Genomic DNA, 60,948 nt, shown 5'->3' with positions numbered 1-60,948 from the left:
GTGACGCATCCGACTTTGCAATCGGATGTGCGTTGATGCAGCATGATCACGAGGGCCGTGATCGTGTCGTCTACTACCAATCGCGTCAGCTGAAGCCAGCTGAGCGCAACTATCCGGTGCATGACAAGGAATTCCTTGCCATGAAATATGCACTCGCAAAGTTCCGAGTGTACTTGCTTGGGAGTAGACCATTTGTGGTCTACACCGATCATGCTTCACTGCGTACCGCAGTGAAGTCGCCACACATTTCACAAAGAATGGCGAGATGGCTCTCAATCTTTGCGGAGTATAACTTCCGGGTCGAATACAAACCCGGAAGATTGAACGTGGTGGCCGACGCGTTATCACGTCGGCCGGACTATGCAGAAGCTGTTGACGTCAATGCCATTGACGCCATGCGATCGAGCAAAGCCACATCATCGCTGTTGGATGATGTGAAGGCCGCGTACGCGCACGACGCGGACGCGAAGCTCTTGCTGGCCTATGGCACAGCGCCTTCTGACAAGTCCCGTCAGAAGCTGCCCAAGCACCTTCGAGCGCGTGCACACCGCTTTCGTGTGCACGACGGACTACTGCTTTACAATGCAGTCGACGACAACGCGGATCGCGTTGTCGTGCCAAATGACCATGACCTGCGACTCCGGATCATGTACGAGTATCATGATGCCCCGACCGCGGGACATCTCGGACGTGAGAAGACTTACGTCCTTCTCACGCGCGATTTCTACTGGCACCACCAGTATAAGTGGGTGCGCAAGTACATCCGTGCTTGCGAGGTATGCCAACGCGTGAAGCCTGCGCCATTCGCGCAGGATCCACTGCAATCACTACCGACTCCGTCGGAGTGTTGGAAGTCCATGTCTTTGGACTTCATCTTTGGTCTTCCCCCGGATAGCGGAGGAAACACCGGTATTGTGGTCTTTGTAGACCGCTTCAGCAAGATGGTACATCTTGCTGCGGTGCCAGCAGAGGTGACCGCGAAGCAGACGGCCCGTCTGTTCGTCGACATGGTGTTCAAACACCATGGCATGCCGTCCGACATCGTGTCGGACAGAGACCCGCGCTTCACAGCGCACCTGTGGCAAGAAGTGTTTACACTTCTTGGGAGCCAGCTTTCCATGTCGACTGCGGACCATCCGCAGACGGACGGTCAAACCGAGCGCGTGAATCGCGTGCTCGTCGATATGTTGAAGAGCTACGCTCACTCGTTCCAATACTGGAGCGAGTGCTTATCGATGGCAGAGTTTGCCATCAACAACTCAGTGCATGCCTCGACCGGGCATACACCGTTCTACGTGAATGCCATGCGGCATCCACGCCTACCGAGTTTACTCGGAGTGATGGCTCCCACTTTAAGTGGGGGAGGATCTACGACTGCAATACAGCAGCCGCAGAAAACCGCTGACACTTGCACAGTGTCAGCCGCAACAATGGACAAACCACATGAGTCTGCGCAGGGCGCAGACTCCCCCAACAACAAGGCCAACGACCACGGGTCTCCGCAGGGCGCAGACACCGCAAAGAACCACGCAGAGGCCGGGCCTCTAGCGGAGAGCGAGCTGAATGACTTCAGCTCGGATGCAATCAGTTTCATCACCAAAAGACAAGCCGTGATTCGGTTTGTCCAAGACACAATAGCAGCTTCTGGTGATCAACAGAAGCTGAACGCAGACAATGCGGGCAGAGGCAACACAAATGAATTTAAAGTTGGTTCATTAGTTTTGTTAGCTACACAAAACCTGCCTAGACATGCAGTTTCGGATTTCGGAGCAAGTAAGCTTGCTCCGCGCTTCATCGGGCCATTCACTGTGTTGGCACGGCACGGCAACGCTTACACGCTAGACATACCGTCTAGCATGCGCCTCCATCCGACCTTTTACGTCGGACGGCAGAAGCCGTACCTGCAGCACGAGCCATCTAGCTCGGCTGACCCGAAGCCTCGGCAGGAGCCGAGGCAGAAGCGGAGGACTTGGCCTCGGCGACGAGCAACCTCTCCTCCAGCGCGCGGACGCGCTGGAGCAACCCCTTCATCTGGGTCCCCAGCTCGACCTGGATATTCGAGGCGGTCTGCGAGACCGCCGCGACTTGGGCCTTCTGGTTTGCCAGCTCCTGTTTCAGGGCGGCGAACTCAGCGCCCTGCAGACGCTCCACGACGGTCACCCGGTCGTGGAGAGGCGCATACTGATCAGCCCGGGGCTGATCATACCCGGGGCGTGTTCCCACCCCCGCCACCGCCGATCCGTGACGCCCGCGGCTCAACCCGCTGGATTGTTGAGCGGATTATTGACCATAGTATCCCGAAAACGAACCCTCAAGGGGCTCGTTTTCGTATTCGTTGGAGAGGATTTCCTCCCCATCAAGATACATGGGAGCCGCGGAACGTCTTGCTGGAGGACGTTCCGGAAATGGTGAGGGCGTGCGAAGAGCAGTACGCGCTGGCGCAGCGGAAGTAACACGAGCGCTGCGATCATCGCTAGCGCCCGAACCCTCACGTGCTAAGAACTTAGCACGGAGCTCTTTGAGACTCTCGGGCACACGGAACGACGTGTACCCGTTCAGGTCGCGGTCGCTCAAGTGGACCGCGCCTGGGAAGCACTTCGTGCACTGAAAGCCCTCGGGCACAGCGCACGGCACATTTGCCTCCTCAGCAGCAACATGAAGTTGCTCCAGCTTTCCACGCTTCGAGTACGTCTCGAAGCGATCACGCGCTTGCTTAATCCGATCACGGTAAGCACTCGGCCTCTTGTTGAAGTTTTCAACAAAGGCGTTCCAGCTTTGACAAAGTGCCTGCCACTCGGCACTTTGCTGCGAGAAGAGGTCTTCTTGCTTTGAAACCATCGGAACTCATGAAAGAGTCCGATGTAGTAATCGCGCCTTTGATGCGTTTCCGCATCAAAGTGCAGCTCGGCAGCCACAGCGTCATCTTTGATGGCGCTGCATACGTACAGCGGCACCTCATTCGGAGGTACCGAGTTCCCATACCGGTCCGCGATCTCGGACGCGGACGGCATCCATGGATCGCGCGCTGCAGGCGCAGCGCGCGGAGAGCCTTGAGCTTTGACATCACGCTCTGTAGCAGCAGCGCGCGGAGTACTGAGATCCCCAGCGGAAGCGAGTGGGGTATCGCTCTCAGTACGCGAACGCTTCGAACTCGAAGCGTCCGATTCGTCCCCTTCACGCGGGCGAACGTTCTTGGCGTGAGGGTCGAGCGATTCGCTCGACACTGAGTCTTTACGCTTTGAGGGCGAGTCCTCCTCGCCCTCCATGTCTTCATCGTCGTCGTCGAAGTCGACGACGTCGCCGTACTTCGCCTTCTGACGCTCGAAGTAGTCGTCGATGGAGAGATGACTCCCCACCAACTTCGAGGTCTTCTTTTGTGGCGAGCTCATCGTTGAATGAGCGCGGGTTTCTTCTCCAAACGCGGAGAATTGACGAATGGTCAATTCCAAAAGATTGACGTGCGGGGACCCCGCGCGTCTAACCTTAAGGGGGGGATGGTGTAACGGGGTTACACGTACAAGTGGCTGCAAGCCACTTGTGAATTTAACAGATAGGTTATCTGTTAAACGTTTTGGATACTTCCTCACATTGGTGTAAGACACACCGATGGATACATTGAAGTGGACCACCACAGTGAGTGGTCCACACATACCCAAAGATCCTATTGGTAGAAAGCAGCATCTTTCTACCAATCAGATACATGCATATTAGCGGGGCTCTGACAGCCAGCCGCTGCCAACCCTTTCATAGATGATAAACAGTTTTAGCAGATTTTAGAGGAAGATCAATTTACAAACAATACAGTTCTCATTTTACCTTAAACTAGCTACTTGGAGTCTTGTCTAAGTTAACTTATATTTGTGTATTCAAATATAATTAACCTGAGTAATTACTAAGTACTTACGCTTCCTCATACACGTTGCGCAACGTGTAAGCTAAAGTAGTGAGTCAAGTTAGACCCACTACATTCATGGGTCTCCCAGCCACCACCCCGCTATCGACGATTTTTTCGTCGGGATCCGTTTCCGAAATGGATGAAGGAACGCTGCACGTAAAGATTCAGGAACACCTATCGTCAATTGCCAAGGCGCTGGAGGCAATGCACAGAGATGTGGCGGAAATCGGTGACCAGCGCCGGATGCAAGCGCGAGCTCGTCGTGCCGCCCGAGCCAAGCCCCCGAATTTTGTCGTTGGTGATTTTGTGCTCGTTGCGTCGGTTGTAGCGGCCCCGAACAAGCTGTCGATCAAGTGGCAGGGTCCAAAACGCGTCACGAAGGTCGTTAGTGACTGGATCTTTGAAGTCAAAGACTTGGTGGAACCTCATGTGACGTCTACACACCACGTGTCTCGACTGCGCTTCTACGCTGAGTCAGCGCGGGAAGTCACTGAAGACCTACTGCAACACGCTCTGCACGCACAAGGCGGCCACTGTGTCGAAGAATTCCGTGGGATCCGCCTTAACACCACTGCTAATCAGTGGCAGGTGGAGGTGAAATGGCTTGGCCTGGACGAGCTCGAGAATACGTGGGAATCCTATGTATCACTCCAGACGGATGTTCCGATGCTGCTAGCTCGATACTGCGAGGCGCACAAGGAGGAGCCGCAGTTTGCAGAGATGCTACAAGCCGTGTCTCGTCAACCTGGGGCTCGTCTACAGCGGTCTCGTCAATCCGGGTCTCGACACTCCACCGAGCAGTCGGCCCACCCCACCCGCCCGACACGCAGCCGCAGACGCCGCTAACTCTGCGGAGGGGAAGTGTTCTGGTGGCTGCCAGATGATGTCCCCAGATGATGAGCATCAGGGGGCTGGATTCATGTAAACAAGGATGATCCACCCATGTCGATGGAGCTGAGATCTCACCGAGGCCGTAGGATATCACACCTGGGTCATGGAGGCACGTGAGGGCTCTGTGAAAGCGCCTCGAGCCTCGTAGGGAACATTAACAGTCTCGGTTGCATTTTTTCTAAGCAGGCTAATTCATTCACTTTGCAATTTCCTCTTTTGGCCACGAGTCCCTGGTCGCGAACGCCAGGGACACAGAACACTACCGCTCGGTGTATGGCAGCGAGGATATTTGTGTGTGGTGCCTCCACAGCGGTGGAAGTGAGTGAAATGGTGTGCTTTCCGCTGCAGATGCAGAAAATAACTTTTCAGGAGTGGTGCTACTGGTAACTTGAACTCTCACGAGTTTCAAGCGACCAAGTTAGAGTAGGTAGTAGATAGGTCAGATCAGTTGTTGCGGGCAATTCGCGACCCGACAAGCGCTAAAACCGCCACGCCACTGCCAAGGCAGCCTCTGTAAAATAGAGGTGCCGCTGATACGCGTTGGGTTAGCGAGCACTAAGAACCCAACGGCAGACTATTTGAACCACTAAGCAAGCTCCGGACAAGCAACACAAGGAAGGCTCTTGGCTACGACAGAGGTCATGAACAACTCAACTAAGCAGCAGTTTGCTCGTTGATATCTCATGCACTTCTACCATCTGCGTCGTTGTGCCATAATGACAGTGGAATGGCTCTGCTATTGATCAACCCACGGATAGAACGAAGCTGAAGATTTCATTACCGGCGGGTTGGGTCTCGTCAGTAGTTTTCCCACCTTTGTAGCGATAAGCACAGGTGTACTCACAGCGAGTAGCTCTAGCCGACGGCGCCAACCCGTCGGAAAAATGTACTCGCCACCATGCGTCTCCTCGCATTGCACCAAGTGCGCCGCTGCCCAATGTCCATTTCCGAATTCACCGCCTCCAAGACGCACCTCGATACACCGGATCCCAACCCTTCACAATGGCTGGTGTCGCGACAACCGACTCCCCGTCCAACAAGCGTCCGCTGACTATCGAGATCGAGAAGAAGAATGACGCCGCTCGCATCCCCGTAACTGCTTTCGGGTTTCCTGGACAGTGGCAAGACTACCCTACTGCAGCACGTTCTCAAGAACAAGGACTATGCCGATAGAGCTACGGGCACCAAGTGGGATGGATGTCCAGAATAGAGAATGGGTAAACTTCGGTTTTGCAGCATGCTAAGGACTTAATACTTTGTCTGTCTGGTAGTCAATCTATTGCTCAAGCTTACCAGAATACCAGAGCTCAGAAAACATAAACGACATCAATAGTCTGCAGTAACTTCACTCCGCTACTGCTCATAAACATTACCTTCAACTTCAACTGGGTCAGCATGAGAGTCGGTCGAGGACTCTGAAGCTTCCGCCGTGCTCGAATGAGACGCGGTGGAGAGTACTTTGAATACCCTGTAGCCCGTAGCTTCGTCTCTGGCGATGTGCTTGGCGTCACAGATAGACGCTTTACTGATACAAATCGCGCAGAATGCAATTTTACGCTGAACTAGCTTCCCTCCCAAAGCGATCAAGCTGATCCGCCAGTTTATCTTGCACGAGTAACACACCGAACCGTGACATAGGCTGCATGTGCTCTTGCCGAGTCTTCCCATGAACCCGGACGAAGTTGTTTTCTTGCACATCACGCAGGTTTTGTTCTGCTCTCGGTGAAAGCCCACCGACCTTTGCTGCTGAAGAATCCAGGACATTTTCTTCATCTGCGCACAGTATATGAGGTTGGAGGTTGAGAGCAGTGTCTCCGTTGCAGCTCGGACCGATAAAAAGCGTCGAACATTGCCTCCAGGAACCATCGTACTGGTTCCGAACACGTCGATGACGTTGGCGTGAATCTGGCGGTAAAAACTGCAGTACGAAAGCTTGGCGCGGATGAAGTTCGGCTGAGGCTTGGTCTGAGGAAACTCGATCGAGTGCTTCAGGTGGTAGCCGACCCGGTCCCCGTTGGCGAAGTGTAGAATGCCCGTCGCCTCGATATACACGAGGTCGCGGGTCTTAATTAGGTTCGTAGACTCGAACGGGTTGTCGATGGTGAGCCACTTGACGATAAGCGAGCAGAACGGCTCTTCCTTACTGGGCTCGACAATCGGACTCAAGATCGCGGCGGCGTCGATGTCGTGCACGTACGAGGCCCTGACGCGCATGGCATCCAACGTCGGGTTCACCACGCCGAACATGAGGTCGTCCAAGCGGCCGAGAACCGTGCCGACGCGCAGCATCACAGGCATGTCCGACTTCGTCGGTGCTGCGTCACACTGCGTGCTCGCGGGGTTCCACGACTCCGTGTCCTGTTGACTCTCCCGGCGACAGCGGTCTTCGTACACGTGCAGGTCGTCTTTGGACTTGAGGTGTTTCCAGCGCTGTTCGTCCACGCGACGATTGTCGACGGTGACAAACTGCTCGTATTTCTTGAAATACCCCTCCAGGAACCCGTTCACGAGGTCGCCGAGCTGGCGCTTCACCTCCTCCGACAGGCGCAGACCCGGGTAGGGATTCTCCGCGGACCAGTCCTTCGGCATCGTCGGTCTGTTGTGTGTTGTGCGCGTCTTCTCAAGGTAGGAGATTGACAAGTGAGCTCCAGGCCCGTTTGCATTCGGTCGGTGGGTCTCCGAGCCCTGCTCGAAGCGTTTGGATCTGCTGCAAAGTCCCCGCGCCCTGATCAACAGAATGGACGTCCGACCTTCGGCGGTCCGTGCAAGCGACAAAGGCTGGTTGGTGGTTGGGCGGCGAACGCGCAGTAGATCTGTATCTTGTGCAAGTTGCACCTAATTTCTTACCGTGTAGATCTTATTCGGGTGGGACGGACCTCTGGATCGATTCGAAAGGTACCTCTTGCAGCAGCGGGGCTGTGAGTCAGATCGTCTGCGGAGATTTGCGCTTTTCGGTTCTCGTAAATTACGCGAAATTTATACAAATTCGGCTCAGGGAATGAATAATATGGCGGAGACTGAGCACATCATGCACCATGCAGGACACAACTACTGGGGAAATGGTTTGCATGGGCTGCAGTGTTTGTGGACACAGGAGGATGTATAGTTGCTATGGGTGTAATTTATCGGTCGTTGGGTGGGGTGGATTCGGATAAGATTTTCACGACATTGTCGTGATATTGTGCTCGCCGAATTGTGAGACCATGTGAAATTCGGCAACGTTCGGGTGGTACTTGTAATTTCCTGCCTGCCCCATTCTGTAGGGCGAGCGTTCTTGCCGTCGGTGGTAGTTTGGAGAACCAGTGGCAGCTGGCCCTCAGCCTTGAGCGTGTCTTGTGTAGTTTCTTGCAGGGCATACAGGACGTTGTGCGTACTGAAGTTGCTACAGTGGTAACGGCTGCTGGACCCTAAAGGAGAGTCGCGCAGGTGTCGTCAGGATTTACGTGCCGTCTGCGATGCTGTCGAATTCATTCGATCTGAGTTCAATTTTCTGAATTATACTTTTCTTTTTTGAAAGATCAATAAATCTATCCAATATATGTTTCAAAGATAAATTCCAAATATTTTGATCTAATTAGAAACCAATTATAAGTCGTTCTTAATATAGTGCAAGTATTATGCGAAACGGAGTATTTGTGATTTTAGTGTTCTAGGACATATATTTATTCATTTAAATCACAGCTCTACGTTGGATTAGTGCAACCTTTTTATTGATCTGGTAGACCAAAAGCGTCAGGATCAATTGTGTCTTAGTGTTGGTACACTGGTGGAGCAAACTGCTCAATGAAGAGGGATCTGCACAGAAATAGAATGCAATAACCAGGTGGAGTAGGTGTGTCGTCAGTGTGTCTGTTGCTCGTCAGCGCAGGTTCCACCGCTTGAACAGGCAGCAGTCCGCGCCAGAGGTTTGAAAAAGCGTATGGTGACCATAGCTGCTGCCACCGGTGTATTATAATAGATGCGGAAGCGCTTGATACCAGGTGCGCAAGATGTGGTCATACGCGTCTGTTTTGGAAAACCTCACCTTGGCATACGAGGTTTGTATACTCAAGTAAGCCATGCTAATGTTAGGCACGAGCATGAGTCATGCTTGTGCCTAGCGAATGCTACCCAGCACTGCAGGTTCACAACTGCTGACTCAAAGCCGCCTAATGTTGAAAGGATGGAGGCAGCAAGTAGGAGTTTCCAGTAAGCGTCTGAACGGTTCGGAATGGATTGCATCGAGCACTGAACGGTCTGGATCACCTTTCCCCTTCCCAAAATCCCGGTAGATACGCGCTCTGGTAATCGAGTCTGTCGCGATGACGCACGCACCCCGATGGTATAAAAAGAAGCTAAACTAGCATGTGGTCCTTACATAAACATTTATAGTATGCTAGTCGAGGTGCCAACATGCATGTACGATGAAATGTGAAGGAGGAGCCATCTCCAACTGTGTAGCCAGTACGTGAATGACGCTTTCTGGACGGGGAGTGATGGCGTGCCCTCAAGTACCACCATATCGTTGCTGACTTTCACATGTCTTCACAGTTCAGCAAGCGTATTCCGTAAGATTCTTGATCGGAACACGACAATGAGTCAGGCGGATCAGCAAGTATCTGGTAATTTACGTATATTTTAGTTTTTAAACTAAGTAAAATGAAAAAAAAAAACACTAGTAGTGAGCTATGCACGTGGATAAGATGTTAACGCAGAGAACATTAGCATCACACCTCCTCTCGCTACAGGCGTGTACCAATCTTTACCATTAGCTGGAGGGCAGCCCAGTTGTCACTTGTCAATTTCCTACATAGAGAGCAGGACTACCATGCGGAAGGAGTGGATCGGCCAGAATCCCTACCCAGACCTGCGCTTGTCAGCAGAGGTGAAACACCAGCTCAACGACCTCGTAAATGAATTCGTGGAGGGGTATTTTCAACAGTACGAGGACTTCGTCGCCGTCGATAACCGCCACGTCAACAAGCAGCGATGGAAACACCTCAAGTCCAAGGACGACCTCCACGTGTATGAAGACCGCTGTCGTCAGGAGAGTGACCAAGATATGGAGCCCTGGGCCCCAACGAACGCGCATGACGGTAAAGTGCCCACCAAGTCGGACATGCCGGTGCTGTTGCGCGTCGGCACGGTTCTCGGCCGCTTGGATGACCTCATGTTCGGCTGTATAAACCCCACGTTTGACTCCATGCGCATTCGGGCGTCGTATGTACACGACGTTCACACGGCGGCGATTTTGAGTTCGGTCATCGCGCCCAGCAAGGAGGAGCCGTTCCGCTCGCTTATCGTGAAGTGGCTCACCCTTGACAATCCCTTCGAGTCCACGAACCTCATCAAGACCCGCGACTTCGTGTACGTCGAAGCAACTGGCGTTCTTCACTTCGCCACCGGTGAACAGGTCGGCTACCACCTCAAGCACTCGATCGAGTTCCCGGAGACCAAGCCGCGACCGAATGTTATCCGAGCCAAGATGTCGTACTGCGGCTTTTATCGGCAGGTTAACTCCAACGTCATCGACGTGTTCGGGACCAGCACTACGGTCCCTGGCGGCGACATTCGGCGCTTTATTGCAAATCGAGTTGCGACGGATAGTCTGCTGTCAACAAACAATCTCGTCTTTTGCGGCCAGATGAAGAAAATGTCGTGGATGCTGCAGCAGCAACGCTCAGTGGGCCTACAAAGAGAGCGGAGCAAGAACTGTGTCGTGTGCAACAAGAACACTTCGTCGGGGATCAGGGGGAGATTTGGCAAGAGCACCTGCAAGCTGTGCTACGGATCCGTGTGCTTTTCGTGCAAGATTCACTGGCGCATCAGCTTTATCGCCCCCGGGGAAAAGTTGATTCAGCGCAAAATCGCATTTTGTGCAACTTGCATAACCAGAGCTTCTTTTTGCAGCGCGAAGAAGGCTGCTAGAGACCAAGCTACCGGTTTCAGGGCGTACAAGGCCCTCTCTACTGCCTCGCAATCGGACACAGCGGAAATGTCCGGGTTTTCGGCTGATTCTCATGCTGACGTAGCGGATATGTTAGACTGGGAATGCCTATGAGAGGTATCTGCTGTATATGCCGCGTGTCGTTTCTGAGTTTGCAAGCGTTTTTATGAGTAATTTTAAACTAAAGAGCTTTAGAAAAAAAATAATTAAGAAAGCCGACAGAAGCTCGGGAAGTTTTAGAATTTCACGTAGAGTCCTGATCTGTGGTGTGCCAAAGACATTATTTGCTGTCAGTGAATCCCTCGTCTACGAATAGAGACCGCATACTTGCTTTCTACGGTTGTATCTCTTGAGCTGCTACATGCCCACCTACCAATCAACAAAACTGAACACGACGCGTGCCTTCTAGCTAATAGCGACTTCTGCACCAGCACCGCATGTAACTTTGCTTGAAACGCATAGACCATATTAGCAGGTATTGGTGTGTAAGTATGAAAGATTGTGGCTAGTGCTCAAATCACTCGATACCGAATTAAGATTATTGCTGGTCACGCAGCTCCGATAATACCGTTAACCAATATTATATACACAATTAGTCTATTTAATTACAAACATTGAAATTCTAAATAATGTCAACATATTACCAATATATAAAATACATCACGTAACGGAATGCAAATTCATTGAATAGTATGGCTGTGTTTGGTTCCACACAATGTGCGATGAACAATGTAAGCCAAAATTGCTCAAATTGGGTTTTAACCTTCCTTTATTATAAACCGGACGAATAATTATGCTGAAATTTGTAAACGACCAGCAAATCAAACAGCATCGCTGAATTCGCGAGTAAGGAAAATAGAATTTGCGACGAAAAGATGCAAAATATTGCAAATTGCACGCATCCCTAATATGTAATGTTCATAATGGAATTAATATTTTAGTTTCAAAAACATGTTTTTATTATACATAGAGAGCAATTACTTGTACAAGAGGTATTGTTTAAGTATTAGCGGGAGTACAGTGTACTACCGACAGCAACGCGGAATGTGGTTGCATTCGCAGTAAGATATGCATTCTCGAACGTTGCTGGGTTTCGCATGTCTTCACAATTCAGCGAACAATTTCACGACAAACTGTGGATTTCTTATCCGAAGCCACCTTAAAATAAGGTAAATTATCCTGCCGCCGACAGATTACACATATGTTGAGTGGTGTTTAGCATGTGCCCACGCACCCTTTGGAATTCGCGATGGCGTAGATGGCCTTGCACTCCTTCCAATGGTCACCACCGATACTTAGTTATCCGAGCAGGAACCTCACCTTCATCACTTCACGTAATTTACAATAGCGTGCGTGCAAATCGGAAAGGAGCTGCAAAAGGTGTCTCGAATAAGACTGTCTAGTACAAGCTCGATGCAGATCCCTTCGCCATACCGCTATCATCGCAGCGTACATGTACACACGGTGCAAGGACAGACGTCAATGATGGCGACGCGGAGGCCATCAACTAGCCAACTAGCCCAAGGCCCAAACGGCCTGGTGTTCACATTCCAATTTCCTAAGGTGGTAGCGCACGACACAGCATAGCATCTAAACATGCCCAAGGACTGGTTCGCTGCGAATCCCTACCCGGACTTGGGCTTGACTGGGCAGGAAAAGCTTCAGCTCGTCGACCTCGTGGACGACTTCGTGATGGGGTATTTCCAAAAGTACGAGGACTTTGTCGCCGTAGACAACCGCCGGGTGGATGAGCAACGATGGAAGCACTTCAAGTCCAAGGACGACCTCCATGTGTATAAAGACCGTTACCGCCTGGAGAGAGAGCAGGAGCGCGATACAGAATCTTGGGGATCTTCTAATGTTGACGGCGATGATGCAGCACCGACCAGGTCGGACATGCCTGTGGTGCTGCGCGTCGGGACGGTTCTCGGTCGCTTGGACGACCTCATGTTTGGATGCGTGAACCCCACGCTCGACGTCATGCGCATCCGAGCCTCGTACGTTCACGATGTCCACACCGCTGCGATCCTGTGCCCAGTTATCGAGCCCAGCAAGGAGGAGCCGTTCCGTTCGCTCATCGTCAAGTGGCTCACCCTGGACAACCCCTTCGAGTCCACCAACCTCATCAAGACCCGCGACTTCGTCTACATCGAGGCGACCGGCATTCTTCACTTCGCCAACGGCGACCGCGTCGGCTACCACCTCAAGCACTCCATCGAGTTCCCACAGACCAAGCCGCGCCCGAACGTTATCCGTGCCAAGATGTCGTACTGCAGCTTCTTCCGTCAGATCCATACCAACGTCATCGACGTGTTCGGGACCAGCACCATGGTTCCTGGTGGCGACATTCGGCGTTTCATATCGATCCGAGTTGCGACGGACGCGCTGCTGTCCACGGCCAATCTCGTGTTTTGCGGCCAGATGAAGAAGCTGTCGTGGATGTTGCAGCAGCAACGCTCGGTGGGCCTGCAACGAGAGCGGAACAAGAACTGTGTCATGTGCAACAAAAGCACTGCTTCGGGGATCAGGGGAAAGTTCGGCAAGGATACATGCAAGTTGTGCTATGGCTCGGTATGCAGTTCATGTAAAATTTACTGGACCTTGAGCTTTATCACCCTTGGTGGTAAACTGGTTCAGCGTAAAATTGCGTTCTGTATGACATGCATCAGCACTGCGTCTATCTGCGACGCGAAGATGGCTGCGAGGGGCCAAGCTGCGGGTTACAGAGGCTACCGTGCTTTCTCTACCGGGTCCCATTGTGACCCGACAGAATCATCAGACTCTGATTGAATAATTAGACGTTCATAACTATAGTTGTGCTTGACATTGCCTTGCTCTAGGGCGCCGTACCTGGAAAAAATCAATATATGCTTCCTGTTTATGCCGGAAGATACCAGAATCATTTTCCTAAACTATCTCTTTATCAGATGTTCACGGTACGAATGAGGACAGACTCAACAGCGAGCTGTTACTGTAGCCTGATATTGTACCTGCGCTCTTCTACTGTAGCAGCTCCTCGTTCTACACAGCTTTTATATACTAACTGTTAACGCCAGTCGGACAGTTTGCAATTACGCTCGGGCCACTAGCACTGCAAAACGTGGTTGCGTCGCGCAGTAGGGTACCTCTCGAACGTTGCTGAATTTCACATGCCTTCGCAACTCGGTGAACGACTAAAGCCGGGAAAATCTTGTCCGATGCCGAATTCTCGGTGTTGTAACAGCATTCGTACAGCTAACTTGTGTAGCAAACAGAGGACAGCCACTTTAGTGTAGTAAACCCAGTTCCTGAACGATAAATTCGAATGTATAATTTTCCAACGAGCGTTTTGCTCACAGTTAGCGCTGCGACAAGAAATTTCTATACTTATATAAATATGATAACCACGGTAAGGTTACTTCAATTACTTTGGAGCAGAGTGCATTCGTGCAAGACCAAATCCTTAAAATGACAACAGCGTACCTCGATTAAAAACAGTTCGGTCAGGACAGGGCAAGAAGCTTCATCAGTGTAATTGTGTGTGGAAGTGCTTTTTACTTACATGTACTGCCTTGCTCAAATCGTACCAGCTGGAATACATATTTATTTACTGGTAGTGCTCAGCTACATCTTTCACAGCATACCAGGACCTCGGGTTTAGATTGAAATGAAGACCGCCAACAACAGGGTCGCCATTCAATTTTGTCAGCCTCGATACCAGGACTCTGTACCTATTCACACGAATTCAAGCTGATAAAAATTATATCCAGACACGCAGTGTATTCATTGTTCATCGAAAGCATTTATGTACAACACGAATTTTGTACTGGAACGTGCTCTACATAACGCAGCTTGGAGGGTGTTACCCAGGAAACGAAGTACTACTTTATACCGGAAAGCCTATGAGGACGCAAAAGTTCCGCAATAAACTGGGCACGGATACGTCGAATCAGAGGTACCCTATCTCGGGTGGTAGTTGTCCAATTTAAAAGACATGCGTGTTTGTTTGTACAAATGAAGCAATAGCAGCTAATGGCCTAGGCGCATTTACGCGCTAAAGTTGGATTCATATCCTTGTTCCCCTCAATCTACGCAGGATTGTGTTTCAAGGCCAGCAGCATTGTTGAAGGTAACAGATACAGCTGCTCCTAACTGATTTCACCGATTTACAAACCCTTCACAAAATAGAAACTCGGTCACGTTTTAAAATTTGGACCAGAAATGAAAGCCCTACACAAAATACAAACCCGGTGGAACATCGAACGAATGGCAGAGGTGAGAACTTTTTTTTTCAGCCACCAATGCACCAGACCAGTGGCATGCGCGTCGCTGATTGAGGGGCTCAGTACTCAGTTGACGACGTCGAAGTCGTTCACGAGTATGGCGAATATGCATTTCGTTTTCAACGTGAAGTAAAACAGAACAGGGATTGATGTACCCTTTTTCGGATGATCGCAGGAGTGCGATAAACACTGTGTTCGACGAGATAGTATACACTATATTTGGAGTATTGTAGCACAGTCAATATTGCGAAATAGCACTGCCTTTTGTGGGCAAAAATAAATAGTGACCCGGGTACTATTCGGTGAAATCCGTTAGTTACTCGTGCCAATCCTATTTGTGGTTACATTTCAGAAAGTTACCCTGGTTCAGAAAGATGCTCGTCGGGGATGTTCAAAATGTTCGGAACCGTTCGGTATGGTGGTGCTGCAGCATTAGACACTCATGAACGAGTAAATGTTAGTATCATCAGTGGCTTAATGCCTACTATCAGCCTCCGTCTTAGGCATCCCACGAAAGGATACATATTGCATCGCAACAGTACAGAGTGTACAGTGTAAAACTTGATCAGCACACTATGTACAGAAACTCCATTTTGTACCACTAGAAAGTTGCTGGATGCCACCTGCGTTCTTTTGGCGAGTACAATGTTACGACAGGGTCGTCCGCAGGATAAGCGGGTCATTTACTTCTACTTTACTTATTTTGCCGGGGAATTCTGTATACCTCTCTCTCCAAATGCCCCCATCGTTTCGAAACACATTGCTCAGCCCCTTGCTGTACACGTGGAGGTGTACAGTGCATCTTTCTAGTGTTTTTCACCAGCTTGCACAGTGCACGGAACTTTCAGCGTGCATAATATAAGCTCTGATGCCTACATATCGCACTCACCCAGGAGGCACTGTACCTCTCGATAAACGTTTTCACAATGAGGCCTACTCGCCATACCGCCACTGCCACTGCACTTTGCACGCATGCGAACACCGCCATTTCTGCCTGTTGGTGAGTCAGAGTTCAATTCTGCAGTCAACGGTCAATTGCCGATTCCCCAGCGTAGTAGCACACACAGGACACAACAACACGGACGATGGCAAAGGACTGGCTTGCTGCGAATCCCTACCCGGACTTGGGCTTGACTGGGCAGGAAAAGCTTCAGCTCGTCGACCTCGTGGACGACTTCGTGATGGGGTATTTCCAAAAGTACGAGGACTTTGTCGCCGTAGACAACCGCCGGGTGGATGAGCAACGATGGAAGCACTTCAAGTCCAAGGACGACCTCCATGTGTATAAAGACCGTTACCGCCTGGAGAGAGAGCAGGAGCGCGATACAGAATCTTGGGGATCTTCTAATGTTGACGGCGATGATGCAGCACCGACCAGGTCGGACATGCCTGTGGTGCTGCGCGTCGGGACGGTTCTCGGTCGCTTGGACGACCTCATGTTTGGATGCGTGAACCCCACGCTCGACGTCATGCGCATCCGAGCCTCGTACGTTCACGATGTCCACACCGCTGCGATCCTGTGCCCAGTTATCGAGCCCAGCAAGGAGGAGCCGTTCCGTTCGCTCATCGTCAAGTGGCTCACCCTGGACAACCCCTTCGAGTCCACCAACCTCATCAAGACCCGCGACTTCGTCTACATCGAGGCGACCGGCATTCTTCACTTCGCCAACGGCGACCGCGTCGGCTACCACCTCAAGCACTCCATCGAGTTCCCACAGACCAAGCCGCGCCCGAACGTTATCCGTGCCAAGATGTCGTACTGCAGCTTCTTCCGTCAGATCCATACCAACGTCATCGACGTGTTCGGGACCAGCACCATGGTTCCTGGTGGCGACATTCGGCGTTTCATATCGATCCGAGTTGCGACGGACGCGCTGCTGTCCACGGCCAATCTCGTGTTTTGCGGCCAGATGAAGAAGCTGTCGTGGATGTTGCAGCAGCAACGCTCGGTGGGCCTGCAACGAGAGCGGAACAAGAACTGTGTCATGTGCAACAAAAGCACTGCTTCGGGGATCAGGGGAAAGTTCGGCAAGGATACATGCAAGTTGTGTTATGGCTCATTATGCTACTCGTGCAAGATCAACTGGCGCGTGAGCTTTATCGAAGTCGGTGGTGAGCTGGTTCAGCGTAAAATTGCGTTCTGTATGACATGTATAAGCACCGCTTCTATCTGCAGCGCGAAGATGGCAGCGAGGGACCAAGCTACGGGTCACAGACCTTACAAAGTCTTCTCGACCAGCTCCCAATCGGACACGGTCGAAGTTTCCGACCGTAATTGAGATAAATAGTTATGAGGGCATCGCCATTTTGACTCTGTAGTGTAGGTCGGTATGATATGTATGATGCCTTTCATGCAGGCAGACACCAAAACGCCAAGTGACACCGTAGTAATCTGTTTTCGTTAAGAAATGAAGTTATTGTTTCATCTTGATTTTGGCATCTTTGCAGATTGTAGGTTACTACAGAACTACATTTTCAAAATCTCAAGAGTCTGGAGGTATGATTCGGAATTCTTTAGGTTGGACACTTTCATTTGTAAGTCCTTTTATCTAGTGTTTGTGAAGTCGTAGGCAATCGGTTGTGTTTCCTCCATAAGCGTGCCCCAGCCTGACGATACAGATGAGCCAACCGAGGGGTGGCGATTATAGTTGACTGCTTGGTTTCGATTCTCGACGTCGGGCAACTCTGGCGGGGCTATCGTTGTCGCCTCGCTCACGCAGGACGGGCAAAAAGCAACTTTGCGCTGAGTCATCTTGAGATCTAGCGTCACGAAGCTCATTTCCTTTTCCACTTTGCACGAGCTGCAAACATACTTGAAGCAGAGTTTGCAGGTGCTGTGATGTCCCACGAATTTTCCTAGTCTCCCCAATTGTTTTTTGCATCCACAACAGTGGTCGTCGGGGTCCCGCGACTTTCGCGTCTTCAGCTCTGCGTAGCGTTCGCCAAGAGCCTGAGTCATCTTCTTCATTTCACCATAATGTGCATACTTGAGCGGGGAAAGCATTCTCTTCACGAAGCGAGGTACAATTAGACGGCGAACGCCGTCGGTCATTGGATCCATCATCCCCATCATATACACCGACACCGAAGACTCGTTCTCCTGGCGGAAGAAGCAACACACTGACAGCTTGGCGCGGACGCGTCCTTGAAGGACGTGAGCTTGTGGGAAGTCAACGGAATGCATTAGACGGTATCCCAGGCGTGCGCCATTCTGCAACAACCTGATGCCCGTGGCTTCCACGTAAATGTAGTCGCGATTCTTGACGAGACCCACCGATCGGCGGCGAACATCCAACTCCATCCAGTTCACTACGACGGAGTCGAAGGGATTGTCCCTTGTCGGTGCTTTGGCGATAGAAAGCACGGCAGCCTCGCTGCGCTCGTCAATATACGAAGATTTGGCGCGTGTTGACTCCAGCGTCGGACTCACAATGCCCAACATGACATCGTCCAGCGTCCCAGGAGTAGATCCAACGCACAGCATCGACTGCAACTCGGTCCTTGCGTCGTTCTCTGAGCTCGTTTGGAAATGGGATCGTCTCCGTTTCTGCCGACGTTCCGCGTAAACTTTGATCTGGTCCTTGCTCTTGATGTATTTCCAGTCGCTCGAGTTGACCTTGCAGTTCTCGACATCCGTGTAGTGTTGATATCGCTCCAAGTTGGCCTCCAGAATAGCGTTGGCGACGACTTGCAACTCGCTGATGTCTGCGGGGGCAAGTGTAATTCGCCGCAATGGGCTCGCGACGAACTCTCCTTTCGGCATTGTTGAGTGTGGACGGACGAGAAAATGCACAAATGGTCTCCGTCTCGGTAGATTGCCAACAAGGGATAGCCGGAAGTTAACGTGAGCTACACCGCCATGTGGAGCGAAGGAGCGAGCGTTGCTGGGACGCCTGCAACTTCATCGCCAGCTGGTCATAGATTGCCTCCGCTATACACTCATATGCATAAAAAGTGAAGTTGCATCGTGAGGTAAAATGCAAAACGTGGTCATGCAATACACTACGAGCTTTACCACCCCAAGGTACATGCATACGTGTAGTATCTGCGATACCGTATCAATTAGCGTATCATTTCATTTGATAGGTGAGATGCGGTACGCTTGTCGCTGGGAAGACTCTTTTGCTGATTCTCGCGTGGCCTCGACCCCACAACTACGGATTATTTTGCGCGATATGCAACCGAACACACGATTCTCGAAACGCAGATTGGTTTTCAAGAACCGTCTCACTTGGGCTTTGTACAGCTGCGCCCAAATTTACAAGCGAGCCAACTGGTGGAAAAATGCTCGACAGCTGAATGATGTCGGACTGGCAAGATCGGGGAGATCTAGGCATGCACAATGCAAGTACAGACCACGTAGCATGATATCACCTCACATCTACGGCTACGCAGAACAAAGACGAAAAGCTAGGCAATGAGAACCCGAAAGACTGGGAGAAAGCAACAGTCACCAGCTTCTTGTTCTACCTGAATGCAAACAATATTTTTCACGCAAAGATCAACAATAATTACCCATATTTTACCCACTAGAAATTGCGATATGCACATTGAAGCACTCTCCGATCGAGTGCCACCTATTTTGTGTTCGCGAAGTCGTAAGAGATTGCTGATGCTTCGTTGTCCAGGACAGTGCCCCACCCTGACGACCATACCGACTCGTTTCGCGGCCGGGAAAATCCGACTCCGTGACTCCGGCAGTCGCTCGTATTCCGCATCTCGGACGGATCAGTTGTCAGGGCTTCACTCACGCAGGACGAGCAAAACGTGCCTTTTCGTTGGGTCATCTTCATGTTGGGCTTCATGAAGCTCAGCTTCTTTTCGACCTTGCACGAGGTACAAATGTACCCGAAACACATTTTGCACGCACTGTGGTGGGTCATCAGCTTCCCAAACCGCCACACTCGCATCGCTTCATGCACGTGACACAGTTGTGGTCCTGGTTGTGTGGCCCAACATCCTTCATCCCTGTGTTGCGCTCGGTAAGAGCCTGCGATAGCTTCCTCATCTCCCCACAATGGGCGAATTTTAGTAGGATCTTGGTGAAGCAGGGCACTACAAGGCGACGGATCTTGTCACTCTTCGGATCCGTTATTGCTATACTGTAGACGGACACCGAGCCCTCTCCTCGTTGCCGGAAGAAAGAGCACACCGACAGCTTGGCCCGGACGCGACCGGACAAGTCGTGCGCTTGAGGGATGTCGACGGAATGCATGACATGAAAACCCAGGCGTCCCCCGTTGGGCATTTGCATGACGCCTGTGGCTTCGACATAAACGTAGTCGCGGATCTTGACAAACCCCATGGATCGGCGACGAACATCCAGCTCCATCCACTTCACCGCCGTTGACTTGAACGGGTCAACAGCGGTCGGTTCCTTCACTATTGAGAGTATTGCAGCCCCACTGAGATCGTCCACGTACGAGGCCTTGGTTCTGATGGCCTCAAGCGTCGGGCTCATGACTCCTATCATGACGTCGTCTAAAGAACCTGGAGTCGATCCGACACACAATATTGACTGCAGATCTGCGTCGCCTGTTGAGGTGTTTTCGCGTCGCCTCCATCGCTGCTCGTAGTACACTCGCATCTGGTCTTTGGATTTGGCCCGCTTCCACGTGTTAAGGTTCACCCGGCGGTTATCGACATCCCAGTATTGCTGATAGGGATCCAGGTTGGCCTCAACGATATCCTTAGCAACGACTTCCAGCTCGTTCATGTCGGCAGGTGTGAGAGATATCCGTCGAAACAGGCTCACGAATTTTCCCTTTGCCATCGTGTCGGCTCTTGAGATGAGTTTTGACGGAGAGAAGTGATTGAGGAGTGACCTTTTTCGGTGAAATGAGCGAAGATTTTCGGTGAGCTATGCCGCGTCCTGGTTATTCATCCTACAGTAACGATGATTGCCATTGAAGTCAAGGTGTCACACTGCATTTCGCATTCTAATCGAGCTTTTGTGCGGATCTGAAATCTCAAGCCAAAAGCTGGAGACCATGTGCTTCTGCAGCAGAGTGGCCACAATGAAGGCTTCCCGGACACCAGGCGGTTGGAATCCTCTGCAATTTTCACTTTGCCACACGCGTGGTCCAGTTTAGGTTTCTCAAGAAGCTGGTGGTCACTAACATTATAATAGTTGATCGCGAAAGATATTAAATTGATAAGCCTTAGATTCGTTGGCCTCGCTTGGCAAGAGCACGTTAGCTGGGAACTACTTGATGCGGGACACGAACTTGTATTGGCTGAGCTGTTGAAGTGAGCCCTTCTGCACCATAGCTCGGATTGCACGTTGGATGGCGTTGGGATTGTAGCCCTGCGCCTCGAGTCGGCTGTACAACGCGCTGGTCTCGACGCGCGTGCCGATGCGCAGGGTACGGTTGATACTCTGCTCCACCTCCTGCGCTTTCTCGTGGAAGCCGCCGAACAGTCCCTGAGTGCCGCCGTCCTTGGCAGCATTCATCGTACTCACGCTGAACAACCGAATCGCCTCCTGAACGTGTTCGCGCGTGGCCTCATTGAGTAGACGCATCTTCGCAAGGGACTCGGAGATGCGCACAAGAGCTTCGAGCTGACGCACTGTGACGGGGATCGTGGTTTCACCTCCTTGGGTACGGCGCACATCGTCGCGCACACCAACGTAAAAGTCCTGCAGCGCCTGTGCAGCTCCGACCGACAACCTTGGCGCACAGCGCGTGCGGCAGTAGGTAATAAACTTCTTCAGCAGCCACGGCTCGAACTCACCACCGCTAGAGGCATTTTCACTGGCGGAAGGTTTTCCAGCCGCCGACGCGAGCGCATTGGTGTGCATCCGCACGACGTGAGCTGCCATTTGTCTATCCCTGGCGTCGTCCTGAATATCGCGCACGATGAAGATCATGTCGAAACGACTCAGAATCGTGCTCATGAGGTCGATATTCTCCGACGCAGAGCGCATATCGTCGTAGCGACCGAACACGGGGTTGGCAGCCGCCAGCACACTCGCCCGGGAGTTTAGAATAGTCGTGATGCCCGCTTTTGCGATGGAGATGGTCTGCTGCTCCATGGCTTCGTGAATCGCTACGCGATCCGACTCGCGCATCTTGTCGAACTCGTCGATGCACACCACGCCGCCATCCGCAAGCACCATGGCTCCTCCTTCCAGATAGAACTCGCCCTTGGCGTCCCGGATCACCGAGGCCGTCAGACCCGCTGCACTGCTACCTTTGCCGGACGTGTAGACGCCCACGGGGGCGATTTTCTCGGTAAACTTCAAGAACTGCGACTTGGCCGTGCTGGGGTCTCCGAGCAGCAGCACGTTGATGTCTCCACGCAAGATCATGCCGTCGGGCAGCCTCTTCCTGGAGCCCCCGGCCAGTAAGCAGGCGATGGCCTTCTTGATGTTCACGGTGTAGTCGCCGTAGATGGACGGCGCGATGCTGGTCGCCAGCTTCTCGTAGAGCTGCGGGTCCCTGGCCATCTCGTGGAACTTCTCCTCCTCGGCGGGGGAGAAGGTGGCCTTGGCGCGCCCGGCGCCTTCCTCGTCGATCTCGATGCCCACCACGCGCAGGTAGAGCGTGCGGATGGCCACGGCGCCGACGCTCTTGGCGCCGGCGTTGACCACGGACGTGATGCCCACGACGGACACGCGCGTGCCTGGCGACGCGCGGTCCACCAAGTGGCGGTCGGCGACCAGCGCCAGGTTGCGCGGCATCTCTCCGGTGGGGACGACCTCCGGGTTCTCCTGCAGCTTGAGCGTCTGCTGGTCCACGTACTCGCCCCTGTCGGGCAGCACCACGTACGAGTCCTTGGGGCAGAGCTCCCCGGCCGCGTCCTCCTCGCGGTTGCGGTCGCACACGCGCGGGATGCTGACGCCGCCCAGGCCCGACACGGCCACGCGCTTGGCGTGGCCGCAGTGGCGGCAGCGCAGCGTGGCGGCCACGCACTTGGTGCGCACGCGCGTGGCGCTGATGACGATGCCCGGCACCTTCACGAGGCGGTTGATCTCCTGCGCGTGCACGTGGCGCAGCGCCACGGGCGCCTGGTCGCTGGTGAGCACGGCCTGGATGTCGGGCAGTGCGTTGGCGTTGGCGTTGGCGGTGGCAGCGGCGGCATCAGCAGCGTCCGAGGCGCTGGCGTCCTGCGCCGAGGCGACCAGCAGCTGCGCCAGCATCTCCTTGGCCGCGCGCTCCAGCAGCGGCAGCTGCTCCCGCGGGCTCTTGAGCAGCAGGCCCTGCAGCTCCTGGTCGAAGGCCGCCACGTGCGAGAGGCTCACGGTCACGACCCAGAGCTGCCGCCGCGCGTTGGCCAGCAGCTGCTCGCGGTACACGAAGAGCGGCCCCACGCGGAAGCCGCGCAGGAAGGCCAGCAGCCGCCGCTGCAGCGCCGCAGGACTCGCGCCCTGCCTCGCGTCCGACGCCTGCGCGCTCTCCATGCCCACGGCCGACACGCGCCCGGCGTCCCAGTCCATCGTCGGTCGGTGGCTGCCTGCCTGGACCTGCCTGGCTGGATGGCCGAGATGTTATTAAATGCCGGGAAAAAAACGCGGGTTGTGTTAGTATCACTTTGAGGAGGGAAAGGTTTGACGCCGTGGGGCTTATTCTCGAGTAAATATCGGTGGGAATGCGAGTAATAGAATCTCAGAATTTATGACGCTCTATGTGGCGCCAGCCTGGATCTGGTGCTGCATCTACAGGTTGGCGTGTGAGCCAACAACACGCCAACCTTAGAGATCCAGGGATAACCAGCCAATCGCAGGAGGTCAAGTCTCTTATCAGGACACGACGACTGCGGAGTCTTATTATCCGGGGCAATGGCAATGGCGTTCTGCTCATTTTGTGATCTTGGCGTCTGGAAGCTATCGACCCTGCGACTGCGACTGCGACTGCGACTGCGGCCGCCGCGATGAAGGCCCGATTCACGGTGAACCCGTTCGAGGAGCTGAACCTGACGGAGACCGACCAGACCAGCCTCAAGGACCTCGCGAACCAGGTCATCATGACCAACCTGCAGATGTGCATGAAGTACATGGACAATAAGCTCAGGGTGGACCTAGCGCACTGGAAGCCGCTCAAGGACAAGGACAACCTCAAGGTGTACTCGGAGCGGGCCGAGGGCGTCTCTGCTGCTGTTGCTGCTGGTGACGAGCCGACCGGTGCGGGTCTGCCCATGATTCTATGTGTTGGCACCAAGCCGGGCAAGCTCGAGGACCTCATGTACGGCGTGACCAATGAAGATCTCGAGACGATGCGACTCAAGGCCTCCTACGTTAACGACTTCAGCGGAGCGGCCGTACTCGAGTTCGTCGTCCTGCCCTCGCTGGAAGACCCGTTCCAGTCGCTCGTCGTCAAGTGGATGGAGCTCGATATCCCCTTCAGCTCGACCAACCTCGTCAAGAATCGCGACTACGTCTACCTGGAGGGCACAGGCTACGTCACGAACGCAAAGGGTGAGCAGCTAGGCTACCAGGTCCTGCACTCGGTGAACTTCCCGCAGACCCACAACCTCCCGAACCGCGTGCGTGGCAACATCTCCCTCATTGGATTCTGGCGCCAGGTTGGAACCAACACGATGGAGTTGTATGCCACGGGTATCATGGATCCCGTTAACGATGGTCTAGTTCGCAAGCTCGTGGTGCCGAACATGGCGACCTTGTTCCTTTCCAGTTTGAGGTACGCGTATTGTGGACGGATGCGCAAGTTGGCATTTATGCTGGAACGGCGCTACCAGGAGTCCAAGACACAAGGCGCCCCCAACAGAGAGAACGTGTGCGTGACATGCTCCTCACAAATCAGTGGCCGTCGCCTCGGGGACTTTGGCAAAAGCAACAGCACGTGCAAGTTGTGCTTCGGTTTCGTGTGCAACAACTGCAAGATTGTCCGGAAGCTGAGTTTTGTGGACGCAGATCTGCTGCTGTCGCAGCGCAAGGTGACATTCTGCTCAAAGTGTGTCAACGAAGTACTGAGCATGAGCGCTGTTGATGTGGCCCGAGCTTGCATGTTGGGCAAGAAGAAGCACCAGCACGCCAGTTCTAGCATTGAGACGGCTTTGACCTCAGGTGGCAGCAACCCAGACTTTTCTTACGTCAGCAATTCATAGAACAACATCTACATGCAGAAAGCATGAAAGACCGTTTGAAGATGACACGCTGGGAGCAAAATGATAAGAAATGTGTATTAGTTGTTCCAGCGGCGGTGATGATGCTGTACTCTGAGGATTCCCTGAAGCGAGAGGTAGCTGCACGAATATCCACTTACAACGACAATGGCAACCACTTGCAGTTAACGGGAACTTTATCACCGCAAGCACGAGGTAACATGTTTGTTCGAAGATAGTGACAACTTTCTTCTTTTGAGTTTGTTTTTTGCGGCGGCGGTGAACGCCCTAAAGTTGCCCTCGGATGCAGCCCCGCCAACATGCCACCTCTACGCTAATGCAGAACTAAGCTTGTAGGAAGATATCTGAAATGGCACAAATCATATCGATCAATTTCATTGACTACCAACCAACATCAACAGTATGGTCGCAAGTTCCATTTGGCTGTGTATGTAAGACGTTGGGTAATATTACCGGTGGAAGTGCTTGTAAAGTACGCAACTAATGCCCCCAACTCAATATGCTTCGTCTAGTCGCTGACCCCGGGACCGCAAACACTTAATGGTTGCAGCGCAACAACGGTACCATGACTCACCGCCAAAGCGATAGCTACTCGATGCCGTGCAATAGCAACAGTCACCACCACAGCGCAGTATCCGAGTAATATGAGCCGTGATGTCAGGAATTGTACCGCTCTCACTGAACATCGACATTCGCCGGCACCACAGCCCGCTGCAACTGGAATGACGAGCCTGTATGGTCAAGCAGAGGTCATTTGATAGCCAAACACCACACAAACACTAGCAGCCACGGTAGCAGTGCACCAACGTCGGGACTGCAAGCAACCCAAAGCCATCTCACCCGTGCATCGTGTCAACAACCGCCAGTTGACTCACACCACCTGCTCAAAACTCAGCAGAACAAACCCGCGCACCTGCGTGAAAGGCTTGATTGGCTCTACCAGCGGAAGATCGCCCGCCACCAAAGTCTCTTCAGCATTTTGGTCTCCTTGTCCTCGCAGCAGTCCGAGCCCGAATTCCCAGCCATTCCGCGCGAGGGCACGAAGCTGCGGGAGCTGGCCTTGCAGCAAGACTTGCAGTGCCATGTGCAAGCAAGGCTCATTGGCCCGCGGCGGCGCAGCATCGGCCGGGCACTACCCCGCCACGTCAGAGGTGGGCGTTGATTCGCCAGCGCTAGCCAATGGGCGGCGGTTTTACTTAAATATGCTGCTTGGGTTTCGGATTGCTCGCTGCGACACGCGCGGAGCAAGCAAAAACGGCCGAATCTGCCCAACTCGAGCGCCCATTGGTCCAAAACGCTACTAAAATTCGGTAAAAACACGCGCGGGTGTGTCGTTTCTAGCCAAATGTCAAAAAGCGTCGAGATCTTTCAGCCGAGCGGAGCTGCTCGTCCGGCAGTTCGCAATTTGCCAGCTTCCCCTCAAGTGCCCCCCCCTCCACCTTTTCAACCAATGGCCGCCAAGTACCAGATCGTGCTCATCCGCCACGGCGAGAGCCAGTGGAACGTGGACAACAAGTTCACGGGCTGGCACGACGTGCAGCTGTCCGCCAAGGGCGAGCACGAGTCGCACGACGCCGGCAAGGTGCTCAAGGCCGCGGGCTTCAAGTTCGACCTGGCCTACACGTCCGTGCTCAAGCGCGCCATCAAGACGCTGTGGAACATCCTGGAGGAGACGGACCTCATGTGGATCCCCGTGGTGCGCTCCTGGCGCCTGAACGAGCGCCACTACGGCGCGCTCACGGGCCTCAACAAGCAGGAGACCGTGGACAAGCACGGCATCGAGAAGGTCATGGTCTGGCGCCGCAGCTACGCCACGCCCCCGCCCGACCTCGACGCCAGCAGCGAGTACTACCCGGGCAACGACCCCAAGTACGCCGACGTGCCCAAGGAGCTGCTGCCCTTCGCTGAGTCGCTGGCCACCACGGGCGAGCGCGTGCTGCCCTACTGGGAGCAGACCATCATCCCGTCCATCAAGGAGGGCAAGAAGATCGTGATCGCCGCGCACGGCAACTCGCTGCGCGCGCTGGTCAAGCACCTGGACAACATCCCGGAGGACTCGATCACGGGCCTCAACATCCCCACGGGCGTGCCGCTCGTGTACGACCTGGACGAGAACTTCAAGCCCGTGCCGCACAAGGACGCCATCGCCCCGCTCTCGGGCTACTACGTGGGCGACCAGGACGAGATCAAGGCGCGCATCGCCGGCGTCGCCAACCAGACCAAGGCCAAGTAAGCGGCGAACCCCGACAGTGACTGTTGCCTCGGGGACGGCCGCGACGCCGCAATAGAGAGAGCATCGCTGTGTAATTTCTTAAGAAAACAAACACAAAAAACACTTGACAGAAAACTGCAATGACGTTGCGCAGCAGAGAAGCGCGGGCGTTGACTGGATGGAGGTCGCCACGCCGCTCACTGCTGTCTCAGGTATAGCGTCGGTGGATACGTTTGGGACGATAGATCTGCAGAGCGGCATGAACACGTAGCAGCGAGTCTGCCCAATTGTACTTCGGGAAAAAGATACTTTGGCCAGCGGAGGAGACAACTTCAAGGTGGCCGATGCTTCCATCCAAATGGTTCATACCTAGCTGTGAGCTCATTTGCAACGGCGATCATGGCTACTCATGAGGTGTCCACACTGAGAGGGACCATCTGCCCGCGTTTGCAACACACAACTCGCTTGAAATGGCCACAAGAGCGTTCTTATCCCCTACCTCCGTGCAACTGCTCGATGGGGAGGCACTAGGCAAAAACGAGGAGACTGGCTGCATGCACCCCTGGGGCGAAATATGCTGGTGAAGGTTCGATGTAGCAGTTGCCTCGTCACCAAATCCATCCAAGCCACGGTTTGGAGCTCTATATTCATTGCGGAAAGGCACCAGGCTGGTACACGTACATCATCTACTCCGGATTAGGACAGGCAATGGATAAGGTATCAGCACCTGCACCACGCGGCCTGAACATTCCAACCCAACCTGCTGTTATCAGCCGCGCTGAGATTGCGTTGACACTGAGAGACCAAGTCATTTCTGCTTTTGACTTGCAACGTCAAATCAAGCGCGAGATGGCAAGAGGAGACGTTCTCGAGAGCCCTTTCAAGCCCGTGACTCTCTCGGCTTCGGACGCCAACCAGCTGCAAGCTGTCGCGAAGACTATCCTCGACGCGAACTTGGACCGATATCGCCGCTTCATGGATGTTGAAGAAGGCAGAGTTGACCCAAACAAGTGGAAGCTCGTCCGTACCAAGGACCAAGTCGGGGTCTACCTTGAACGGCCAACTAGGCAGACGTTTTCCCCGTTCCAAGTCCACCCAGTTGCTACTCGGTCTGCTTTGCACCCAGTACTTTGTGTCGGACCAACTCCTGGTACGCTAGACGACGTGATGCTCGGAGTCGCAACGCGTGAAGACTCGAATGACCTCAGCCGAGCAGCAGTGCTATCAACACTTCAGACGCCAACGATTGCAGACCCGTTTCGATCCGTTTCTGTAAAGTGGACGGAGCTGGATGTGCGTCTAAAGTCGATGGGGCTGGTCAAGAACCACGACTGCGTGTACGTCGAAGTCACAGGTGTCCAGCGTTTACCAAGCGGAGAGCGCGTGGGTTACCATCTTCTGCACTCGGTCGATATCCAAGAAGCTCACAAACTGCAGGGACGAATTCGTGCTCAGCTCTCGGTGTGCTCGTTCTTCCGCCAAGCGACCGACGGCATAGTGTTCGTCTATGTCATGGGGATGATGGATCTGATGACTGACAGAACTCGTCGAGTAGTTCTACCGCACTTCGTCAATACACTATTGTCGATGTTCAAGGGGGCACCCTCTACCAAGGTGAGCAAACTGGCGGAGACTCTCGGAAAACGCTATTCCGAATTGAAGATCCTTGGTCAGGAAGATAACTGCATCACTTGTTCCCAACGCGCGCGGCGGAGAACATCAAGTGCATGCAACGTGTGCTCTGGGAGCGTTTGCGGCTCGTGCAAGGTCGTGGCGGAGCTGAGCTTCATGACGACAGAGCTCGACATGGTTCAACGGAAAGTCGTGTTTTGTTCTTCTTGTGCGAACGAGGAAGACGTGTCCGATTTCTCTTTCAGAGGGAGCTCGGACTTCACCTCACCAAGGCAGAGCGTGTGTGCAGTTGTGGAGTCCGTCACAGGATAATCGTTTGTCCTATATGGACCAGACTCTGATGTAGAATGTAAATCCAAACCTAAAAGTGAATATGAGGGTTCGAAAAGACCGGCACTTGCCCACATTAGTTTCTTGTTTGAGGTGAAAGTCCTCGAAGTCTCTGAAACGACGTCTATCCTACAGTCGTTAAGAAGGTAATTGATCCATTCGTTGCGCTAAGAAATCGGGAAGATCTTGCCGCGAGTTCCGTCGAACCACGCTGCTGTTCAACTGTGGCGAAATCCACTTGGCACATATCTACGTAACTGAGCTCACCGGATAGTCGAGAAAGCCATGGGACTCAAAAGCCACTTTACCGCCAGAACGCGATCGGTCGATGCGTTTCCTCACTCACCTATCGCATCTTGCTATCGGAAACGCACGAATGAAACTACGGTAAGTACATGTAAGCTTGCAGGGATTATTAATAATAATTTCCCGCAAGGGGCATTTATGAACTACACTTGCATTACATCGGACTGAATTGTAGCATCTGCGTCGAAAACGAGTATCAACCGGGTGGTGGAATGGTCACAGGCATCTTCCTTCACTCCGTATGGGCAAAAATGGAGATTTGTTTGACTACAGGTGTACGAATAGGTGAAGCGATCGAACCAAGCAAAGCGCCATTTAGCAATTTGTCCAGGGCCAGGAACGAGGCCACTAGGTATGAGTCCATTCCCACCCATATCGCTCTCACCTGCAGATGCAGATTTACTGCAACTCGTCACCAAGACTATCACCACAGCAAACTTCAACAGGTATCAGCGCTTCATGGATGTTGACCCGAGCACGTGGAACCTGGTCAAGTGCAATGACCAAATGAAAATTTACGCCGAGCGTCGATGGAAACGACGCCACTCCTCGGCCCAGAATGCCTCGGCAGACGACTCGAGCTCTGATCTGCAATCAATGTTGTGCATCGGATCGATTTGTGGTACAGTCGACGATGTAATGGCTGGTATTGTTGACCCCTCGTTCAAGCGTTCACAAACCAAGACGTTGTTTCCGAATGATCTCAGTGGGGCTGTCACGCTAGCAACAGTGGAGACCCCGACTCCGAAGGACCCATTCAAGTCCATGTCAGTTAAGTGGCTCGAGCTAGACGTTCGTCGTCGCTCAATGGGCTATATCAAGAACCGTGACTACGTGTATGTAGAAGTCACTGGCGTCGAGTACATTCCAAGAATGGGTCAGGTTGGGTTCCACCTCATGCACTCTGTGGACATTCCAGATGCCCGGGCACTGGCGGGGAGAATTCGCGGCAAGCTCTCGGTGTGTTTTTTCCTCCGACAAAAAGAAGAAGACTCTGTTTCGATCTACGCGATGTGGATGATGAATTCGATGAACGACCAGGCTCGACGGGTGCTCGTTCCTCACTTTGCGCAGATGCTGCTGTCATCGTTCAAGACCTCACAAGACAGCAAGCTGAAGAAGTTGGCGCAGACTTTCGGGAAAGGTTACTCCGGACTGAACAATCTGAAGCTGCCGGTAGCCACGCCGTATTACACCTGCGTAACGTGCTCCAAGCGCGTATGGGGCGTAGGAAAACTCACACGTCACGACAACGACAACACGTGCGAGCTCTGCCTCGGGTATGTCTGCAGCACGTGCAAGATCGACAAGAAGCCTAAATTTTTCATCTCAAGCCTTGACGAGAGCAAGAAGGACCTCACGTTTTGCTTCGCCTGCTTCAGCAGTGCTATGACTTCCGAAGCGTCCAAGCTCTCCTTCGCGGAGAATCCAGGCAACTCCAACGGGCTTATTCGTCGAGTATGCCGATCGTTTCGATCGCTGAAGTCTCCTGGCTGGAATATGAGGAAAACTGAGACCTCAGCCAGTTTCTCAGACACGTAGGAACTTCCCACGTACAAAACCACCTATGGTACCAATCTGTAGAGTTAAACACTGATATTGTGTTGATAGAGTGGCTACTTTATGCCTTGTTCATCATTTAGAACACCATAACTGAACAGGTACCGTAGATGGAGAGTGTAGGAGACACACCACGGAAGGTTGCCACATTGAACAGCAAAAAGCTACAGTACCCATGTGGAAGTCAAGCACTCGACGTTGTTGATGTCGCCGACTTGGCAACGGGGTATCTCAAGGCGTGATCTATCCGGTTCTTTAGAGATGAAATGCTCGTTCCACGCCCTCAATATTATAGCTAAGGCTACGGTTGATGTTGTTGAAGCGTAGAATTGTCAAATTGTGGAAAATGCAGGGTACAGATCATTCAGAATTGGCACAGATGTACTCGGAGCACGCGATACATGGACGCCAATATGGTTTATCATTTGTGTTCGCTCTAATCCGGATCGAACTCGGCAGCATGTGGATTAGAGAGACAACGGGATGCGGTTCACCGCCACACCACAAACACTTACTGCTATCCGCATGGGCAAGTATGGAGATCTGTACGGTCCTGGGGGCGCGTCCCAGCAAGGTCACTTCCCAAAGTGCTCGGAACCTCCACATCTGAACTAGATCATGGCTAAGGACGAATTCGTCGAGACCCCCTTCGAGTCGATAGCGCTGTCGCTCGCCGACTCGAAAGAGCTGCGATACGTCGTGGAGACCATTGTCGATGCAAGCTTCGACCGGTACTTGCACTTCTCGGGCGTGGACCCGAACATGTGGAAGCCCCTCAAAACCATGGACGGGTTTCAAGTCTACAGCAGTCGGTCCGAGCAACAGAGAAGACCCCAACCTCCTTACAGCGGACACACGGACGACAACGCCGAGTTGCAATCGTTGCTGTGCGTCGGATGGACTTCCGGCTCACTCAACGACCTGATGCAAGGCATCGTGGATTCGACGACTGCCGTCACAACTAGCAGGTCGTCGTTTGGGAACGACTTCAGCGATTCTGCTATGCTCGCATTAGTCAAAGACCCCACGGTATTAGAGCCGTTCACGTCGGTCGTCGTCAAGTGGATGGAGCTAGACATTCGCCGTCGATCTATGGGGCTTGTCAAGAACCGCGACTATGTCTACGTTGAGATGACTGGCGCCAAAACTTTGCCCAACGGCGAGCAAGTCGGTTACCACGTCATGCACTCGGTGGGTATTCCACAAGCTCATTCTCTACCTGGCAAAGTCCGCGCGAAGCTGTCTGTGTGCACCTTCTTTCGTCAAGTAGACAAGTCCTCGGTGTCCGTCTACTCGATGGGGATGATGGATCCGATGAGCGACCGTGTTCGGCAGGTCGTGGTTCCTCGTTTTGTCAAGATGCTGCTGTCGACATTCAAGGGCACACAAGAGAGCAAAGTGAAGAAGTTGACGCAGTCGCTTGGCAAGCGCTACTCCGAGCTGGACAACCGCAGACCGTCAAGCTCAGGCAATAGCAACTGCATCACGTGCACCAAGCGCACCTGGCGGTTAGCCAAGCTGTCGAGTCGCCACAATACTTGCATGACTTGCTGCGGATACATCTGCGGGTCGTGCAAGATCGAGAAGAAGTTGAAGATTCCGACGCCGGACATGAAGGTGACGACGAAGAAAGTCGTCTTCTGCTTTTCTTGTCTGACCGACGTCATGACGGCAAATGAGTCCGAGTTCTCATTTGTAGAGGACGCAAATGACAGCCCAGAGATCGGTCGGTCGGCCTACCACTCGGTTTGGTCGACGAGGCTGCCACGATGGAGCAATGATGAGCCGCACATTGATTTTGCTAGTACCAGGTAGATTATCTCCGTATTTACGTTATGACTTAGAAGTAAAAAATGTTTTGCATACTACTTATCATTGGAAACCTCTGCACTACCTGTTAGCTCGTCTTTGGCTATCGCTCATATAACTACTGTGCCATCACCGCGGCGACGATCACAATTTGTATTAAAGTGTGGAAGGAACAAGGTGATTTCCCGTTTCATGCGAAGAAATGTCTGAAGCCCGTGATAAGTTTCGTAAGTTCCGTAAGTTTCGTAATAAGTGCTTTACTTCCCGCATTCTCTCGACGTGCCTTCATAGCCTAGTCACTGGCGTGACATTTCAGACAATCTTCCTACTAGTAACATTTCGCCGTCCTTGCTGTTCAAACAAGACTGTATGCAGAGTGATTGCTCCATTCAAGACTTCGCCCTAAAGTTGAAGGACAGGTACTGGGTGAAGCACATGCACAAATAAAACTTACACTGGCGGATTCCTGAGAACGATAATAGTCGTTGAGTATCCATGAAGTATAATGCTCACTGTATACACGTGGAGCGCTGCCCCAAGAAGAATCCGACTGCCGAATCCTCAGCGACAATTTTTCATGTTTTTGCTGAAACCCACAACTCCAACACGATGTCTTCCCGCTCTTTGGGCTCCTAAACAGCAGGATACATGTATTAATACGTACAGTAGGAGATTTTCAAGATAATAGAGATCAGCTTTCAGCGCGCGAACGGAGACGACGGTCACTCGATGTATCCTATCACCTGGTTCGCTTGTGCAGCTTGATTTGAGTGCACGTGGCTCCAAGTGGTCAATAACCTGCTGGTTCCTGTCACCACTATTTAGCACATTACTGAAGGACTCCACTCCACATGGTTCATGTTCAAACTGAAAGTCCAGTGGTCTTTTTCATCCGAAGGAGGCCATTTCAAGATTCTCTAGCCCCCTGCACACGACGTCCGAGATGACAAACGACTCGAGCCCGTATCAAACAAAGATATCGCTTACGCCATCCGACTCAACCCAGCTGCAAGTGGTCGCGAAGGCTATCCTCGACGCCAACTTGGACCGGTACCAGCTCTTCTCTGACGTGGAAAATGGCCGAGTGGATCCCAGCTTGTGGAAGCTAGTCAAGACCAATAATGAAATGAGCGCGTACCTGCAGCGCCAACGCAGACTCGTCTCCTTTCCGTTCCAAGTGGACCCGGGACACGACAACTGCGCCCTGCAGTCGTTGCTCTGTGTCGGGTCAACTCCCAGCAAGCTCGACCGTGTGATGGATAAGGTCGCGAATCCCCGCGAAGGCGACATGAGCCGTGCTGCTCTCCTCGCGACCATCACAAAGCCAACCACGAGCGACCCGTTCAAGTCCATTAAGGTGAAGTGGATGGACTTGAACGTCCGATTCCAGTCCTTGGGGTTAGTCAAGAACCACGACTACGTCTACGTCGAAGCTACGGGCGTTTTGCATCTACCAAGTGGCGGTCGTCTCGGGTACCAACTTCTGCACTCGGTCGATGTTCCAGGAGCCCACGACCTACCGGGACTCGTGCGCAGTAAGCTCTCTGTGTGCTCCTTCTTCCGCCAAATAGAGGACAATTCGGTATCGGTTTACTCTCTGGGGATGATGGATTCCATGAGCGACCGAGCCAGACGCGCGGTGGTGCCGCGATTCATCAAGTTGATGCTGCCTTCGACGCAAGGCCGAGGGGATACGATGAGACTGACACTGGCGTCTGCTAAGCGCTACACCTCCATGAATCTCGCGCCGCAGAATCTCGGCGGCAGCTGCAGTATCTGCTCGAAGCGCGTGCTGCGACTGGGGAAGCTGCTGAATCGCCACAGCTCGTGCAGCGTTTGCTCCGCGCGCGTGTGCAGCTCGTGCAAGATCGAGAAGAACGTGCGGCTCGTGAGCTCCGACATGAAGGTGACTCGGCGGAAGTTCGTCTTTTGCTCCCCGTCACCCTGTCTGGAAAACGCCATGGCGCAGAACGAGACCGAGTTGTCGCTCATGGACAACGCGGACGGACTCGCGAGGTTCTACACGGCAGACTTTCGATCCGTGTGGCAATCGCGGTCGAGAATCACAACGTCCGGCCGTGCTTCGTGGTCCATTGCCTGCTAAACTTGCCAACTTGCCAGCTCTCGACGGCGATTTTTTTGTTTAGCTCGCTTGGGCCTCTGCTCGTGGAATGCTTGGGGATACCCACGCCTAGAACAAACAAAACCACGTGGTTTGGTTGGGTAAACAAACCAAACCAAAATTACCAATGAACCAGGTTCGAAACGGTTTATGGTTTGGTTCGAAGTGGTTTGAACCGAGTGAGATGCTTCAACCCAAAGCAAACCACGAGAATAGGGTTGGCTAAAAACCTCGATTTGAAACTGTTCACGATGCGGCTCTTATCGAGAAGTGCCGCGCTGCACAGTCGAAAGACCAAGCGCGGTTGAAGACTGGAGCCGCTGTCAAAGACGAAAGCTGCATCAGGGTGAGATGCCCACCGCCTTCGGGAATGAAAATCCTGCCATCCAGGAGGTGCAAGCGAATAAGCCAACCTTGCTACCGACACCAGCCGCGGATTCTAATTCTTCGGGTACGCCGCTTGCTTGCGCGCGGCCTTTGAAGAGAGCCCGCCCGGAGTACAGAGAGCCATATTGACCAACCAGGCAGCGGAAAAAGCAAACCATCGGTTGCAGCTGAAGCTCAACTCCAAACCACGAAACTCCAAACCTCAGGAATGACTCAAGAGCGTTGGTCTGGTAACGTTCAAACCAAAGTAACGGCTAGAATTGGTTCAACAGTCATGAAATATAACTTCGAACCAATAGTTTGCACTTTGGTTGGTTTGGTTGTTCAAGGCGTGAGTAAATTAGAATGATCCTTCCGTGCAATTTCTAAAAATAGACATTTCGGACAAAAATATATTGTGAAAACCGGTGATTTTGTCACTCCGTAATAGCTCTGTAAATCAGGGGTGTGAGCAAAAACGATACGTGGTAATTTGTACTGAATAGGAAGTTAATTTGGGTACTAATCTGAGTAAATTGGCTTAAATAGGAGTTGGGAACTGGGCTCTAAAGCCATCTTGTCAGAACAGAGTGGTGAGGGAGAGAGACAGCGGAGACACGATGTCCGCGTCCTCGACACGGATGCTGGTTCTGCTCGTCCTGTTGATTCCTCCTATTTGACTGATATCTTGGCTAAGCCGCTTGCTCGGTGGATTTATTTGTGCGGACTTCCTCGGAATGCCGAGGTTGGAGCTGACATTTCAGCATATTTAGAAACCAAATCGATTCCGACTCTAAAATAGCTTTGACGCGATGCTGCTTAAAACCGATTATAATTACGGTTCCCAATTCTAAATAAGGGATGGGTCGAAATAAATAAGGGTTCTCGTCTCTAAATAAGGTACTAAATCAGCCGATTTACTATCCGATTAGACATTCTGAGTGCTTTTCACTATACCCTCGGTATTTTGAGATCGTGATACAAACACTCAAATTTGAGGATGAATCAGAGTAATACCGGAGTGAACCATTCGATTCAGAATAGAAAACTGGACTGGAGCAAACCAAAAACAAATGATGAAATTAGTTTTTGAGGGCATCACATTTTTCATACGACCGCAGCTCGGCCAATTTTCAACTTCTACGAGGACTGAAGACACCACGAGAAAAAGGAGAAGCGATGAGTTGGCACTGAAATGTGAAAAATCACCCCTAGAAAGGATGGGGAGTCTCTACTTGATTTTGTGCACTACGTAGGTAGCGTAGGGCGTCGTCCATTTGACATTTTGTGTCATCCAAACACTCTTGTGGTTCTTGTCGTTGAAGCGTTGGCGATACTAGCAAACTCTGATTGTCGTGAACAAGGTCGAGCAAAGGCGACTATCTCTATCTTTCAACGGCGTGCTTGGTCAGGGGCAACAGGAACATCTCCATGCCTAAGCCCACGCAGTAGACGAGCGACGTAATAATGAAGCACATGCGGTAGCCGTACGCGTCGATCAAGAAGCCTCCGAGCACAGCACTTCCCGACCAAGAGAACACGGACAAGCCTTCCAGCGCATTCCAGCGCGCACGAGTGTTCTTGGGTACGTAGTCCATCAGGATCGAACGACGCAGGGGCTGCGAGCAGCGCATCATGCCACCCCGCATCAAGAACAAGCCGATTTGCAGTACCAACGGCTGGGCGTAGGCCATGAAAAACAGACACCCCACTGCGAACGCGCGCGTGAAGGCGATAACCGGCATGCGGCCGCACGGCTTGGACAACCGCTGCGCGATAAACGAGAGGATCATGACGACGAGCGGCTGGCTCATGAACAGTGCGCAGACGTGAATCGGCGTGAGGCCGTACTCCTCCTTGAAGAACAACGGGAAAAAGTTGATCGTCATGCCGGCGCCGTTGCTGAGAACAAAGTCCGAGACGAATAGAATGTACGGCACGTGCTTTGTGCGGAAGCACAGGAACTTGGTGTCGAGGTGGGCCATGTACCCTTCCTCCTCATCGTCCTCCTCCTGTAGGCGCTGTTGGCGCTCGAGATCCATCTCCTTGGCGGTCTTGCCCTTGAGCAGCAGCAGCGCCGTGTTCTCCGTGGCTGTGGGCGGGGACTTGTCGTCCACGGTGATGTCGTCCTCGTCCGAGTAGTCATAGACCATGTCGATCTCGCTGCCATTGCCCACGAGCGCGGGCGTCCGCAGCGGGGACGGCGTGGCCATCTTCTCGAGCAGCTCCTCCATTTCCTCCTGCGTCTTGTCCAGCATGTAGTCCCTGGCGCGGTCGTCATCAAACTGGAAGAGCATGAGCGAGCCCACGACCGCCAGCACGCAACCGAACTCAAGCACGGGCTTGAGCTCGGGCAGTTGCCACTCGTCTCCGTAGAAGAGTAAGAGTAAGATGCTGAGCACGGGCCCGAGCATCTGCGCCAGGTTGCTGATGTTGTACTTGATCATGAAGGGGAAGCTGCGCTTGCCGGGCGGGATGGAGTCGGCGAACAACGCCTCCATGGCGGGGCTCTGGAAGGCCTCGAAGAGTCCCCAGAGCCCGAAGGCCACGTACAGGCCCGTGACGGACGTCATCTCGACCGACAAGAAGGTGATGACGGCCCCCACGACGCCGATGGCGCCCGAAAGCTTGAGGATCGTGTCGCGCCGCGTGCGGTCGGCGAAGTAGCCGCCAGGCAGCGAGAATACGAGCTGCGAAATGCCCTGAATGCCCTTGACGATGCCCACGGGCTTGTTGGACGCCGTGAGCACGAACACGTAGCCGGCCACGACCTGCTGGAACAGAATGCTGGCGGCAATGGAGGCGGGAGTTAGCTGCACTAGCAGTGGACGGAGCATTGATACATATATGGAGAGGACTAGTACCTTCGGGCGGACCAGATGAAGAGCGTGAACGTGTAGGCGGCCCATACATTGTGCGTGACGCCCTCTCTGGACAGGAGCGCCATGGTGGATGCAGGCAGCGGTGAGGAACGGGTGCGGGGCTTTCAGGGCAACTTGCAGAGTGGAGTGGAACCCATCCAAGGGATCAAGAGCCAAAGAGCTGCGTGCGTATGTACTCATCGTGCTCGCTCAGAATCCGTACGACGTAGTATAACTTACACAAAGTTTTTCGTTCTTAACGAGATCACCATAACTTTATATGCGGGCTCGTCCACCACATTCCACTGTTGGAATAGCTCCAACGCATAGCGGCGTTATATTATAACGCCGCTATAGTCATGCATATTGCATGACTGGTTTCGTAATTTATTCCGGAGCACGTAATTTATAACTGCATGGTAATTTACGATACGTATTACGGGGTGACTTATGGGGCGACTTACGGGACGACTGCAAGGTAAAGTTTACGGGGCGACCCGTCAACTAACAATTGCATTCAACAACGAGTGGCCAGGAAGTGAGTAGCTGGTCTAAAGTACAAGAGAGTGCGGACTTTAGGTTCTAATATCACTTTTTATTTTGCCCTTTTTCAAAACCAAGCTTCCACTACGTTACAAACGAACATCGCGATCACTATTACCACTCCGTTTCAGAATACTTGTCACCCCTCAACTTGTCGCCAAATATTCTTGGTTTAACTTTGGCCAGTTGTGTTTACGCTAGCTACTGTTCGTATAACCGAGACTGTATGGTCAGAGCAGGGGATGCATAAAGGAAGTCTTCCCTCCCGGCGAAGCCTCGCTTTTGCCATGTGAGCGACCTTGTATGTGTTCTCCCCTCCTTCGCGAATGCACGACCCCATTGCGCACTGCAAACTCAGGAAAATACTGTTAAGCATCTCATCTGGCAACGCCCAGTACATCACTGTAAGCTCTCACCTGATTCGTTTGACATCCATAGCTGAGATTTGAGGTACGAGGGGAAGGCTGGGCGACATCTGTGGACGATTCGGGTGCAAAAGCTCCATTGAGGCCATCACGCTGTCAATTTTGAGAGCTCTGTGAAGGTCTACCCACCATTCAAACCGTCAGAGTGCCTGCGTTCTATTAAGACCAATCGTAGTCGTTTTAGGCAAATATTGACGAATCCCGAAGCACTTAAGAGGACAAGTATTCTGAAACGGAGTGATATCACCCAGTGTACCATATGAAACAAAAAGATGCGGATCGTGCTAGAGCAACCGAAGCTGCACAGTTGATAGACAGAAAATTTACATATCCCAGTATATTTGAGACCACGTCAAACCAAAGAATACTAATGAACCTAAGTACGAATCGCGATTTAAGCACACCACTGGAAAGGATAGTGTCTCCTCTTTCTATTGAGCCCCCGCACGTCTTCTAGAATCAAGGTCGATCCTGCCGCTTCCCGCGCTCACGCATGCATCCCTCCGGCTCTGCATCCGCCGACTGGGTCCGGTTCCAGATCCGGTGACTTCTTACTTGTGCTGATCGATAGTGACCACACCCGATCAGATCCCTTCATCCTCCTGACACCCGGGCGTCACTGAGCCGGATCGCGTGTCCTTACTCATCCTCTTCCTTCATCATCTTTTCTTGATCTGGATCCGTCATGGTCCGGGCCGGCGATTGATGTGCGTCGCCCCTTCGGGGAATCTTTCTTGATTGACGCTTTACCACAGCCGCCCCCGTCCGCAAGTCGTGTCGCACGGCGGCTCACGGTGGACGCCCCCGCTTTTCTTCCTCACTCTTGGATCTTCTACCTCAAACTCAGACGGGCCGTCGATGAGCTCTCATCGACCCGACGGATTGCCTGCCCAACCCTCCACCCCACCCGGGGACGGAGGATCACCTCCAGCTTCGCCTCAATCGCCTCGATCGCCTCCAGCTTCGCCTCGATCGGCGCACTCCGTCGCCTCTCGTCACTCCGCTCGAAGTAACCGCAACGGACCACGCCGGATCGTTCTCCTAGAGCAAGAGCTGCAGGCTGCGTACGCCTCGCGAGCCACGCTGATCGACAATCGGTCCAGGTTGAACGCCACCGTGAACCAGCTGACCGCGGATCTCCGACGCCTGGAGCGCTACCACTGGGCACAAGACGAAGACATGCGCCGCCTGCATGCCGAGAACGACGATCTCCAACAAGGCAGCAGCATCACCGGTTCCTCTTCTACCTCGTAACTGCGGTCCCAGATAGACCAGCAAACGACGGAGATCCACGATCTTGACCGGCACCTTGCGCGCGCTCGGCATCAACTGGATGGGGCGTTGTCTTCCAACCGGATCCTGGAACACGACCTAGATCTTGCAACTTCGGAGGCAGCCGACCTGCGATCGCAGATCACGACACAAGAGCATGATCTGTATCTCACCCGCCACGATTTGGACGTCACCGCGAGTACCCTGGATCGGGTCCAAGCGACTCTGACGGCGGCCGAATCCGCTGCCCGATCGACCTCTCCCGCGCAGATCGCCCCTCGTTCTGGGGCTCCGACTAGGGGTTCCCTTCAGCGAGATGTCGATCGTCTGGAAGCCGGCTAGCGCCAGGCTCGCAGAGCCCTCAGCCTGATCCGATCGGCTCGTGATGCCGCCCAGGCCCTCGTTGTCTCTCTCGAAGCCGAGACCCAACGTACCCGAGGCCAGCTGGGTCAGTCGCAGGACGACCTCGACGCGGCACTTACCGAAGAGACCCGTCTGCGTAAGTACTCGATCACTTCCAGGTCGATCGGCTAATAACCCCACGATATGCGTTGTTCCACAGGATCCGTCACTACAGCCGTTCGCCGTAGTGCCGAACGGGCTCAGCAGGCGCGCGACTCCGAGATCGCCGATCTCCGTAAGTTTCCTGCTCCGATCTGGGTCCGATCTAGCTTGATAATAACTCATATCCTCCGTTTCTTCCAGGATCGCAGCTCGACGACGCTCTCCGAGAGGTCCGATTGGCAGATGCGCACTTTGCGGACGTTCAGCAAGCCTACGGCGTCCTCCGCCGCGCTCAAGAACACTCGGAGGAAGCGCTGGAAGACGTGTCGGAGATGTTGATTCGGGTGCTAGGCTGGGTGGATCGCCGTCGGACCGAGTTCCGTCGAGAGAAATCTCCTCGGCCCAAGAAGCGTGGACAGAAGCGATCTGTATCGCCTGCTCCCAGCCAACTACCCGCCAAGCGGGTTGCGGATACTCTTCCTTCGAGCCTGCCTCCATCGCCAAGTCGGTCGCCCACTACCGGGTCTGCTGGGGGGCCCTCAGATAGCCAGCCATCCCCTGGCGGTTCCCCCGCGGGGCGATCCGCCACCGATCGCCAAGAAGTCATCGAGATCGACGACGATGGCGACGAGATCGGCAACGACGGTGATCGCGCAGAGGACGGCGGGGCCAACGGGGATGTCGAGCCGGGGGAGTCTGGTCGCGAGTCCGGGTCACTCTCTACCGACGAGACGGACCAGGAGGTGTTGGTCGCTCTGGCCCGCTCTCGATCTGACGCTCGTCGCCGTCGATCGGCTTCGCCGGCCCACGCTGCGCCCGGTCATCCAGCGTCCTCCGATCGGCAACCGGCGCCTCATTCTCCTGGAAGATCGCGATCGCCATCGGCTCCTGTCCAACGTCCCCGCGGATCGCCCTCACCTGACGGCGGCTCGCCTCCTCGATCACCTCCGAGGTCTCCTTCTAGATCTCCTCCTCGTTCTCCCGAGGGACCGCCGCTGACGCCTCCGCTATTCGCGATCGGCATACCCATCCCCGGGTTCAACGCGCCTCGAGTGATCAACCCTGCCAACGCGCAACCATGGCCGTCTACCGTCGTGAGCTCTCTCCAGCTTACCGGATTGATCCCGACTTCGTTCACCCGGGCGCTGGCATTGCCCCTCGACTGGCCGTTTCCGCGACGGGCTCGGGGTGTAACCCCACCGTCCCCTGCGGTTGGCTATCGTGCCGACCTGATTACGGGCGCGAACATCACGGCTCTACTAGCCGATCGTCCGTGGCGGCGTATGGCCAACCAAGAAGCGCCGCTGACCTTCAACTTGGATCTCCACCAGCGCGCCAACACGGGATTGGGACGGATCGCGACGGCTTACTTGACTTTCGAGTGGCAGAATCTCCCGGCTTTCTGGGAAACTACCCACTACCTCCCGATCACTGGGCGCCAGCGACAACGGGATGCCGTGATCGATCGGTATCACCACGATCGACGGATCAATGTGGGCGAGAGATGGCGTCGTCTGCTGGCTGACATCCTGCCCATGATGCGGGAGCAGTGGGCCGACATGGATCAGCTGCTCGATCCGTTCTTCCTCCATCTCCCAACTCCCCACGATTCAGTGACCTGGTATCCCGGTGCAGCTTCACGTGCGGCAAACGCAGGCCGATCCGGTCAACACCAAAGCGAGCCGGCGGAAAAATGAGAAGCTTTGATCGAGGCCGACACTCGGGATCCCCGGAGCAACCAGTACCGGGACTCTCCTCCAGATCACCCGGCTCAGCGGATTCCCCGGCTCGATCAGAAGTTCAATCCCCAAGCCCGTGTACCCTGATCACGCCTCACCTGCTACAGCTCCGATCTCTTCAGGATTTTGCATCTTCGGTGGCCGACTATTAGAGATCGATCTGCGAGCTAACCACATCTAGTCATTCAATTTCGTTACGTAATCCACTCACGTCTTCCTTGTTCTTCTATTCCCTTCTCTTCACGAGCTTTCTTGGGTTAGCTTCACTTCATCATCACTCATTCACTCCTCTCTTATCAATATATGAAGTAATACAAGAAGACCCTGTCCTCCGATCTGCCACCCCCTCTCAGATCCCTCACCTGCTTCGCTCACCCGAGTGGCCAACCCACCCGAGTGGCTTAATCTCACTCCTCCTCGTGAGATTGCATCGCCTCGAAACGATTCCGATTCGCTCGATCGCGGAGGAACTCATGCAACAGAGCTCCACAGTTCAGATCGGCATCATCTACCCAGTCTAGATCGCCATAACCCTTCCAATGCACCAAAAATTCCCGATAAGTCCGGCCGTAACGCGTTCTTCGACCAATCCTCATATCCACGATCTTCTCCACCTCATACTCATGCTCGTTTCTATCTGGAGCCGAACTATCCTCCGGCAGTAGGGCATCACCGAAGTCAAATTGATCGGTTTCGCTCACGGTAAGCTCGATCTGAGGTCGATCGGGGAGGCTCCGGACCGGTTTCAGTTTCGACACATGCACGATCGGGAACAAGTGGTAATCTGTCTCGTTGATTCGGAGTTTCATCGTATACTCGTTGACCTTTTCCGCCACCCGGAAGGGACCGTGCCACAAGTGAGCCAACTTTCGAGCGTAACCTTCCTTCACTCGGTCCAAGTAGAGCCACACCTGAGATCCGGTATCGATTGCGTGTGGTCGTACTTCGTCGTTCTGTCGATCGGCTCGATACGCTATCACCTCCCTCAATCGGGCGTTCACCTGGCTCCTGGCCTCGTGGTAGTGCTTCTGAGTTTGATATCGCCATCTCCGCGGTTCTCGATCGCGGGTCCGGGTACTTCCCATCGTTATGGTCGCTTCGAGGGTCGATCGCGGATCCCATCCGTGTACCAAATAAAATGGGGTGTCCCCGCGAACCCGAACTTGTGCCGTGTTGATCGCAAACGCCAATCGTTCCGCGTATTCGTCCCAATCTCGTTGATAGCGAGCTGCCACAAACATCTTCAAAGATCTGGTGGCGGTCTGTACCATTCGCTCGGCGGTTCCATTAGCCTGAGGCCGATAAGCCATCGTCGCTCGCTGACGTTGTCCCAGGATCTTGTTAAACGCACGGAAGAAATCTGCCATGAAGCCTGCTTCACGATCGTGCCTAATCACCTCGCTAGCACCGAATCTCCGGAAAAAGCATTCTTCATAGGATTCAGCGATCGTCTGGGCCGTCCGGGAAGAGCTGGCCTTCGCGATCACATATCCCGTGAACAGATCGACCCAAATCAGCAACTCGGTGTTGCCTTTATACGATTTGGGTAGCGAGGGTATTTGATCCATAGCTATAATCTGGAATGGGTAGGTCGCTTGGATATTCCCGGGCGATTCGCCTCTGATCGCAGGCCTTCCTTTACCAGTCTCGCAGTCCACACATTCACCCACGTACTTTTGTACACTCCTGAACAGGCCTCTCCAGTGGAAATGATCGCGGATCCGTTGATAAGTGCGTCCGATTCCTTGATGTCCTCCTTCCAAGGTTGCGTGATAATGATGTAGTACATCTTGATACAACGTTTCGGCACCACTAACCTCATCTGCCCATCCCGATCCGCCTCCGAGCGCCTTGAAGGGGCGCAGTAGAAGAGCAGATCGTTACTGTCCAACTCGTAGTCGGCCGCTATATTGCCGTAGGATTGAGCCTCATCTTGCGTCAGATCTGCCACTGTACCTCTCAGGTATTTCTTCATACCGGCGATCCACACCTCTTCATCCTGCGCCTTGCGGATCCGATCGACTCGCAACTCTCGGACGACTTCTGCCTGCATCGCGGTGGGCCTCGATCGCGACCTAGCCCTGGATCGGGTGGTTACCGGCGAGACCCGTGCCACTGCATCGTCGGACCAGACTGCTAAAATCTCATCCAGTCGATTTAACATGCGCAGATCCTGGCAATCGGCTTCTACCTCGATCACGACGCCCCCTTGTCGTTGGAGCGCGGCGCTGGCTATGAGATTGCCCCAATCTTGAAGGGTCTAAGAACGGCCACAAGCGCATTGAGTCCTTGTATAGCTTGGCTCCTTCGGTTGCTGAGTCTTTTCAGCAAACGGCTGATGGTATCGACTTGCTGCGCCATAGGGCTCGGAGTAGTCTTCGGTGGTCTTTCATCGTAACACCCTCGGGGACCCTCAAAATCTCCAGGCGTCGCTCTCGCATGAACGCTTTCACAGCCGACTTGAACGTGGAGAACACGTTTTCAATTGGATTGAGCATAGGTGAATATGGGCCAAGGCGAAGCAGCGTAGCGTCGAGAAACTCCGTCTCTTCGAAGACGACTTCCGCTCGGCAATGACACGGAGCATTGTCTAGCACAAGCACCACGTTGTCGAGACGTATCTCGCTTGCGTCACGAACATGGCGAAGCACGTTGCGAATGAAGTCGTTGGTGTTACTGAAACGGTTGGAGCCGAATCGAGTTTCGTAGTAGACCAAGCCGTGCTCGCTGATGCACGCAATAACGTGCATGTTCTGGCCGCCACCAGCAAACACTTTCTTGAAAGCACGACGTCCCGTAAGCTGCGGCCGCGAGTACGAGTTGCCCATAGATTGACATTTGTTTCATTCATGAAGATGATAGTCTTCCCCTCCGCCTGGTACTGCTGAAGCTTGACGAGATACTCCCGGCGTTTCTGCTTTGTTGGCCATCGTGTTCATGTACAGAGGATCCTTGTGCAATTGCTTCAACGTGAAGCCGAAAGCGTCCACATGATTCTTGACAGTCTGCGGCACCACGGAAACCCCGGTTTCGAGCTCGAGCATGTCCACCAGCTGGCGCAGCGTTAGGTCCGGGTCATCGCGCAGCTTACTCAGCAGAAAGTTGACCATCTCGCCCGTCATTTTCGTATCCCTCTTGCCTCCTCTTAATTGTTGAGTCAATGGCTCACCACGTGCAACATGTCGGCGCACCCAGTCCCGCGCCGTGTTGATTTTCACGCCGAGTCTCTCGACTACCGCCTCCCACACGCCACCGTATCGCGCAGTCTCCACCACTCGGCGCTCGGCCTCGAAGGCGTACCGCGCGTTCCTCACCGGCATCGTGGTCTTGGTCTTGGGCTGGTCGCTAGGCGGAAGATTGAAAAGTGAGGTCGCTGGGCCCAGCCGCGGAGCGATCCCAGAGCTCGCAGGTTCTTGGCTGGGCTGTTTGGCGCGAAGCCAAATGAACGAAAGCCATTCAATGCAGCAGCTTCGCGCGCTAACTCGCATTTGGCGAGCTTCGACCTTGAAGATCGATGCGCAAATGACCTATATCTTTCAGACAGATTCGATTATAAGTTTTTCAGAGGTCTTTGCCGAAGCCTGATTTGTTCTTTACGAAGATGATTTTGCTCTTGCCGAAAGTAATTGCTCTTGACGAACTTGGGCTGGAAAAGGTGTACCTCCGCCGTGACATGGCACACCAACCTTTCGTCATGCAACTTGCGGGCTCAAGTGATCACCCGCCTGTTCTGCTCGAGGTATTCACTTACCGTCTTCGCTTTTCCACTTCTCATATCCCGGGTGCCGACAATACTCGCGCCGACGCCATCGGTTCTCACGTCTCCTTTGCTTTCAAATTTCACTTATTTAGAACTTTAGTTTCCGGAGCTATCTCGGGTTTTGGAGCTATTTTGGCATTTGCTCCAAAACTAAACTCCTTGGAGTTATAGGGGTACCCTATAGCTCGGAAATACATCACGACCTTGCAGTGCTCTGCTGTTTTCCTCGTCGCCTGCTCTCTGTCACCTCCGCTTGCCGCTGCTGTCTCTCTGCCGCCGCGAGGTCCATCCCGGCTCGCCGGCGGCAAACGTGCGCACCTGTTCGCGTCCGCGTGCCGACCGCAGTTGAAGTTCACACGCACCGGCCAAAATTTACTACCCAGATCTAAATTCACTACCCACAAACTTGTATATCGGCGAAATAGTTTCTCCTGCATACAGGAGAATCTATGGCCGCCTTCTTGTGTCCGCCTCTATGAAAGCCTCGAGAAGTAAATGTTTCTTCAGCGCTAATTTCGGACACGGTATCAGGTTCGATGGATATCTGAATTCCAAAAGAAAATTAGTTTTCAACTCTAGTAGCCAAGCCAATCATTTTAGGAGTTAAATTCGGACGATCCGATTCGATAAATTATTGATTCTTGCATTCGTTCCAAAAGCCGCTGGACTATCTGCCGGTATTTTATCCGTAATTTATTTTCGGTATTTAGGATTATCTGGATTTTATGTATCAGAAACTAAAGTTCTCGAATTGATAACTTGTTATTATTATTATTATTATTATGCTTGAGCAGATGCGCCAGCTTGTACATTTTGGCACACTCGAGGTTCTTGGGGATGGACATGACGATTTCAGTGACTGTCGAGACCACGAGCAACTCCGGTGCTTCTCCCATTGCACACACGAAGCCTCGTAGAAATACGTCCACCACACGTTCGGAGCGCTGTCGGTACAGATAGCAGTACGATAGTCTGGCTCGGACGATGTTGAACTCGGTCAATTCGTGGACACCCGGAAGGTCGACGGAGTGCTTCAGGTGGTAGCCCAGAGGCTGTTTGATTCCGTCCAGCCCAGTGATGGTGGTAAAGCCCGTGGTCTCGACGTACACGATATCCCTCACGCGCATGACAGTCCCGACCAGGAACGGGTGAGCCTTCACTGCCCATTTCACAGCTACCTCATGGAACGGTTGCGACGGTGAGGGCTTCACGAGCTGTCCGAGTACGGCCCAATCCACGTAGCTGTCCTCGACCATTGCAGACTTGAGCTGCATGCTCTGGCTCGTAGGTGTCCGCAATCCGAGCATGCAGTCCTCAACAGTGCCGTCCAGACTACCGACTGCCAGCATGAGGGGGACCACTTCATCGTCACGCTCAGGGTTCTGTAGCCTCCACGCGCTCCTCCGCTCCTCTGTCGCCGCCCCGTACTGCTTGTACAGTGCGAAGCCATCTTGCTGCTTGAGCTTCTTCCACTCGCTCGGGTCGACCTGTCCATGGCGTGTGGTCAAGAAGTTGTGGTAGTAGTCGCGCGTTTCGCGCACCACGTTGGTCACGTAGTTCTCGAGCGCTTGTGCTTCTTGGGGCGGCAGGTTCACCGCAGGGAAGATGTTGCGTGGCAATGGGAATTTCATGGCCTTCCTGTCTCGCTAGGCTCTTTACTTAGGTGGTTTAACCGAGACTGGGGTTTGGCAGGTTGCGAGTCGAAATGGTAAATGCAAAGGCGACCTACCGGTAGTTGTGGTTTATTGGACCATGAGCTGTGCAGACTACGGTGATACATGTACATCGCATCTCGCAAGCGTTGACTTCTCAGGATATGGCGAGTTGAAGGAGTCGCAGAGCATGACGACGTGACGGTGACTACCAATTTCATCATGGGATGGCAATCGAGGCGCAGTGATCAACAAAGAGCACATGCTGCCCGTACTACGGCGATTCAACAGCTTCACCAATCGCAGAACGTACATGCTGCAGCTGTTGACGGACCGGTACTCTAGACTCCTGTCTAGGACGGGCCTCGGAGTGAAACATGTCGTTCACCGCGGCACTTGAGGTTTCAGACAGGTGGGAAATCTGCTCCCATCAGAACAATCGCACTTGTCGTCTGCGACTTGGACGTATTCTCCTTCAGCAGGAAGTGAAGCCCTGCCTCGATGTAGACGCAACGCGCAGACAATCAGCTTGTGCCTGGCGTGCTAATCGGGGTTGGCATCGCCGCAGCGAAGCGCAACGGCAGCGGACGCAACTGGAGCACTTCAACTTCCCATCTCTTGTGATTCGCACACCTCGTACAATTCACGATTTTGCCTCTTTCAAACAGCATTTGTACCGACGATAGTTACTCGAAGCAACTCGTGTAGGTATCCGCACCCGAAAGTTCAACCGCCGGATCTTGCTGGATGGGGGCGACCAGTGATTGGGCAGCCTTCCCTCCGAAACACTCACGGAAGAGGGGTCGACCCCACATAAACTTGAATTCACTATATTGTACCTCGCCGACCGGTCATGACCTAAACGTTTCCCTTCCTACTTATTCTCGCCGAATCTTCTCAAAATGAAACAGGTTATCGCTACACACAGATTCATTCTGTATGCTTTCATTCCTCCATCTCCGCCATAGACGAGGCAAAAGCAGCTATACCCAACTAGCAGCTACCCCAATCATCAACTTCTCCAGGGTCGAGCCCAAGCACCAAAGACAAGCTGCACCGCACGTTTCCAACGGCTCGCACCACCACAAGCCAAGGACGCTCCTCGTCGACAGGTAGATCGCTGAATATCTCGCTGTATTTCCTGCCAGGGCAAATCGCACCCGACCGCACTCGATAGACACGCACCCGTTTGGCTGCGAGTTCTGCTTGGGGGCGGATGGGATTTGCCTCTGAGCCAACATACATGTACATCTGAGACCGTGCTGAGCTGTGTGTCATTCGTGTCATTCGCGTCATTCGCAGACCTTCCTCGTCGCCCGCACCCTCCACTTCCTTCCTCCCAACCTCCAGTCATGCTGCGCCGCCTGGCCCTCCGCTCCGTCAAGACGACGCTGCGCAACGCGCGCGGCATCGCGTCGGCCTCGGAGCTGTGGAAGAACCCGCGCAGCTCCAAGTTCTCCATGACCAAGATCGTGGGCACCATCGGCCCCGTGTCCGAGCAGCTCGACATGCTGCAGAAGCTCACGAACGAGGGCCTGCGCATCATGCGCATCAACTTCTCGCACGCCGAGTACGACGAGGCCCTGCTGCGCGTCAACAACCTGCGCGCCTGCCGCGGCGTGCACGCCGAGGGCCAGGCCAAGTTCAACCTGCGCGCCGTGCTGCACGACACCAAGGGCCCGGAGATCCGCACGGGCAAGATGCTGGACGGCAAGAAGATCCGCCTGGAGAAGGGCAAGTCCGTGGTGCTCACCACGGACGCGGCCTTCGAGCTCAAGGGCACGGCCGACAAGTTCTACGTGACGTACCAGCAGCTGGCCGAGACCGTCAAGGTGGGCGACACGGTGCTGCTCTCGGACGGCCTCATCCGCCTCACGTGCACGAGCGTGGGCAAGGGCGAGATCACGTGCGAGATCAACAACACGGAGGAGATCGGCAACCGCAAGGGCGTGAACCTGCCGGGCCTCATCGTGGAGCTGCCGGCGCTGTCGGAGAAGGACAAGCGCGACCTGGACTGGGGCGTGGCGCACGACATCGACTTCATCGCCGCGTCCTTCATCCGCAAGGCCAGCGACGTGAACGAGATCCGCGCGTTCGTGGACGAGTGCATCAAGAAGCACTGGGCCGACCAGCCCAAGTACATCGCGCCCAAGATCATCTCCAAGGTGGAGAACCTCGAGGGCGTGCAGAACTTCGAGGAGATCCTCGAGGCCTCGGACGGTATCATGTGCGCGCGCGGCGACCTCGGTGTTGAAGTGCCCGCCCAGAAGGTGCTGACCTACCAGAAGATGATGGTGGACCGCTGCAACGCCGTTGGCAAGCCCGTGATCGTGGCTACGCAGATGCTCGAGTCGATGCAGAACAACCCGCGCCCGACGCGCGCCGAGGTTTCGGACGTTGGCAACGCCGTGCTGGACGGCGCCGACTGCGTGATGCTCAGCGGCGAGTCTGCGCAGGGCAAGTACCCGGTCGAGTCGGTGGCCACCATGAACACGGTGATCAAGGAGGCCGACGAGCTGCTGCTGCAGCCCACGTACCGCGCCAAATTCCAGTTCGACCCGCCCACGTCGGACGTCGAGTCGGCCGTGTCCTCTGCTGTCAAGACGGCCAACGAGATGAACGCGCAGCTCATGATCGTGCTGACCGCCACGGGCTACACGGCCCGCAAGGTGGCCAAGTACAAGCCGACGGTGCCCGTCATGTGCTTCACGACCAACCTCAAGGTGGGCCGCCAGCTCCAGATCCACCGCGGCCTCTACCCCGTCGTGCCCGACTACCTCGACCGCCGCCCCACCACCGCCGAGGCCATCGCGCACGCCAAGAAGATGGGCTGGCTGGCCTCGGGCGACCGCGTCGTTGTCATCAGCGGCGACAAGCTCTCGGACGACCTCGGCCGGGAAATCGTCATGGGCGTCGCCGACGTGCAGTAAGCGCAGCTCCAGACTGAGACCCACGGCCTCGTGCAGGCTTGCTTATGAGCCGACAATACACAGCGTTAGAATGTTTTGTATTACGTTGCTAGCTAGCGTCTCACTACCGTGCCCGTCCGTGCGTTGGTGTCCTGCCTCATGCGATCTCGCAACGACCCCATCCGCGGACGAGCTTTGGCCATGCTCGTCTTGGGAAACGCGTCTTTGAGGATGCGCGCTACGATTCCAGCCTGGCCGGCTCCAGGCAAAGCATCCTTTAAGCCTATCTCGAGTTCCTGCACACCCTGGAGCTCACCCAGTCGTTGAAAACTCGCTGTCGCTTCAGCGCGTGCGGTGGCGTCCTTGCTCTCTCGAAATGCTGCTAACGCTCGATACACCGTTCGTAAAGACTCGCTGCCTTTGTGAGCCAAGCTTTGCTGGTCTTGCTGCATGTGCAGCAGACTCGACGCTATGATCTTTGCCGCCGATCCGCACAACTTGCCGTTCTTGTTCGCGCCGTACCGCGCAGCAGCAGCCAGAAGCGGCAGACCAGCGAGGTGCGTTGCGAGCTCTTCAGCTGCAGCTGCAGCAGCATCTCGGAGGAACTTCTTCTCGCACACTGAGCGGCGAAGAAGAACATCCACCACCTCCGGGTGAGCGCTGCCGAGCAGCGGACGCTCTAGAATGGACCGAGGTAGGAACCGGAAGCACTCCGCACACGCCAGCAGACCGTTTTTTGATGGCGTCGAGCGGAGACTGTCGCATTCAATTGCAAGTGGCCGCAGGAACTCCTCGACCTGCTTGCTGGCAACCACCTCGCTGTGGTGAACTATGATCCTGCGCAGCATCACAACAGCCTCGTACAGCTGCAGCCAGTCCGTTTCCTTGGTAAGGACGTGCACGACGTCATCCACCGAAGCGCGCGATACTTCTGGAACACGTGTGAGCTCTTCTGTCGTCAGCACGACTGCACTCTTGTCGTCCGCGACTTGGCCAACATCGCCCTCTCCATCAGCCGGTAGTGAAGCTTGGCGCTGTTCTTCTATCTCGAGACAAACATCCGCGCCGTATTGCTGGAGAAGCTCATCGTTCGTCTTCATCTGAGTCATGGTCTTTGAGCTTGGTGTTGCGTGGAGGAATACCCCGTCGGATGGCTTGGACTCAGTTCTTCCCCGGAAACTTTAGCACTGCCCACATACCTCCACCACGCCGGAGTCGGAGCCAGAAGATTTCGAGCGCTATATCGAGAGAGGGAAGGAAGGGCGCCACTCCATTGTGAAAGTCCTCAATGTTCAGGTTGAAGTGGTCGCTTCGAGGTAAACATAGCAAATCTTATCGGCGAGTAATGTTGGTAAGCTTCGACTCTGTGAAGTCACCAGCAATGTGTGTGTGTGTGTGCTTGATCTCCACCTCGCCAGTGCTCGTCACGATATTATTTAGCGTACGTAGATCGCGCAGTCTTGGGCTGTATCAACACACCAGTCACGTACATGTACGACATCCGGTCTCGTCGATCTCTGCGTCTCGTCGATATGGTAGCGGAGTTGTCCCACGACGCGGACTGGTGGTCCCTCGCAACGTCGTCCTGCCGTGCCGTGCTGTGCCGTTCGTGCAACTTGGTGCAGGAACTTCAGTGCACATCCAGCGCTGTCGAGCTCCGTTGATAACGGAGCTACAGTACCGCCAACAGCAGCGTCGAGGTCAGGCACGACTAGATAGCGCGGGGATTTGAACCACGCCATCCTGAGAATTCAGTTCGCGTGATGCATTGCGTCTTCAATCAACGCCCACAACCTACAACTACCCTTGCGCCAGACCCGCAAGTGAAACGCAGCTACATGTACAGTAGTTGAACACCACGAACCATCGACGTCGACGGGCAAAGTCCAGCAATTGGCAACGCCGGCCCGACTCGCATTTGTATTTGACTGAAGGAGACGAGGCCCCGCGGCGCAAAGAGCACGCAGGTTTCATCAGGGACGCACTGTGCCTACTCGTTCACATACCTGCAGCACTTTGGTGGTCATTAACGATTTCGCTTCGCGATCAGCAAACAGGCCAACGTCAGTCTCGAGTTCACGAGAGGAGGGAGGATCCCAGCGAGACAGGAAGGCTATGAAGTTCCCACTGCCACGCAACATCTTCCCTGCGGTGAACCTGCCGCCCCAAGAAGCAGAAGCGCTCGAGAACTACGCGACCAACGTGGTGCGCGAAACGCGCGACTACTACCACAACTTCTTGACCACACGCCATGGACAGGTCGACCCGAGCGAGTGGAAGAAGCTCAAGCAGCAAGATAGCTTCGCACTGTACAAGCAGCACGGAGCGGCGGCAGAGGAGCGGAGGAGCGCGTGGAGGTTACAGAACCCTGAGCGTGACGATGAAGTGGTCCCCCTCATGCTGGCAGTCGGTAGTCTGGACGGCACTGTTGAGGACTGCATGCTCGGATTGCGGACACCTACGAGCCAGAGCATGCAGCTCAAGTCTGCAATGGTCGAGGACGGCTACGTGGATTGGGCCGTACTCGGACAGCTCGTGAAGCCCTCACCGTCGCAACCGTTCCATGAGGTAGCTGTGAAATGGGCAGTGAAGGCTCACCCGTTCCTAGTTGGGACTGTCATGCGCGTGAGGGATATCGTGTACGTCGAGACCACGGGCTTTACCACCATCACTGGGCTGGACGGAATCAAACAGCCTCTGGGCTACCACCTGAAGCACTCCGTCGACCTTCCGGATGTCCACGAATTGACCGAGTTCAACATCGTCCGAGCCAGACTATCATACTGCTATCTGTACCGACAGCGCTCCGAACGTGTGGTGGACGTATTTCTACGAGGCTTCGTGTGTGCAATGGGAGAAGCACCGGAGTTGCTCGTGGTCTCGACAGTCACTGAAATCGTCATGTCCATCCCCAAGAACCTCGAGTGTGCCAAGATGTACAAGCTGGCGTATCTGCTCAAGCATTCCACCCCTCCAGCAAAGTCTCACGAAAGTTGCAAGGAGTGCTCGCTGTGTAAACGCATGGTGAGGCCTGCAGTACCCGGAGACATCCACAAGATCTGCTGCGTTTGCTGCGCACGCGTGTGCTCGAGTTGCCGCGTCGTCCACAAGATGGTCAAGGTTTCACCTTACACGCCAGGCGTTACTTCCGAGAAAATGTCATTCTGCGTGCGCTGTGTGCGCGCAGCCTCGGAGATCAACGCATCGCTCGTGGCAGCCCGCTCTGTACGAGACGCGGACTCGGAAGCGATACCAGAGCACGATATTTTGCTCTGGAATATTGATGTTACCAGCTCGACGCACTCACAGTCATCGTCAGCACAAAGTAAAAGCGAAGTGAACTCCCCATAGTCTAATAGCGTAGGAAATCATAGAAATTTGAACTCGGTCGTTCCTGGTCGTATCGATCTGCTGTGCCAATCTCATTTTTACATGAAGTTGAAGTGGAGCGCAGGATCTCCGAGCTTGATTTGCAAATAGAAAGCCCAAGAGAGAGAAAAGTAGTGTTCCCTCCTTGGCTGTAGAGCATCATATGATCGATGCTCTCCACCGCCCCTCCCTCGCCATCAACGATTTCCTTCTGTCGCCGCAATATTACCCCTGTACCAGTTAAAATTTCTTGCCGTATGGCCAACGACCATCATCATGTGCATGATGATGGCTGTCTCTCCCTTTTCAACACACATCGGTCTCGCCATTTTACAACTCGCTCGGCACCCAGCACTTGATCCTTTTGCGAGCGGGTACGTCAACATGAAGGGCCGATTTGTCGTCAACCCGTTCCAGGAGCTCAACCTCACTCCTGCCGATCGAACAAGCCTCGTCGAGTTGGCCAACCAGTGCATTTCAACCAACTTGGAATTCTTCACGAAGTACTTGAGTAACAATCGCGAGGTAAGTACCGGTCACTGGAAACCTCTGAAGGAGAAGGAGAAGCTCAAGGTATACACAGAGAAACCTGAAGGTGCCGCAGCAGCTGCAGCCTCCGGCAACGAGCCGACCGGTTCTGGGCTGCCGATGATTCTGTGCGTCGGTACCAAGGAAGGCAAACTGGACGACCTAATGTACGGGGTCATCAGCGAGGATCTCGAGACGATGCGCATGAAGGCCTCGTACGTCGACGACTTCAGCGGAGCTGCTGTCCTCGAATCGGTGGCCATGCCGTCGCTCGAGGACCCGTTCCAGTCTCTGGTGATCAAGTGGATGGAGCTCGACATCCCCTTCCACTCCACTAATTTGGTCAAGAATCGCGACTACGTCTACTTGGAGGCAACTGGGTACGCCACCAACTCAAAAGGAGAGCGTGTGGGCTACCACTTGCTACACTCGGTCAACTTCCCGCAGACTCACGGACTGCCAAACCGAGTGCGTGGCAACCTCTCCATCATCGGCTTCTGGCGGCAAATTGGCACCAACACGATGGAAATATACGCGACTGGAGTCATGGACCCGGTCGATGCCGGCTTGGTGCGCAAGTTGGTGGTATCGAACATGGCGAACCTGTTCCTGTCGACCCTGAAGTACGCGTACTGCGGCCAGATGCGCAAGCTGGCATTCATGCTCGGGCGGCGGTATGAAGAGTCCAAGCTGCATGGCACTCCGAACAGGAAAAACGTGTGCGTCACGTGTTCTTCACCCGTCACGAGTCGAAAGCTCGGAGACTTTGGCAAGAGCAACAGTTCATGCAAACTGTGCTTCGGGTTCGTTTGCCACGCGTGTAAGATCGTCCGAAAGCTGAGCTTCGTGGACCCGGACTTACTGCTCTCACAGCGTAAGGTGACGTTCTGCACCGCGTGTATCAGCGAGGTGACGAGTATGAGCGCAGTTGATGTTGCCCGAGCTTACTTGTTGGCCAGACAACGTCACCATGATGCAAATTCCAGCGCAGACAGGGCCTTGTCTTCCGGAGCAAACAGTACGGAGTTGTCGTACGACAGTCAATCTGACTTTGGTGGTCGCTAGGAATCCTCACTTACAGGCAAGAAATAAAATCGAGTTGAGCGTTGCATTCAATTCGAGTGCCTCGCCTACAAGTTTACGATTTTTTACCCTCGATCGAGCAAGCGGCTGGCAGCTCGTCAAACGTAAAAGCGATCGGTGCTAACACCCTATACTCGCACGATCCTCCTGGCTTTCGGCTCGTAATGCCTTGCGGCCAACCGTCATGGAAATGCTGCACCTGCACCATGTTGAAGCGGCATGATCACTCGTCAGGATTGGGGACGGAACAGCAGGTGTCTGTACATTGCTTTCCCCAGCTCAAGCCTTGAGTCAAGACACCATGCTGCGCGCGTGCCAAGTGAAATAGGGCTGGAGGAACGTGATGCCTTGACCGCTTTTGAACAGCCACAGCGAGAGCAGATGGGGTCACGCACTTGCGCTCGGCTCAGGTGGGTGAGGTCGGCAGAGTCTCCTCCAGGGAGAGGAAGGTGATGCAGCTGACGCCTGATGCTTCTCGGACTGCAGCCGAGATTAGAGCGGCATCACTCCTACATGAATTAAATTCCATTGTTAGTGCTTTGTCGCACTACGCTGTCTTACCTGGTTCATCTTCGAGCAATGCGTCCAAGTCCAGATGCCGAAGTCACAGCTGTGCTGCATAACTGCACTGGATTCCGGCTCCTGTTGCTGTCGTGCTAGTGCATGTTCTGTTCGGATCGTTGAGCTTCGGCTCCTGTGCCTCTTGTCAGCACCACACATCCTTCTTGCACCTCTTCATTCCTTCACTTGCTCAACAGTCAGCACAGCACAGCACAGCTCTTCCAGCGCAAGCATGAAGGGCCGATTCATCGTCAACCCGTTCCAGGAACTCAACTTGACCCCAACCGATCGTACTTCGCTCGAAGACCTCGCAAACCAATGTATCACGACGAACCTAGAGCTCTGCATGAAGTACATGGCGGGTTCTAAGCGATCAGTCGACCCCCACCACTGGAAGCCACTGAAGGAGAAGGAGAAACTCAAAGTTTACACGGAGCGCCCGGAGGGAGCAGCATCTGCCGCTGCTTCTGGTAACGAGCCCACCGGGTCGGGACTGCCGATGATCCTGTGCGTTGGCACCATGGAAGGCAAGCTGGAAGACCTGCTTTTCGGAGTCATCAGTGAAGACCTCGAGACCATGCGTGTCAAGGCTTCGTACGTCGAGGATTTCAGTGGAGCTGCAGTACTGGATGCCGTCGTGCTCCCAACGCTCGAAGACCCGTTCCAGTCGCTGGTGATCAAGTGGATGGAACTCGACATCCCCTTCCACTCGACCAGCTTGGTCAAGAACCGTGACTACGTCTACTTGGAGGGAACAGGCTTCGTCACCACGCCGAAGGGCGAGCGTTTGGGCTATCACTTGCTGCACTCGGTCAACTTCTCGCAAACCCACGCCTTGCCAAACCGCGTCCGTGGCAATCTCTCAATTATCGGGTTTTGGCGACAGATTGGACCGAACAACATGGAAATGTACGCTACGGGCGTCATGGACCCTGTTGATGCTGGGTTGGTGCGCAGATTGGTTATCCCAAACATGGCCAACGTATTCCTCTCAAGCTTGAAGTACGCCTACTGCGGCCAGATGCGCAAGTTGGCGTTCATGCTCGACAAGGCCTACACGGACTCCAAGCTCCACGGCGCCCCTAATAAGAAGAGCGTCTGCGTCACGTGCTCTGCGCCGATTTCGGGACGGAAGCTGGGGGACTTTGGCAAGAGCAACAGCACTTGCAAAATGTGTTTCGGGTTTGTGTGTCATGCCTGCAAGATCACCCGCAAGCTGAGCTTCGTGGACCCAGACTTGCTGCTTTCACAGCGCAAGGTGACGTTCTGCACGGCGTGCATCAGCTCTGTTACAACGGTCAGTTCCGTGGACTGCGCCAAGGCGCTAATGCTGAAGAACCACAGGGCCACTCACGCAAGTTTCGAGCAAACGTTGTCGTCCGATGGCAGTGGCGAGTATTCCTACGCTAGTACACAGTAGATAGAGTAGACGACAGCATTACGCTGGCGATAGACTTGGAGTTTTGTTAGGTACTCTGCGTGTGTACGTGGATTTGGAATGTGCTTTCGATAGGTATTTCATTATGTCGGACTGGTTTCCAAGCGCTTCCGACTACATGTGTTGCGCTTGTTAGCTGCAACAATATAAGTATTTGGGAAGAATTGAATGGGGTTTATCCTGCGTCCTTCCTTTCAAAGGAATCCTTTGTAAAAAAATGGCTGTATTAGCATATCTGTTGGGTTTAAGATAGCGAAAAAGTATAATCCATGTGACTAAACAGTAATAGAGAAAATGGCGGTCTGCTCGTAGCCGAGGATTTAAGAAAATGAAAAATGGCTATGTTTTCAAGGCAGGTTGTTTGCGTGACGGCGACGATCGTTTTCATCTGAATCCCTCAATACCTTCGGCACATTTAGTCGATGTGAGCTTGTGAGCTTATCTCTAGGTGTTGTAGTGACTGCCACCTAGGTCACAACTACACTGTACATGTAATCTTGATTCGTATGTCAGGAACCAGTTTACCTTCGTGTTCAAGCGGTAGCTGCAATCAATTCGCACTAAACCACTCCCAGCTATCCTGGGATTGCAGCTATGACTTCTACGAGAGCGCTATCTGCGCGTGTGCGAATCTGCTTCGTCCATAGCCTCAGCTGTTTCCACTTCGAACGCCGGGGCCAGTTGACTTGAATGCGTGTCGACGATGAAAGTGAAGAGAATGCCCGTCAGGGTTGGAGATCGGACAACGGCAGTGGCTGCTTGCTGCTCATCCCACCTCAAGATATCGTGGCGTATGCTATATAGAGCTCCAAGGCTGCCCCCTTGTGGGTAGGAACGGGTTCAACACATGGGGCCACGCACCTGCACTTGGCTCGAGTTTATGAAACCGAAGGAAGAGGAAGTCCACCCCATTGATATCTTGATCCGTGACCTAGTCCCTCCGTGCGTTTCACAGCCACAACGTTGACAACGAGTTCATGCACAAACCCAGATGTCTAATTGTTGTGGCACAGCTGTGCTGCATAGTTACGCTCTTTCCGGCTTCTGTTGATCCTGCGATAGCTTTACAAGCGTCAGATCAATTGGCGGTTGCCTCTTGGCAGCACCACCTTCTTCCAGCTCTTCATTCTACTACTTGCACAGCAACCAGTACCAACAATTCCACCTTAGCTTCGTACACAATGAAGGGTCGATTCCTCGTCAACCCCTTTCAAGAACTCAACCTGACCCGGGCCGATCGCACTTCGCTCGAAGACCTCGCAAACCAGCGCATCTTAGCCAACCTACAGCACTGCATGAAGTACATATCAAGCTCGCCACGCTCTGTCGACCCGACCCGCTGGAAGCCCCTGAAGGAGAGGGAGAGACTCCGGGTGTTTACTGAGCGCTCGGCCGCAGCAGCTACCGCTTCCAGTGACGAGCTAACAGGGTCGGGTCTACCGACGATCCTCTGCGTCGGCACCATGGAAGGAAAACTGGATGATCTCCTGTTTGGAGTCATTAGCGAAGATCTCGAAACCATGCGCGTCAAGGCTTCGTACGTCGACGATTTCAGTGGAGCTGCTGTACTCGACACGATAGTCCTGCCTACCCTCCAAGACCCGTTCCAGTCGCTGGTGATCAAGTGGATGGAACTCGACATCCCCTTCCACTCGACCAGTTTGGTAAAAAACCGCGACTACGTCTATCTCGAAGGCACGGGCTACGTCACCTCCCCGAAGGGCGAGCGTTTCGGCTACCACTTGCTGCACTCGGTCAACTTCCCACAAACTCACGGTCTGCCGAGCCGCGTCCGTGGCAATCTCTCCATCGTTGGCTTGTGGCGGCAGATCGGCAACAACAACATGGAAATGTATGCAACGGGCGTCATGGACCCTGTTGACGCCGGGTTGGTGCGCAAACTTGTGGTTCCGAGCATGGCCAACGTGTTCCTTTCCAGTTTGAGGTACGCCTACTGCGGCCAGATGCGCAAGTTGGCCTATATGCTCGATAAGGCCTATGCCGACTCCAAGCAGCACGGTGCTCCGAACAAGAAGAGCGTCTGCGTCACATGTTCGATGCCAATTTCCGGCCGGAAGATTGGAGACTTTGGCAAGAGCAACAGCACCTGCAAGCTTTGCTTCGGTTTCGTTTGCCACACGTGCAAGATCTCACGCAAACTGAGCTTTGTCGACCCAGACATGCTCCTATCGCAGCGGAAGGTGACGTTCTGCACAGCGTGCATCACCTCCGTTACAAGCTCCAGCTCCGCCGACTGCGCGAAGGCTCTGATGGTCAAAAACTTCAAGGTCAGCCACTCTAGTTTCGAGTCGTCCGATGACAGCGGAGAGTATTCCAACTCAAGCATGAAGTAGATGGGGAGTCCTCACTGAGGATGATAAGGCTTAGGCGAGTCCATGGTAGGCCGGCTTGCTGGCCAGAGGACTACATGTAGGTATTGCGCGTTTCATTGTATTTGATCTGGGATTTTCTGTCTAAGGAGCGATGCGTTTGCTTTGAGCTTCGAAGTTACCTGATAAATTTCGGGGACAAAACCTTTTAGCTCAAGAGCAGCAACGCTGCTAAAGGAGAGGGAAAGCATCGTTTACAGCTCAATATTTCTGGATATAATGTTGGGGGTGTATCGAAAGCTAAAACCAGTGCACGTGCCTCAACATCAGCTTTGTATGGATGGCACATTGAAACTGTCGAGGATGTCATTTTAGGGCTTCGGGTACTCTTATCCAGCGTCCTGGACACTCACTCACCTGCCTACCGAGTCTTATCGTGCTTGCAACTACGTCCATGATCTCCATGTACTCCACGGATCATATAACTGCGAGTTTCGAGTCTCGCGGATCAGTTTCCGATTCTCGTCATACCAGCATCGTTCAATAGCTCACCCGGGTAGCCATGGTGAAGGGGAGA

General features: G+C 53.8%; 18 protein-coding genes across 19 annotated transcripts in view; 12 read left to right on the top strand and 6 right to left on the bottom strand.

Moving 5' to 3' along the window:
• Positions 1–4,030: 4,030 nt before the first annotated feature.
• IUM83_17954 (uncharacterized protein) lies at positions 4,031–4,741 on the top strand (the record flags this gene model as incomplete). The annotated part of the gene is made up of 1 exon (XM_067942925.1): positions 4,031–4,741. One exon carries the CDS (start codon positions 4,031–4,033, stop codon positions 4,739–4,741), a length of 711 nt encoding a protein of 236 aa, XP_067795907.1.
• Positions 4,742–6,338: 1,597 nt separating this feature from the next.
• Positions 6,339–7,375, bottom strand: IUM83_17953 (uncharacterized protein; the record flags this gene model as incomplete). Its single annotated transcript, XM_067942924.1, has 2 exons — positions 6,339–6,559; positions 6,658–7,375. The coding sequence occupies 2 exons, from the start codon at positions 7,373–7,375 to the stop codon at positions 6,339–6,341; spliced, it is 939 nt and encodes a 312-aa protein (XP_067795943.1).
• Positions 7,376–9,593: 2,218 nt separating this feature from the next.
• On the top strand, positions 9,594–10,826 carry IUM83_17952 (uncharacterized protein; the record flags this gene model as incomplete). Its single annotated transcript, XM_067942923.1, has 1 exon — positions 9,594–10,826. One exon carries the CDS (start codon positions 9,594–9,596, stop codon positions 10,824–10,826), a length of 1,233 nt encoding a protein of 410 aa, XP_067795942.1.
• Positions 10,827–12,308: 1,482 nt separating this feature from the next.
• On the top strand, positions 12,309–13,498 carry IUM83_17951 (uncharacterized protein; the record flags this gene model as incomplete). The annotated part of the gene is made up of 2 exons (XM_067942922.1): positions 12,309–13,267; positions 13,492–13,498. 2 exons carry the CDS (start codon positions 12,309–12,311, stop codon positions 13,496–13,498), a joined length of 966 nt encoding a protein of 321 aa, XP_067795941.1.
• Positions 13,499–16,059: 2,561 nt separating this feature from the next.
• On the top strand, positions 16,060–17,068 carry IUM83_17950 (uncharacterized protein; the record flags this gene model as incomplete). The annotated part of the gene is made up of 2 exons (XM_067942921.1): positions 16,060–16,997; positions 17,053–17,068. The coding sequence occupies 2 exons, from the start codon at positions 16,060–16,062 to the stop codon at positions 17,066–17,068; spliced, it is 954 nt and encodes a 317-aa protein (XP_067795975.1).
• Positions 17,069–21,179: 4,111 nt separating this feature from the next.
• Positions 21,180–23,414, bottom strand: IUM83_17949 (DNA replication licensing factor MCM5; the record flags this gene model as incomplete). The annotated part of the gene is made up of 1 exon (XM_067942920.1): positions 21,180–23,414. The coding sequence occupies one exon, from the start codon at positions 23,412–23,414 to the stop codon at positions 21,180–21,182; it is 2,235 nt and encodes a 744-aa protein (XP_067795894.1).
• Positions 23,415–25,384: 1,970 nt separating this feature from the next.
• On the bottom strand, positions 25,385–26,144 carry IUM83_17948 (uncharacterized protein; the record flags this gene model as incomplete). The annotated part of the gene is made up of 5 exons (XM_067942919.1): positions 25,385–25,404; positions 25,514–25,568; positions 25,635–25,738; positions 25,835–25,874; positions 25,974–26,144. The coding sequence occupies 5 exons, from the start codon at positions 26,142–26,144 to the stop codon at positions 25,385–25,387; spliced, it is 390 nt and encodes a 129-aa protein (XP_067795895.1).
• A 366-nt stretch (positions 26,145–26,510) lies between these two features.
• Positions 26,511–27,293, top strand: IUM83_17947 (2,3-bisphosphoglycerate-dependent phosphoglycerate mutase; the record flags this gene model as incomplete). The annotated part of the gene is made up of 1 exon (XM_067942918.1): positions 26,511–27,293. One exon carries the CDS (start codon positions 26,511–26,513, stop codon positions 27,291–27,293), a length of 783 nt encoding a protein of 260 aa, XP_067795893.1.
• An 828-nt stretch (positions 27,294–28,121) lies between these two features.
• IUM83_17946 (uncharacterized protein) lies at positions 28,122–29,216 on the top strand (the record flags this gene model as incomplete). Its single annotated transcript, XM_067942917.1, has 1 exon — positions 28,122–29,216. One exon carries the CDS (start codon positions 28,122–28,124, stop codon positions 29,214–29,216), a length of 1,095 nt encoding a protein of 364 aa, XP_067795957.1.
• A 783-nt stretch (positions 29,217–29,999) lies between these two features.
• On the top strand, positions 30,000–31,082 carry IUM83_17945 (uncharacterized protein; the record flags this gene model as incomplete). The annotated part of the gene is made up of 1 exon (XM_067942916.1): positions 30,000–31,082. The coding sequence occupies one exon, from the start codon at positions 30,000–30,002 to the stop codon at positions 31,080–31,082; it is 1,083 nt and encodes a 360-aa protein (XP_067795974.1).
• Positions 31,083–31,718: 636 nt separating this feature from the next.
• On the top strand, positions 31,719–32,915 carry IUM83_17944 (uncharacterized protein; the record flags this gene model as incomplete). Its single annotated transcript, XM_067942915.1, has 1 exon — positions 31,719–32,915. The coding sequence occupies one exon, from the start codon at positions 31,719–31,721 to the stop codon at positions 32,913–32,915; it is 1,197 nt and encodes a 398-aa protein (XP_067795958.1).
• Positions 32,916–33,852: 937 nt separating this feature from the next.
• On the top strand, positions 33,853–35,013 carry IUM83_17943 (uncharacterized protein; the record flags this gene model as incomplete). Its single annotated transcript, XM_067942914.1, has 1 exon — positions 33,853–35,013. The coding sequence occupies one exon, from the start codon at positions 33,853–33,855 to the stop codon at positions 35,011–35,013; it is 1,161 nt and encodes a 386-aa protein (XP_067795956.1).
• A 1,769-nt stretch (positions 35,014–36,782) lies between these two features.
• IUM83_17942 (Major Facilitator Superfamily (MFS)) lies at positions 36,783–38,344 on the bottom strand (the record flags this gene model as incomplete). Its single annotated transcript, XM_067942913.1, has 2 exons — positions 36,783–38,184; positions 38,262–38,344. The coding sequence occupies 2 exons, from the start codon at positions 38,342–38,344 to the stop codon at positions 36,783–36,785; spliced, it is 1,485 nt and encodes a 494-aa protein (XP_067795889.1).
• A 2,253-nt stretch (positions 38,345–40,597) lies between these two features.
• On the bottom strand, positions 40,598–48,132 carry IUM83_17941 (the record flags this gene model as incomplete). 2 transcript variants are annotated; one of them, XM_067942911.1, is made up of 2 exons in its annotated part: positions 40,598–41,165; positions 47,312–48,132. In XM_067942911.1, 2 exons carry the CDS (start codon positions 48,130–48,132, stop codon positions 40,598–40,600), a joined length of 1,389 nt encoding a protein of 462 aa, XP_067795892.1. The 2 variants fall into 2 exon arrangements, with proteins under 2 accessions (XP_067795892.1, XP_067795891.1); XM_067942912.1 differs by lacking the exon at positions 47,312–48,132 and adding an exon at positions 41,740–41,884 and having other exon boundaries at positions 40,598–41,028.
• Positions 48,133–49,204: 1,072 nt separating this feature from the next.
• Positions 49,205–51,083, top strand: IUM83_17940 (Pyruvate kinase; the record flags this gene model as incomplete). Its single annotated transcript, XM_067942910.1, has 2 exons — positions 49,205–49,265; positions 49,456–51,083. The coding sequence occupies 2 exons, from the start codon at positions 49,205–49,207 to the stop codon at positions 51,081–51,083; spliced, it is 1,689 nt and encodes a 562-aa protein (XP_067795965.1).
• Positions 51,084–51,175: 92 nt separating this feature from the next.
• IUM83_17939 (Armadillo-type fold) lies at positions 51,176–52,171 on the bottom strand (the record flags this gene model as incomplete). Its single annotated transcript, XM_067942909.1, has 1 exon — positions 51,176–52,171. One exon carries the CDS (start codon positions 52,169–52,171, stop codon positions 51,176–51,178), a length of 996 nt encoding a protein of 331 aa, XP_067795921.1.
• Positions 52,172–53,177: 1,006 nt separating this feature from the next.
• On the top strand, positions 53,178–54,413 carry IUM83_17938 (FYVE-FINGER-CONTAINING RAB5 EFFECTOR PROTEIN RABENOSYN-5-RELATED; the record flags this gene model as incomplete). The annotated part of the gene is made up of 1 exon (XM_067942908.1): positions 53,178–54,413. The coding sequence occupies one exon, from the start codon at positions 53,178–53,180 to the stop codon at positions 54,411–54,413; it is 1,236 nt and encodes a 411-aa protein (XP_067795920.1).
• A 6,520-nt stretch (positions 54,414–60,933) lies between these two features.
• IUM83_17937 (E3 ubiquitin ligase) overlaps positions 60,934–60,948 on the top strand; it is a gene marked incomplete at both ends in the record, with an annotated part of 1,182 nt that continues 1,167 nt past the window's right edge. Inside the window, one exon of the mRNA XM_067942907.1 lies at positions 60,934–60,948. This exon is cut by the window's right edge and continues 1,167 nt beyond it. Coding sequence (XP_067795966.1) covers positions 60,934–60,948 — 15 coding nt within the window.

Source organism: Phytophthora cinnamomi (assembly GCF_018691715.1).
Source record: "Phytophthora cinnamomi strain GKB4 chromosome Unknown Contig18, whole genome shotgun sequence".
Lineage (NCBI taxonomy): Eukaryota > Oomycota > Peronosporomycetes > Peronosporales > Peronosporaceae > Phytophthora > Phytophthora cinnamomi.
The sequence above is the reverse complement of the archived record's forward strand: the minus strand, read 5'-3'. Positions and strand labels throughout refer to the sequence as shown.